At 37.9% G+C, this 60948-nt stretch overlaps 2 long non-coding RNA genes across 3 annotated transcripts; both read left to right on the plus strand.

Moving 5' to 3' along the window:
- The first annotated feature begins 36753 nt into the window (after positions 1-36753).
- LOC141385740 (uncharacterized) lies at positions 36754-41277 on the plus strand. The gene is made up of 3 exons (XR_012406658.1): positions 36754-39523; positions 39922-40055; positions 40466-41277. It is a non-coding gene; the product is annotated as an uncharacterized lncRNA (long non-coding RNA).
- An 8463-nt stretch (positions 41278-49740) lies between these two features.
- LOC141385739 (uncharacterized) lies at positions 49741-60463 on the plus strand. 2 transcript variants are annotated; one of them, XR_012406655.1, is made up of 7 exons: positions 49741-50269; positions 50534-50665; positions 50750-50844; positions 57403-57737; positions 57815-57998; positions 59212-59336; positions 59517-60463. It is a non-coding gene; the product is annotated as an uncharacterized lncRNA (long non-coding RNA). The 2 variants fall into 2 exon arrangements; XR_012406657.1 differs by lacking the exons at positions 49741-50269; positions 50534-50665; positions 50750-50844; positions 57403-57737; positions 57815-57998 and adding an exon at positions 58308-58744.
- Positions 60464-60948: the final 485 nt, after the last annotated feature.

Below are 60948 nucleotides of genomic sequence, written 5' to 3' on the forward strand. Positions count from 1 at the left end.
ATCTCTTCACCTTTTCCTCCATAGGGCAGCACAGTGGCCCAGTGATTAGCACTGTTGCCTCACAGCAAGTACGTCACCGGTTTTAGTCCTTTAACAGGCTGGTGGTTGTTTCTGTGTGTAGTTTGCATGTTCTTCCCGTGCTTGCGTGGGTTTTCCTCGGGTCCTCTGGTTTCCTCCCACATTCCAAAAACATGCACGACAAGTAAATTGATAAATCTAAATTTTGCAACTCGGCAATCAGTCAACAAAGATGATGATTTATGATTTCTATATAAAGCTTGATATGTGTAATTTTGTATTAACCAATTCAAGTCGAAAATAAATGATCTCTTTATATGTAATCCATATAAAAGTAAGGACTGGTATGGATTCTTCTATACCGCCTGTGAGTAAGCTGTACATATGTAAATTTCCAGATGTGAAAACAACAGAGGTAAAGGACCAGTGGCAAAGAGAGCTAAAGTAGATATGATGTTCTCTGACTTTGCTCAGAAATGCGAGTAATGTTGGTCTGTGTCATGCCAAAAAAACTATTAGATGAAGATGTAACCTTCATCTTCACAAAAATGTATAAAAACGCTACAAAAGTGGACCAAGATAAAAAAACATCCTGCGTCTGTCAGTCTCCACTGATGTCAAGAAGAAGGTCAGGGGTTACAGTGAAATACTGCCTTTTTCCTGCGCTCCCATCACCGGATACCTGTCTGCAAGGCTACATTTCTAAGTGTCCGTAATAAGTTTATTCTATAAATAATTCCTGTGAAAATCAAATTTTGAGGATGATAACTTGCGCCAAAATTTGATGCGCGCGACTATTTTAAAGATTTTATTATCGCACATGGTGTCTTTCACCTGCTTTCTTTTGCTCAGTTATTTCTGTTAATATTGATTAATTATCATTCTTTAAAATAACATTGCTCTAATATGAGATTTCCAAAACTAACTCAGAATCGTATTATAAATCAATCTTTGTATATACTATTCCATATCTATGTTTTTTTAATCAATTTAAGATGTTTGACAATGTTAAGATAATATGTTGCATTTTGGCATGTTTTTTTGACTTATTTATGAACTATTTATGAACCTAAAGTTAAATAAATATCCTGGATTTGAAGAATATTGTGTTCCTGGCCTTCAATGAGCCCAAGCAATAGTTAAATATATAAAAATTGTGAATGAAAGTGACTGTTGATGTCTTAAAAAATAATGTCAAATAACCAACATTTGTCAAAATGGATATATCTTGTTTTGCAATGAAACTCTTCATTTACAAATAACTATTTCAGTACATTTTCTATGTGTAAGTTTATAAAGTTTGCAGAGTTTTATAGTGTACTGACTTTCACAAGCCTCATTCCATGTCTGACACTGTCGTTTTAATTGCCATATGATCTGAGCGAACAGCCGAAGCGTTGCTTGCTATCTCGGATTTAACTGCTTGTAATTCAGCTTTGACCATTTCAAAATCTTATGACAGTGCACTTTTCAGTTGTTTGAAAGAGCAAGCTTATTTTCGTTTTCGTTTATGGGAAAACAGGCAATCGCTGTAAATTACGATTACATTTTTGGCTGTTCAACTGCATGGTAAGGAAACCTTATATATACCTGCTACACATGCGGATGATCCCATCCCATACAGCTGGCATTGCATGGCTCAAAGATACTTTGTACATTTACTCTGTCATGAGAAGCAGCTGACTGATGTTGAGACAGATAGTGATTCAAACAGATATGGTGAACATCTTCTTCCTAGAAAGCAAGGCTCAGTGATGCACAATTTTCAAATGTGCTTATTTCGCCCAGAGAGGGAAAGCAGTGTGGCTGAAGGTCAGTGTGTGCAGTCTGCAAATATCTCATGTTCAGCAAATAGTAAGAACTATTGTTACATCTGTGGCAAGCCTCAATCCAAGTTAGCACATCATTTAAAAACTCATAAGGGTGAACTTGAAGTTGTGCAGGCTTTTTCATTTCCAGTTCACTCGAAAGAAACAAAAAAAAAAAAAATGCTTTAGAGGCCCAAGAACTAGGGAAACTTTAAACAACACTGATGTTCTACAGTGTGGGGAGGGGGACCTCAAAATAAAGCAGGCACCTAAAAGAAAATGAGATGCAAGGAATTTTGTTCATTGCATGCACTGCAAAGCAATGATTGTACGAAGAGTTCTGAGGTGCTATTTGAAAACATGTCCTTTGAAATCAGCAGACCATAAAACTGAAGAGAGGAGACCGTTTTGGGCCTTGGACCTATAACAAAGACTTTATTCAATCAGCAAATTTCTCAAGCTGTCTGGAAATTATTGGGTGTGATTAAGCAGGATGACATTTCTGCTGTTGTCAAAAATTACCAGAGTACTCTTCAGCTTGTCTTGTTTTTAACAAACACCGGCATGACCCTAACAAATTTGAGTTTATTCGTCAAAAACTATTCAAGGTTGGATGATTGTTGTTGATTTTGCGTATATTTCTGTGTACAGTCCTAAAGAAGTCATTAAACCTGCCAATGTTCATAGACTCATTAGAGCAGTTCAGATGGAATCTGGCTATGCTAAGAAGAGTCACTGTTACCAAAGCTAAAGTCTTGCTTTAAAACTGGGGTGTTCATTGAATAAGATCTGCGAAATTATTAAATTCGGGCACTTATGTCTGAAGACAAGGAAATGATTACATCTACAGAGACCTTTAAAAAGATCTACTCAAAGTGGTCAGAGATGATCTTACACACTGCTTTGGTGACACGGAACGAAGCTAAATTTAACAAGCCCCCAACCTTTCCCTTCACTCAGGATGTCCAGTTCCTATATTGCCACCTTGAAAAAGAAAAGTACAAGAGACAGCATCTCCTCAAAGCTATTGTGGAAATATAAATTTATATAATCTAATTTCAAATGAACAATAATCTACATATAACTGAAAAGTTCTGTTCTTTGGTTTTTAATTATATCATTTCATCAACATCCCAGCAAGGAGGGATATTTACCCTTTTGTCTTTCTGATTTATTTATTTATTTATTTATTTTTTGGAGTTTTGGAGTCTTACCCTTCTGACTCCAAAACTGAATATGCATGTTTTGTTTAACCATCTCCCCTCCTCTTAAGAACACAATATAGACAGGACATCTTTGTCTCAAATCAGACTTGAGATAAACTAGCAGACTGCAGACCTCCAGTAGGCTCTGCAGACACACAGACTTCTTAAAAGATGCTGTATGACTGCAGATAAACCAACACGTCTCAGTAAAGGAATTTTGCTTGTTTCGAGTCTCCTGGACTGGGTTCTCTTCTTCAAACAACTTATCTTTTTTACAACATTATGCAGAATAAACCAAAGCAATACTCACCAGAATCATTGTTTTTAACCACAGATGTGCTGAGGAGGTCTCTAAAATGCTGCTAAAAGGTTTCAGAGAAAGGGACAGTACTGCTCTTTATAATGATGTGTCAATGGCCTGAGCCAGTTTGAGCATAGAATCTGCAGCCACTTTAGTCAAGTTGAGATCAGGGAAGAGGGGAAGAAAGGTAGAAACTTTATTGAGAGAGTAGCTGTTTTAAATACTTTAGGAAGGCTAAAAAGCTGTGTATATTTGTCTGGCGCTTTGAGTCAACTAGATCTTTTCAGAGGTACAATTAGCTCTGTGAGTTTATCAACTCCTCCATAAACTGTACCTGGATGGTGGAGGCTTTTTAATGGTGCTTCCGACTGAGTTGAGCCCAGTTTGATCAGCTGTTGTCCGACATCAGCAGGAGGCACATCCACGTCTGGTGTGAACGCAGCATAAGATGTAGGGTCATCTGGCATGTTACATAAATGCTGTGTTATTGCTATTTGACTTCCGAATCCAGATATATTTGAATAAAATTAAATTTAAAACGAAATGACAGATTGCGATGACAGTGATCATGAAGAAGGTGATGCTGAAGATGATGCTCTTGCTGGAGCTGCTGGAGACTTAAGTTGTTTTTACAATCAAAGTTAGAAATAATTCAGCATTTAAAATATAAAATATGAATTAAGTTTGGAGTAAAACTGACAAATGCTGCTTAAAGAAAATTAACAGGTCGTTAGAATTTTTTTTATAATGTTTCTTCTCTTTTAGTTAATTTTGGGTATCCTCATTATTATGTAACCCAGGTAAAATAAACATGTCTCTGACTAGGTGTGAAATACTGGATTGTCATTGTTTTATTTTAAGGATTTAAATATATATATATTTTTCCTTAAAATAAAGTTGTATGAATTTTGTAGTTTAAGGGGAAATGAACATTCCAAAAATGTGCTCCTTTTGTGTCTATCTAACTTGATGTTTTAAACTGTGACATACTCGAAATCTGATTGGCTGAGAGACATCCTTGAGTGACATGCCTGGGGAGAGAAAGGAGGGTTTGGGTAAAAGCGAAAGGAAGAGAGGAGAGCCGAAGAAAACACACAGTGTTACACTCTGTTCTCTAGATTTAAAAAAAAAATAATAATAATTTGTTTTAAAATGTAGCTTCTTTCACAAGGCTGTTGAGAACGTAACCATGTGTAACCCATCAGATAATGATGAGTGAATAATAGCCACAAAACTTAATCAGAACTCTATGACTCATTCAAACAGTTTTTATTATAAAGTACAAAACCAGTTACTCGTTAAAATATTGCATAAATGGGGCAATTTCAATTTAAAAAATAGAATGCTAAAGTAAGCAACACAAAATAACAAAACATTCAGGGCAAACCTCAGGCCTACAACGGGGCAGGACGAAGTGTGAGAAGATGCAACAGATGAAAAGCTCTTAACTCCCAGTAGCACAGCAATCACACTACAGCAACCACAGCACTCCAAAAATATACACAAATCACCACAAACCATTAAAGGGTCCCACCACCTCACCAGTGCCAGTCACACCCACGGAGGAGACGAGCGGCTGCCCTTTAACACACAAGAGTAACAAAACAAACCAAAGAAAAAGTTACAATAATATTTGTACACAGCACACAACTAACAGGGCCTATCACCTAAATCAACAAACAAAAATAGTAACAATAGTCGTGCTAGTCCTTACATAACTGGACCTAACCGAAAGGAATTAAAACCCAACCCAGAGTTTCTTCTTAGAGAACCTTTTGAATGTAATTCACACAAGTAGCATATCAGTTAAAATCTGCCGACTGTGTCACCAGGCCAATCACCATTAACACGGGTGGGATTCTGCTTGATACCCACTTGTTTGTAGCCTCAATAAATGACAACCAAAAACACGCTATGCTGTTGTGCGTCTATTTATAGCGCGTACTGACACCTATTACGCTACGTTACGCTCTGCTACGGACTTATGGGAAATGTAGTGCCAAGCCCATACGTCGCCCCATCACACATGTATCGGTTATTGAGTCACACTGATTTGTTTGGATGTAAAAAAAAAAAACAAGGAAGCTTGTTTGTGATGAAGAGAGTGCTGTTATATGTGAAGTTGATATTAAAAAAAACAATCATGCTGAAAGCCTGTGAGTGGTCAAGTTTTCAAACTTACATAACAGGGAGATTAACGAATGCTAAGACTTTTAGCGCTAGATCATCTAGAAAAACAATGCTTTCAAGACAGCCGTTGCTTCTGCTGTCTGCATTGGACAAGTTTGCATCTGTTGAGTAATCTGTTCGAGTCATTGGCGTCTTGCAGGTCATCTAGATCAAGCAGTAACATACTGAAGGATCGTTCTGAATTTTGAGTACTTTGTATTTATTCGTTAAAGTGAATGGGCATTTTATTTGAGCCACAACACTCCCAAGCATCGTCCAGGCCTGCAACGAGGGGGTATTCGTTTTGTTTATTTCCATTTTTTCATAGTTTACACACAAATTGAGTCTGGGCCCAGTGAACAGTTCTACTTTTGAACAAACACTGTGTAATATTAAAAAGAGGAAACAAATCATTTGTAACAATATAATTTTAAGGGAAGATTCCTTTGTCAATTGAAGAGAGTATTAAAATTATATTACTTATTTCCTGCAGGAGTTCAGGTGTCACTGAACACCATAGAATTCCTCAAAGGTACCAGACATTTAAATTACAATGCCTTCATCAAGAGTCAGAACTCACTGATGTGTTCTTCTGTACAGATAATGAAAACAAGGTGGAAACCCAAAACCCATGGAGAGGCCAGAAAGCATCTCGGACAAATGTAGATATCACCGCTTTGGTCATATAGCCAAAGGAACACTGGCAACCATGCATTAATGCCAGCAATGTAAATCTGCTGAGCACACTGTTTTGGCATAACGGAGTGCACAGAACATTTACGATTTTGTCAGAAATCGGGTTAGATAATTAGCTTAAAAAAGAAAACGCTACATAAGTGATGTTACATGGTCTGTCTCTTTTGATGCCATTCTATGACAATTAGCACTTTGTTTTCATAGTAATGACATAGTATGACAGGGTCATTCTATCAAACAGGTGCAAGTTCAAGTACAAACTTGAAATATATGTTAACCCTTCAAAAAGCTGTTTTCCCACCTCAGGCACAAAATCCTCAATTATGATATTGTTTTTATTTAGGAAAGATAGCCTTTCGTGTACCATCCCATCACAGACAATTTGTATGATATTACAGTTGTAAAAAAAGAAATAGATTTACTTTCCAAAAACTTTTAACAAAATGACAGTGTGACGGGGTAGTAACTGATGTGACATGTTTGTTCTCTGTGACAGGGTGGTATGGACAGTGGTTTTTTTTTATGAACTGCTGATTTTAAACTTTTAAAAGTGGGTCGTGTAAACATCAAAATTGGGGAAGAAATTTTGTTGAAAAGAACATTATGAAAGTGACTGGGAAAGTCGCTTCCACACATTCTTTTGGATTTCCATGTAGCGTGATGTCCCTAGCTGTGGTGGCTGAATGAGCTCAAGCACAAAAAGATACCAGAGAAAGTCATCTCTTGGAGGCGAGATTAACCTGTTGGCATCAACACGGTGCATACAATTTAAAAAGGGGATGAGCTTCATCTGTGTCCATGGTAATCCCAGGGTACAGGTCATTGTTATATTTAAGCACACAACACTTTCCAATGACATCAACACTTTAACAAGCAGTTCCTTCTGTTGGTACCTTTTGGGCAGTCATGTTAAAAGGAAAATGCTGTGTGTTGAAGCACTGACATCTTAAGCCTAGTTCACACTACAGGATTTTAAACATCTGCAGATCGCTGTGCCGTTCACACTACATGACTTGACTTTGTGTCTTTTAATCTCTGTGGTGTTCACACTACACAACACTCTGTGAATGATCCACAAGAGGGGGGTCACACACTACATGATCTGACAACAACTCATTCCCCAACAGCTCATTCAAGATACCAAACCACAGCCAATGAAAGTTTAAAAGAGGAGTCGTTGGAAAAAGCTGAACACTATTGGCTGCTTGTGTGCTGATTACATCACTGATAGCGTTTCAAGCTTTGGAGAAAGCATTTAAAAACATCGTCAAATCAGCTGATTTATCAGCGGATTAATCACTCATCTGCAAGGTTCGAGTGAATAGATACACAGAGAGTTTTTAATTTTTGTAATTGTATAACTCTTTGAAATAAAACTAACAAATAACACCCTGCCATTTTCTAACTATCAGTGTATTTCTTTCTGACATTGTTATTTTTTAAATAACAAAACAGTAAAGAACTGAACATTTCTGCCTTAAATTGCCATATTGGTCAAAAGACTGCATGCATGTCTGATACTTTTCGCTGTGACTTTAAATATGTGTGCATTTTTTCGCCAAGCAACTTCCTGCTGACATAAACAAAACTTTCTGTTGGCAAAAACATCAGTTTACTTCAGATATCTTTCAAAACAGCATATTCTGTGCCGCGAAAGAGCTCCTGTTTAAAAGTGAAAATGAAAGCCAAGACTTTTGCATGTTCTAGTATCTTAACTACATATTTATAGGCTGTATTACCAAAGAAAAATTATATTTTTAAGGTAATGGTGTCATTAAATATGATGCCAGACATTCAAAGCTTAATTTTAATATCTCAATAATAGCTTTGAATGTAAATATGATGTGACAATATGGCGTTTTATATGAGAACGGTCAGAATGAGCAGTATGGTAATTCTAATAGTTACAGAATTGTAGTTCCACTGTTAATATAGCCTACTCTCTTGTCTGTGGGTAACACAGAATGAAGCGAGTGCGTTGATGCCCATTCTGACCAATCACAGATGTTTCTGCTGAGCTCCTGAACACACAGGCATTCAGCTCATGCTGATATGCTCTCTCATTGGCTGCAGCTTGTCACTACATCGGACCACACGTGGGGTTGAGTCGGCCGACTGCTCTGGAATATTTAGCATGCTAAATGTTGGATTTCCGTCTGCGAGGTGTCGGCGACGCGTCAGCGAGCCTCGTTGATGCGTTGTTCAGTAGTTCACATATAAAGAGCGGCGAGCGCTGTGCACCTGCAGATTTCTTCCCGATCACAGCCTGATCTGTCGGCGAGCTCGTTAACATCCAAATCGGGCTCAAATAAGGCTTAAAATCCTCTAGTGTGAACTAGGCTTTAGCTGCCTTTGGGTGGAGCACATGCAACTAACTTCCCAGTAAAGGATTTCTCCTTGAATAAATGTGACCACTTGGTGGATTTTCATTGAGGATGGCACTGGTGGAATCTGGCCTGGCATCATTTTGATTGTCTGCTCCACTGCTTAAGATGCTAAACAAAATAGCTGACTACTTGTAAACAGCTCTTGGGCATCTGGTATGTCACAGCCGTCGGACACAAGCTTGTCTGCTGTTCTTTTTAAGGTTCCCCTAACACCGTCAGGGGCCCCCTTGCCATGGCTTGTCACAAAAAAGTTCAACGTTCCACTTTTCAGACCTCATCTTGCAAGCTCTGTGCTGAAAAGAAAGAAATTGCCTTTTTGTTTATATTGCATACATGTTCCATCACTCAAGAAGTGCAGGAGAGATTTGTGTGGGTCTCTGGCTTGTAGATTCAGAATTGGATTCATGTGTTTCCATATAGCTGGGAGGCTTTTGTGTTTGGAGGGTGACACTGTGCTGAAATAGATGGCCTTTTTTTACCACCTATGTACAGAACACCACTGTGCAAAGTAGCATGTTGGTGCGAAGAACCAAAGTGGACAGCCTGAATCTCTGAGCTGTACTTGCATGTGTAGTGTTCAGAGAAATCAATGTGAATTACTGCCTCCTCTTTTGATAAGTTCCTTTTCAGCTCTCTGCAGAAGGACTACATTTGATTAATGTTGTATGTGAGTCTTTTGAATTTATGTAAAAGAGTGGAATAACTCCACAAGATTGTCTTGTGTATCTTCCACTTTTTTTTCACTGTGATCTTTACATCGTATTGATCCTCCTTTACATCTTGACTTGTTTTCTCTGATGTGACCCATTGATTGAATGCAACTTTTGCTGAGCCATCAAATCTGGGGAGCTGAACAGTCATATCTTTGCATTTCTCACATTCATCATACATGCATACCTTCCTAGAGGTGTCACAGGTGATTATTTTAGATAAACTCTCAAGATCTGAAGAAAATATGAGCCTCAAATTATTTAACTTCTCAACAACATATTGAAGATTTTCATGGATTTTGCACAGGCATGCGTTTTGTTTAGAGAAAGTGGGATGACCACCCTAAAATGGGCGAAGCTTGCAGAAAAGGGGGTATGGTATATTGTGTTTTCAGTGAGAATTTTTTTTGTGAAGATTTTCATTGTATCAAATAAAAAACCTCTTCTGTTTCTTCACCTGGTTCCTTGTAATTGTTTGCTTTCTTCCAGTTGTAATTCTACTGTTGTCATCTCGGACAAAGAAGCTTTTGACTTTGGACTTGAAAGCAACAGTGAATCTGTTTTTGGGATTTCGGTTGGTGGAAAGGAGGTCTTCATCATAAACATTGTGACGTTTCTTTGAAAACCCAAGGGCATTATCTGCAAATCCTTTGCAGAAAATCGTCTTGCAAATCTGTCCTACTGTTACTTTTGCTATCAGTTGTTTTACTTTCTCTTTTCTTGCTTTAAGAAACTTATTTATGTCCTCAATCAATACTTCATGAAATATTTTTTTTGTAGCTTACTCAAACCTGTCTTCGTTAATTCTCTTATTTTAGAACGAGGAAAGTCAATTATCTTTAACCGCTTGTATCTTTTTTTGTATTTGTCAGCACATTTTCTTTCCTTCTCTAGTGATTTTTTAAATCTATTTGTTTACATTATTCATGTTCCTCCTGGAAATTAGTTTTCCTTCTTTTTGCTGAATGAAATAATGCTTCTAACTTACGGGTTTATGTTCTGTTCACCATGTGTAAAACTTATATATCACTTTATTATACAGTCCTGGGGCCTCATGTACTAAGACTTGCGTGGAAATCATACTAAAACATTGAAGAAGAAGAAAAAAATTAAGAAAAAAAAAAACGACGAATCTCACGCATATTCTTTTGTACATCTGAATGAACGTGAAACTGAGCGCAACATGCACGAGCACAAAACCCCTCCCTGCCTCCTCCCCCGTATGAATATGCAAATGACTCTACTTTGGCAAAACCAAACGAAAAAGCAATGGCAAAAGCAAGCAAAAAGAGAAACTTTGAACAGAATGTGAATTGGAGGCGCTGCTTTCGGAGGTAGACCGGAGAAAATCGGGGTTGTTTGAAAGTTTGTCCTCTGGAATTAACAACAAAAGAAAAATATTAGAGTGGTAGAGTTTAGCTCATGCGGTTGGGTCTGAACATCGCACTGAGTGAATTACAGAAGAAATAATGTGATTTATAGGTGTAAAATGTTGCAGTACCCTCAACAGTCTCAGTGGCGCAGCTCGTAACACGCATGTCAATATGTTTTGACACGTTCGAGCATGAACTCGGTTCGAATCCAGCGTCTGTTTAAGTCATTCTTCTTTTTTCCCCCCGCTACATATCAGATTTTGCCTACTATTTATCACGAGAAAGACAAGTAGGAATCATTAATAAGTTTGTGCATCATATTTTATTTGCACATTTTTTAATAGAAATGTTTCTGATTTCCGCATGCAAATTCATCTTCAGATAGTGTCTTTATAGCAATGTGCGTGCAGTAGATATCTCAGATTACATTGGGAAAACAGGCGACCGCTGCAAATTGCGCTTTAATGTTTGGCTGGTCAACTGTATGGTATGGAAACCTTATATACCTGCTAGATGAACCTGTCTCAGACACTTTGTAGAGTACAATTTAACACAACTGCCTCTAGGAGTCGCCAATGGAAATAAAACAGACACGCACAAAAAATGTGCGTACACCAGCCATAAAGCTGGCGTGGAGCTGCGCACATTCCCACGTTCAGTTCATCGTTAGTAAATCTAAACGTGAGTGATTCTGAGCGTGAAACCTGGCGTACGCAAAGTTTTTGTGCGTACGCAGCGTGGATACATGAGGCCCCTGTTCCTCATGTTTATATTATGTATTTATTATAGGTATTAACAAAGTAGTAACCTGAATTCTATCCCTAAACTTAACTACACTCAAAAAATGTTTTTGTTTGTTTAAACTACTTATTTAAAATGAGCTGAAACAACAATGTGGCGACGTAGTGGCGCAGTAGGTAGTGCTGTCACCTCACAGCAAGAAGGTCGCTGAGTTGAGCCTCAGATCAGTTGGTGTTTCTGTGTGGAGTTTGCATGTTCTCCCTGTGTTTGAGTGGGTTTCCTCCGCATGCTTAGGTTTTCCCCACAGTCTAAAGACATGCGTTACAGGTGAATTGAGTAGGCTGAATTGTCCGTAGTGTATGAGTGTGTGTATGCATGACTGTGTGGATGTATCCCAGAGATAGGAAGGGCTGGAAGGGCATCCGTTGAGTACAAATGTACTGGATAAAATTGGCGGTCATTCCGCTGTGACGACCCCGGATTAATAAAGGAACTAAGCCGACAAGAAAATGAATGAATGAAACAACAATTCTTAAGAATTGTTTTCTGTTCAATCCACATTAATTTGTAAAAAAAAAAAAGTTAACTTAATTCCTTTATGCTCTCCCAACAAAAATTTATTGTTTGGAACCCAGCATTTCTTAGTGTAAACTTAACCCATATAATTATCTTATGTTACTCAATACCTTAGTAATAATTCAGTGCACGAAAAGTGCACATGCCATAAAATAATGTGCAACCAATCTATTACTAAGTGATAGATTTGCTTCCAACATACTGTAAGTACAATCATATATAATCTGAACTGTTCACTACTCTGACCTTGAAGGCAACTGCTGCTGGACAGGATCAGAATTTGGTGTAATGATGTCCAGCTTCCTAGCCTCTGCTTACTCTTTTCTTTCCTTGTTCTGTTTCCTCCACTTTTTTTACGCAGCAGACGCTTCTCTTGCTCACCTAGGGTAGAATAGGTCCCTAGCACCCCCTTGCTCATCATTAGAGGCGACAAATAGGGCAACTTCTTTGCCGTAAGTTGCAACCCATGTCTGGGGAGGACAAGAACATGGTAATTGAGGAATGTGCACACTGTAAGAAAAAAAATCGTTAAAAAAAGGTCAAATGACTGGCACCTACGAAAACCATAAAATTACGGTAAAATGTCTTTGTTGAAATGAAGTGCAAAAAATAATAAATCTACAGATATTTTCATTAAAATGATTACAGAAAAACACAGTTATTTTACAGACTTTTCCTAGATTATTACGATCAAATCCATTCAATAAAGGTATACACTAAGAGTTTTACAAAGAAACACTGTTATTATACAGACTTCTCCTAGATTATTATGATCAAACATCATCAATAAAGTGACTACACTAAAAGTTCAAGAGAAAACAATGTTATTTAAAAGAATTTTCCCTAAATCATTACGGTTAAACACCTTTAATAACATGCCAAGACATGCTCATGATCGTAATTTAACAGTTTTATTTTGGATCAAAAAATTTTGATAAAAACAACAAACGAGATACAACTGATTAAAATTCTCACAACTTTAATATTACAGTTGTTACATTTTATTGAATAGTGTTTATGTAAATCATGTAGACGTTTAAGTTATATGGAATGATTCAGTTACAGATATTAAATGAAATTGAACTGTAACATGAAGGGGACGCTGACAAATGAGTGCAGATCCAAAGGCAAACAGCAACAGTCAACACAGGGGCAAACAAATGTAACATTTTGCAGGGAATCCAGAGTCATGGTCAAATAACAGGCAAATGGTCAGTCCCGGCAGCAAACAACGTAAACAATTAACAAACAAAGCAAGGCAAAAGAAGAGAACCGCATCATAATGTTCACAGTAGCATCATAACAAGACTAAGCAACTGGGGCCTCATGTATCAACGCTGCGTACGCACAAAAACTTTGCGTACGCCAGGTTTCACGCTCAGAATCGCTCACGTTTGGATTTACTAACAATGAACTGAACGTGGGAATTTACGCAGGTTCACGGCAGCTTTCTGGCAGGCGTACGCACATTTTTTGTGCGTGTCTGTTTTATTTCCATTGGCGACTCCTAGAGGCAGTTGTGTTAAATTCTTCTCTACAAAGTGTCTGAGCCTTGCAATGGCGTCTGTATGAGACGGGTTCATATAGTAGGTATGTAAGATTTCCATACCATACAGTTGACCAGCTAAACATTAAAGCACAATTTGCAGCGGTCGCCTGTTTTCCCAATGTAATCTGAGCTATCTACTGCACGCACATTGCTATAAAGACACTATGTGAAGATAAATTTGCATGCGTGAATCAGAAACATTTCCATTCAATAAATGTGCAAATAAAATATGATGCACAAACTTATTGATGATTCCTACTTGTCTTTCTCGTGATAAATAGTGGGCAAAATCTGATATGTAGCGGGGAAAAAAAAGAAGAATGAATTCATCAGACGCTGGATTCGAGCCGAGTTTATGCTCGAACGTGTCAGTACATGATCATATGCTTCTTATGAGGTGCGCCACTGAGACTGCGAAGGGTACTGCAACATTTTACAGATATAAACCACACTATTTCTTTTTTAAATGCACTCAGTGCGATGTTCAGACCCAACTGTGTTAACCGTATCAGCTAAACTCTCCCACTCTATTTTTTTTCTTTTGTTGTTAATTCCGCCGAACAAACTTGCAAATAACACCGCTTTTCTCCGGTCTACCTCCGAAAGCAGCACCTCCATTTCACATTCTGTTCAAAGTTTCTCTTTTTGCTTGCTTTTGCCATTGCTTTTTCGTTGGGTTTTGACATTAGCATAGTCATTAGCATATTCATACGGGGGAGGAGGCAGGGAGGGGTTTCGTGCTCGTGCATGTTGCGCTCAGTTTCACGTTCATTCAGATGTACAAAAGAATATGCGTGAGATTCGGCGTACGCAGTGTTTCATACATCTGAATTTGCGGCGTACGCAATGTTTTAGTAAGATTTCCACGCAAGTCTTCGTACATGAGGCCCCTGGTGCGTGCGTCTGTGCTGCTTTTAAAGTGCATGTAATCAGTTCATAACGATCCTCCGACTGTGTGTGTGCAATCAGCGGAATCTGAAACAGGTGTATGTGAGCACTCTTAGTGTGTAACTTTATTAAATGGATTTGATAGTAATAATCTAGGAAAAGTCTGTAAAATAACAGTGTTCTCTGTAAACATTAATGGAAATATCTGTAGATTTATTATTTTTTGCACTTTTTTTCAACAAAGAAAGTTTACTATAACTTTATGGTTTTTATTTGGCAGCCATAGCTGCCAGTCATTTGACCTTTTTTTTACGTTTTTTTTTTTTTTTTTTACAGAACAAGTAATTACAATTTATTACTTTAATTTTACGTAATTTTAAATGTACTTAAAAAACAGGAAAAAACACTGTAAAAAATATGTCAATTTATTTGTAAAAAACAGACAAATTGCTGTAATTTGTCATTACTTATATAGTACATAAAATAACAGTCAAGCCGTTAATTTACTGATAATGTTTGTAATTTTTACGAACTTTTGAATATAATATAAAATAACAGAAAAAATACTGTATAAATAATACTGTAATTTCCCTGTATAAAAAACACAAATGTCAGTAATTTGTCTTTAATAATAAAGTACCTAAAATGAAAGTCAAATGGTTAATTTAGAGAGATTGGTTATCATTTTACTAAGTTTTGAATATAATGTGAAATGACAAAAAATTACTGTAAAAAATTTAAGGATATTTTCTGTAAAATTAAGTTTTTTTTTTACAGTGTATGCTGCGGCTTCTTCAAATCCAACACAATACTTTGGCTTTGAATTCACATAGACGGGAGGTTGGAAAGACCCGGTCCAACCAATCGGCTAGTCGAGGAGTACAGAATAGGTCTTTGGCTTAGGGTCAGTTGAGTAAAATATTTTTTTTGCTATTTTTGCTCAAGTATATCACTACTGTATCCTTGGTGCATATCTAAAGGATTACTGTGCCTCTGTGCACCCCCTTGTTGGACTCCAAGGTGGGTAAGGAGCAGATGTGATGAATAAAAGAATTCTGACTTTTAATAAACCACAACCTCCAGAGAGGATTCAGATTGGATATGTGAGTGTAAAGGTCAGTATCTTCATTCCAAACCTTCTGAGATGCTACAACTGCCAGAAGTTTGGTCATGGATCTACTGTCTGTAAAAGAAAAAGAACTTACTGAAATTGCGGAGAAGAAAAACATGAATCAGGATGTTCAAGACCTTCTAAATGTATTAACTGTTTAAGGAATCATCCAGCTTCAACAAAGGGATGTCATGTTTAGTTAAAGGAAAAAGAAATACAAAGACTGAAGTGTGTTTAAAGGATCAGCTATATGAAAGCACGCAAAAGGGTTAATCAATATCCCTTTTTTAGTTTGAAGAAAACATATGCTTCAGTTGTAAAACCAACTGTGAGCAACATTGACTGTCAGACTGATTTGACCTGGGTGAACTGTGAAAAACCACAACAGGTCAGTTAAAGAAGTTCCATCATGGTCAAAAAGAAGAACCAAGAAATGCGGAGTCAAACAATACCCAATAAAAATTAAGTTTAAGGGGATGAAAGATATTCGAGTGAGATCAACCATTCATCAAGAGGAAGTGTCACGTTATGCGTGATCAAAACAGGAAAACAAAAAGGTGCGAATCCAAGTGCCGATTTATTTACAGTGCATCAAACATAAAACAAGGTGTCCAGAGTGCAAGGTACAAAGTAGCAAATAAATAACAAAACATGAAACTAAATCAGAGACAAGGCTCAGAAAAACAACTCGAAAAACTAGACTTACTGGAAAACAGACGAGAAATACAAATAAAACACAAACTAGACTATGGCAAAATACAAGAACAAGATCAGAATAACAAACTCGGAATACTCGACTTACTGGGATTACAGGAACAAGAAAGACAACAATGCGATGACAAACAGTGGTGGCATGATAGAATATATAGTCCAGATTATCAACAGAAAACGGAGACAGCTGTGAAAACAATAAGTGTATGTGTTACGGTGTGTAACATGAAATTAGCTCATTTTATGAATATTAATAATCAACAATAACGGTTTATTAATTATTAATATTCCGGCTTAAGCTTCAGTCAATTTGGTCAAACAAACACATGATTGTATATGATCATGCTCGCGCGACCAAGCGGATTCCCAGATTATGAATATTAATTATCAACAATAACGAATTATTATTAATCATTAATATTCCGGATCAATTTATTATTCTTCCGAGCGGACACTGTAATCTATTCATTTAGAAAAAGGGAATTTAAAATCTACTTCTTGTGAAGTAGATTAATCATTCGAAAGTTTTAAACAACTTATAATAGCTAGGCAGGGGAATCTGTATTTCAGTGACATTTTCTAGTGAAGCAAGCAATACAATTAATTTGATTATAATGGAATTTATTGGCTAGTCAGATGTACGAACAAACGCACAAACAAACGCACAAACTTACATTAAACACAAAACAAAAAGGTAAACCACGTGGAGATATCGGGTCTATAGAACGTGTAACAACAAAGAGAAATAGTAAAGCTAGGAAATAGAGGCTTCAGATAAAAGAGTGACAAAACTTTCAGTTCCACATGCATCATTAAGGACCACCAAGATTATCCAAACAAAAACACCTTTTTTGATAAAAGGGGCACAGCTTAATCGCATAACTAAAATCACCTGGATTTTCATGTTTGGAGGTCCCTCTTATGCGAGTCTCCCTTCCGTCGTGATGAAAACTCCTTTGATGTCCTTCTTGATGCGTTGAGTTTGTAATGCAGTTCGGACGAACACGATCGCAAACTTTAAACTGAGTTTACTTTGCCGGAAAAATAAAGAAAGCAATACGGGAAAAAGTCCGTGCGGCTTAGAAAGCCACGTGACCCTTAAAGGGACCATGTTTGATGGGTTCTTTGTTAGGACCTTCTCTTTCTGCCCAGATGTTTGGGCAGACTTCTGGTTATACCTGCGGGTCACGTGACAACCCGTACAGCATTCTGACCAATGATTTCAGGGGAAAGTTTGCGCGCGAACCTTCCTTTGTCTCGAGGCTGCTCGTATGCAAATTTGAGTGTCCGCCTAAAGCATGCGGACAGGCATTTAATACAGGGCTTTAAAGAATAAAGCAATGCGAGTTATGGTCTTGCTCTATGCATCATGTGTTGTAAAATGTCAGCAGAAACCCATCGGTACCAAACATGGGGGGGGGGGTTAAAAGTACATCAACATAATTTTTCATATCCTTACAATATTTATGCTTTACAAAGGCCTAAAGGGAACATGCATACAGGTTATAAGAGAGGTTACACAGGTAAGAAAAGTCAGAAATGAGATACAAAGTTTAAAAAAAAAACACTTTAGTTTTGTGCTGTTTCAGGATCTCTGAGTGCATTTTCTTTCTGTCAGAACAGCCTCGTAGGTGTGTGTGTGTGTGTGTGGGCAGGAATGCCTTTGAAGTTTCCTGCTTATCTCTCCAGTCCCCCTGAACAACTTAAGCTGTCACGAAAATCCAGACTTCTTGGAGCCAGGAGTTGTAAAACCCATGCGAAATACTCAAATCAAATAGTAAATATCAAATACTAAAATCAATAAGTAATTTTATCTTCGGACTGTACGCTACACGGTGTATGCGCGTGGTATGTATGGATTTGTAGTCTTTTTAGGCGCTGTAGTTTCAACTAAGTGTCCGATGAACTACAGCGCCCTCAGGTGGTCACTGACCCAGTCATGACAGGAAGAGTCAATCGAATGTAAAAACTCAACCAGCAGAGAAAAAAAAACCAAAAGACTGAATATTCAGAGTAATGACGTTGAAATGAAAGAGTGTAAATTTAGAAGAGAAAGTCTGTCCGCAAAATGCAAAAGTAAAGGCCAGGGGCCTAATGTACTAAGACTTGCGTGGAAATCATAATAAAACATTGCGTACACACAAAGCTGTAAATGTGCGAAAAAAATTTAGATGTATGAAACACTGTTTACGCCGAATCTCATGCATATTCTTTTGTACACACGAATGAATGTGAAACTAAGCGCAACATGCACAAGCACAAAACCCCTCCCTGCCTCCTCCCCCGTATGAATATGCAAATGACTGTACTTTGGCAAAACCCAACGAAAAAGCAATGGCAAAAGCAAGCAAAAAGAGAAACTTTGAACAGAATGTAAATTGAAGGTGCTGCTTTCGGAGGTAGACCGGAGGAAAACGGTGTTATTTGCAAGTTTGTCCTCCGGAATTAACAATAAAAGAAAAAAATAGAGTGGGGAGAGTTTAGCTGATACGGTTAACACAGTTGGTTCTGAACATCGCACGGAGTAAACTAATAAAGAAATAGTGTGATTTATAGGTGTAAAATGTCGCAGTACCCTTCAGTGGCGCAGCTTGTAAAACGCATGTCAACATGTTTTGACACGTTTGAGCATGAACTCGGTTCGAATCCAGCGTCTGATGAACTCATTCTTCTTTTTTTCCCCGCTACATATCAGACTTTGCCTACTATTTATCACGAGAAAGACAAGTAGGAATCATTAATAAGTCTGTGTATCATATTTTGTTTGCACATTTATTGAATGGAAATGTTTCTGATTCATGCATGCAAATTCATCTTCAGGTAGTGCCTTTATAGGTTGGATTGGCGACAGGGGAATGACTTTAGAATAGGCAGAATCGCCGACGGTAGATCGCTTGTGCGTGCAGTAGATCGCTTCCATTACAATGTGAAATAGGGAACCGCTGCAAATTGCACTTTAATGTTTGGCTGGTCAACTATATGGTATGGAAACCTTATATGCCTGCTAGATGAACCCGTCTCATACAGCTGCCATTGCAAGGCTCAAAGACACTTTGTTGAGTGCAATTTAACACAACTGCCTCTAGGAGTCGCCAATGGAAATATAACAGCCATGCACAAAAAATGTGAAATCACAGGCAAACCGTTCACGTGAGAAACAATCACATAATATGAACTATCAAAGACGCAATCTGAGAGATATTTGGCATGCTAAATAATCTAGAGTTGTCGGCGATTCAAATCGAGCTGTGTGAAATGAGTTTTGACTGAAAATAACACCATTGAATGAGAGAGCAGCATCCACTGGTATGGGTACCTGCAGGCCAGTGGGAGGTTGGTGGAGAAGTTAAAGCGCTGCTTCTCAGTCTATTTGGACTCAAGAAATGGAGGAAAAACTCATGTAAATTTGGCAGGAGCACCAGTGTCTGTTTGGCGTGTAATCTGAGCAATACTACAGTCGAAAAAGAAAAAGGTTGAGGAGAAAGTGCTAATTCTCTTTAAAAGCCAGGTGAGCAAAATAAGTACATTTTCTACCCCACTAAAGGCTTCTTTCTCATTATGTAGTTAATAACAAAAGATATACTACGTGACCATGGGTTGTTTCCATTTCAAACATAAACGGACAGAGACAAAGGTGTCGGCGATTCTGCCTATTCTAAAGTCATTCCCCTGTCGCCGATCCAACCTACAGTGTAAAAAAGCAGTGAAAAAGTGCAACCTCAGATAGTCATGCAGTGTGAAAACATCTGTGACACGACTACTTTGAAAATTATGTGGTCTGAACGAGTAAAAGCAGCCCTGAATTAGTAAATCAGGGGAAAAATGTGTAATATTTATTTTTGTCTCAGAAAAACTAAATTGCAATGAATTTGAACACAAAACCTTTTTTAAGTTAAAAGCATTTTATACTTGCCTCTGTTTTCTCAGACCTCTGCTTGATTAATTTCTGCATCAATTGTTGCCCAGGTTTTGGTTCAGTTCTTTTTACTTTTGCTGGCTGAAGGAAAAAAAACTAGGTAACACTTTATAATAACTACACACTATGAATCATTTATTAAGCATTAGAAAATAGTTAAATTATTATCTGTTAAGCATTAACTCTACATTAACATTTGTTAGTAATCAGTTTATAACTGCATATACAAATGCAGATACAATTGATTAAGGAGCACACATGACATGAGCTTAATCATTGTATTTTCAACCTTTTTCAATTATTATTTTTTTCATTACTAAATTAAGTATTACATTGTTTACAAACTAGTTATTTGAAAGAAGTTGCTGGTGTTTATAAATTATTCAGAATGCATAAGTAAATGATTAATAAACTATTCAAATTAACATTTATATAACTTATTATTCCGGCATATAGTAATGGTTAATTTGATTGTAATAAATTCTTTACTAAGTTGACATCATGCAGTTTTGTGACCTAATCTTAAGTAAGGGCTACTTAAAATTTAATGAATACAACAGGTGCTTTGATGCACCGCCTGTCACACTCTATTTATTTATTTTTAAAATAGGATTTTGTTAACACTGGAACCAGAATTCTAATGGCCAGTCATTCTGTTCTCAAAAAAGACATCATATTATCGCATCATATTTATATTTAAAGCTTTTTCTGAGACATTAGAATAAAGCATTGAATGTCTGTCATCATATTTATGAAGTCATTTATTACCCTAAAAGTGTGATCTCTTTGGTAATGTAGCCTATATATGAGTTACAAGACTGCCGGCGCACCACGTTTCCTCGTGAGATCAGGAAGGCGCACCTCACTTTCACTTCACAATCGGGAGTTTTTAAAGACATATCTGAAATAAAGTTATGCATTTTTCCTATCATAAAGTTATATTTATGTAAGAAGTTGTTGGGCAACAGAGGCACGCATATTCAAATACACGGGGAAGGTTAAGTACGACACAAGTTGAAAATGCATGCGGTAATTCTGAACGCGGTAGTTAGAGGTAGAAATAATCAGAACTCTTTTGTGTTTTTTTATTTTAATAAAATAACAATGTTAGAAAGACATATGTGTACATTTAGGAAAAATCAGGGTATTGATGTGTGGGTTTTATATTAACAGTTATTAAATTACAGAACAAAACAAACAGTCTAAATGGTTATGCCAACAACAGATTCAAACAGTGCTAGTCTCTATAAAAATATGTACTTAATAAATGACTTTAAGCAAATTTTTATGTTGTTGTTACATATTTATGTGTCTGTTTTTTTAAATTACAGCTGCAGCAATGAAATGGAGCAAGGATGCTACAGAAGAAAACATAAAAAATTATGCATCCGAGCATCTGAAGCATGCACCAGCAAGAAAGGGAGGAGCCGGATACAGAATTTTTATTTTTTTTATGCTAGCAATACTTCCAAAATTCATCTGACAGTTTCTATAATTTGTAATTTACAGACTTCTTCAATTGTATTTGACATAATTGCATTATTATTCATATTAAATATTAATTAATTATAAATATAATTAATAAAATAAAATAATATATTATTATTAATAATAGTAATTATTATTATTATAATACTTGTTTTTATATAATATAACTAATAATTATAGAATAAAAGAATATTATATAAATTAAATCATTATTACTCATAATTCATTATTACTGGTCTTATTGTGAATTGGATTGTTTGTTTGTTCGTTAAATAAATATGTTTCAACTTAATGTGCACTGTCTGTTTATTTGTCCTATGGGCGTTTAAGTCATTCAAAAGAATCACAAAAATACATAATACAAATAAATATAAGTAAACAAAAAAGACGTCATAAATACTGTAAAAGGACGTCAAAAAGAAGCCGAAAAGACGTCGAAAAAAGACGTTGAAAAGACGTCAATAAAAGACGTCATAAAAACTTTCTTTCGTCTTTTGGACGTAACTTTGCTTGGTGGGAAGTAACAATGCCAGATGAAAAAAAAATTTTTCACATTGTCTCAATAAAACTACAAGACTATTTTGAGTCTGATAGTGTTACACCTTTCAAATCAACAAGCAGTTAGTTAACATCTAAAAACTTAACTTTACTTTAGCCATCGTGAAACAAAACTTCTCTCATACATCAGCATTAAAAGTAGAAGTATCATTATTAAATAATGAAAAGTCTTTCTAAGTCTACCAATGAAATATAGACAGATACTGTTGCCCCTTTTAAACAAGCTGTGAGAGTGCATCTAAACCATAGACTTGGGAGGAGTCCAAGATGGCGTCCTGCTAACTTGACTTTTGCTGAGCTCTGCTGACAAACTTTTATAACGGCATTTATAATATTCTTGTAAGTTGTATTTGCATAAAATTATCTACGTCTACCTCTTTACCTACCCTGAGATTCTGAATATAAAACCGACCACTGAGAAAAGGAAAGACTCGTCGCGTACCTCGAAGATGAACTTTCATAACTATGCATCAACGGAGGAAACTCTAACCGGGGCTATAACGCCGCTTCCAGATAGTCCAGCTAAACCCCCATCTAAAAAGGGCAAAGCAGATGATGACACTTCTTCCATGATCACAACACTTTCTTAACTAATCAACACCCGCTCAGACAACATAGAGAAAATGGTGAGTGAAAACGCCCTCAAAATTGAAGGCTTGAAAAAAAACAGTGGACTTTGTATGTTCCGAAATAAATGACGTCAAAGGCAAAATAAGTCATTTTGAGACGAGAATGAATGCTGATGAGAAGCAGATAACATTTATTAAACAGCGTCTTACTGAAATGGAATGGTATTCTCGTCGTTGGAATCTGCGTTTGCAAGGTGTACCTGAAAAGGAGCGAGAGGATGTGAGAGCGGAGTCCATCCGCATCTGCGAAGCTTCGTTCCCGGAGGGAGGCCACAACCTAGCAGACAAAATTGATACGGTTCACCGAATTGGAAAGAGGCTTCAAAATAGTTCTCGACCTCGACCCATCATTATTCAGTTCTCTTCTCGAGTGGCGAGGGACGGAGTATGGAAAGCAGCAAGAACGTCGGAGTTTCTTCGTACCAGTCAACTTTGCTTCACAGAGGACTTAATCGCCCCTGATCGAGAAAGAAGACGGCTGCTGTGGCCGGAGGTTGAAAGGGGTCGTAAGGATGGGAAGAGGGCTCACTTCGTTGGAGCTCGTGCCTTCATTGATGGATCTGAAATATTTCCCCCATAGCTTGGTAGAATTATTCGATTTAAGTAGATATAACTGCTCATTCTATACAAGAAAAAAAACATGTGTGACTGACTGCATTTATGCCGAAAACTGGCTTTAGTTGATTTCATTAGTCAGCTGCTATGCACCTTAATCCTTACAAGTTTTTTTTTTCTCTTTTGTCTGTTTAATTGTCTATTTCAATTGTTTCTCTCAATGCCAGGGGGCTACGTAATAATGTTAAACGCAAAGCACTGTTTCTATATGCTAAATCTTTTAAAAAATTATTTTTGTTTCTTTCAGGAGTCTCATTCTGTTCTTAATGATACTACTTTTTGGAAAAATCAATGGGGAAATGAGGTTTGGATGGCTCATGGTTCTGAGCATTCTGCTGGTGTAATGATAATGAAAAACCATTTCTTTGGCTCAGTCCTACAAAAATATCTTGATCCTAAGGGGCATTTTTTAGTGTTGTTAATTTGTGTTAATTATGTTTTTATATTACTGGTTAACATTTATGGATATAATACCTCCCGAGAAAACTATTTATTATTTGAAGAGATAGGTGAAAGAATTTTGGTATGGTCTAATACACTTCCAGATGCCCTGATCTGTATTGGTGGAGATTTTAATATTGCTCCTGACAACTATCTAGATAGATTTCCTCCCAGACAGGCTGCTTCTCCTAATTTAAAATTAAGAATGTTTATGGATAAGTTTGATTTAATTGATATCTGGTGGGAGAAGTATCCTAATGTTAAATCTTACACATGGCGTAATAAGAACCAATCAAGACTTTCCCGTATAGATTATTGGCTTGTTCCTCATGCTTTTAAAAATTTGAATGTTTCAGTTAGTATCCTTCCCTCACCGTTAACAGATCACCACTCTATTCTTCTTTCTATTCCCCTATCCACAGGACACTCAAACATTAATTTTAGAGCCTCTTATTGGAAAATGAACTCTTCTCTGCTTAATCATGATGAGTTGAAAAAAAGAATTTCTTATTTGATTCAATTCTACTGGACCAAAGCTTCATCTGACAAAAAATTTAGATCTAATTGGGAGTTACTAAAATACGAGAGAGGATTATGTGTCAGGCACTTTAGCGCCAATCTGGCAAAACAGAGGAGGTACGAAGAGAAAAAGATCATTTCTAATATTATATCACTTCAAACGAAAAATCAATAAGACATGACAGAAGCTGATTTAACAGAGCTTGCTGAACTTCAATGTAAATTAGATAAAATTTATAAGTATAAAGCCGAAGGCTCCTATATCCGCTCTAGGAGGAAATGGCTAGAACAAGGTGAACAAAGCTCTGCTTATTTTTTTAGAATGGAAAAACATAATTCTAAAATTCTCACTATTGACTCTTTACAAATTAATGGCATTTTAACAAATAATCCTAAAGAAATTGCCTCTTTCTGCCTGTGATAAAAATATAAATATTACTGATATAATTGACAGCATTGGAGGTCTCAAAAATAACAAATCTCCTGGCACAGATGGCCTAACGGCTGAATTTTACAAATGTTTTGCAAAAGAATTAGCACCATTCCTGCTAGAGATGTTTACAGAGAGTGTTCTGTCAGAAAGTTTGCCTCCAAGTTTAACACAAGGTTTACTAACTCTAATACCTAAACCCAAAAAAGACATTTCTCTAATAGATAATTGGCGACCTATCTGTCTGCTCAATAATGATTATAAAATATTAGCCTGTATCTTAGCTAAAAGACTTAAAAAAGTTATAAACTCTGTTATTGATGAGACTCAATCAGGATTTATGCCAAAAAGACATATTGTTAATAATATCTGTCTTGTTTAAGATTTATTAGATTATCCTGAATTAATTAATGATGACAGCTTTATTCTTTTCTTAGATTTCTATAAAGCATTTGACTCTCTCAACCACAAATTTATTTTTTTTATCTCTCTAAAAGCTTGGATTTGGTGAATCATTTTGTAAATTTATAAGAACTATTTACAATAATGTCAATTGCTCTATTAATCTTAAATGGGGCACCTCTCCAAGATTTCAGCTGTCAAGAGGAGTTTGTAAGGGTTGCCCTGTTTCACCTTATTTATTTCTTATAGCTGCACAATTTCTTTCCTCCTCCCTTTTGAGTAGTGATTTACAGGGTATTACTGTTGTTAATAAACACATACTTATCAGTCAACTAGCCGATGACACGACTTTATTTCTTAAAGATAAATCACAAATTCCTGTCGCCAGGCCCGTGCAGAGACCGTCCAAAGGGCATGTGCAGGATAAAATTTTTGAAGAGGGTGGGGCGTACTGCGCGCGTACTGAAGAGTGGTGTTCTGATCAGCTGTGTTGTCGCGAGCGTACTCAAGAGCGGTGTTGTCGCGCGCCTACTGAAGAGCGGGACCGAGGGTGTGCCGCGTCACGGGGGCACTTTTGATCATTTTGGAAGGGCACTTTCTATCCAAGACTAAAAAGGGCATGTGCACTCCACAGGTTGAGCCCTATGTGTGCACGTGCCTGCCTGTCGCTATCAAACTTATAGACGCTTTCTCAAATGCTTCTGGTTTAAAGCTAAATCTTAATAAATGTGAACTATTAGCAATCAGAGTTTGTCACTCTACCTCCCTTTATAACTTTCCTGTTAAATCACAAGTAACGTATCTTGGTGTGTCGATATGCAAGGATGAAAAAAACAGATGCAGATCAAACTTTGGCCCAGTTATTGAGAAAGCTAAAAAAAATTTAATTCATGGTTACAGAGAGATTTATCTCTAAGAGGCCGGACCCTCATTGCTAAAGCCGAAGGTATTTCCAGAATGACTTACCCCGCACTTTCTCTATATGTAGATAAACATGTATGTGCAGACATTGATAGAATGTTATTTGACTTTCTATGGAAGCATAGGAGACATTATGTCAAGAAATCTGTTGTTATAAATCGATACGAATGTGGTGGTTTAAATTTTTTTGATTTTGGCTCTCTAAATAACACTTTTAAGGTAAATTGGTTAAAGCAGTATCTATCCAATCCGGATTCATTTTGGAACACTCTTCCTAATATTGTTTTCTCTAAGGTTGGAGGTCTCCCTTTTCTATTAATGTGTAATTATAATATCGATAAATTGCCCCTCAAATTATCCAACTTTCATAAACAAGTACTTCTGGCATGGCATCTGATTTACAAGCATAATTTTAGTCCTCACAGTTATTTTATTTGGAATAATTGTAATATTTTATACAAAAACAAATCCTTATTCTTCCCTAATTGGATCCAAAACAATATTATCTTAGTTTCTCAGTTATTAAATTCTGATGGTTACTTGTATTCTTATTCAGAATTTCTAAATAAATACAATATCCCTGTCACTCCTCGTGAGTTCTCCATAATAATGGATGCTATTCCCCGTGGAGCCATATCTCTTCTCAAGAACTCTGCCAGATCCCAGAGTTCTTTGTCAATAGTTCATCCTTTTGATACAATGATTGGGAAAATTTGTTTTATATCTTCTCCTTCTGGTCGGAACAAAAGAATTTGACAGTTGTTTCAGGCGGAGCTTACTTCTCTTCCATATATAGTGTCCCACTGGAATGGCTTATATGAGAATATCCCATGGAAAAAAGTGTGGACATTATCATGCAAATACTTAATAACCAATAAAGTAAGAGATGTCTCTTACAAATTGCTACACTTATTTTACCCTGTTAAACTTTATATTAAAAAGATGTATCCAAATATTGATACTTCATGTTCCTTTTGTGGCACTGAAGATGAATCTGTGTCCCATATGTTTTGGGAGTGTACTTATGCAAATTTATTTTGGAAGGATTTCTGTTTTTTTGTACACACCTTTTCATCTCAAAGTTTATCTTTGTTGTATAAGCATATTTTATTTGGATGTCATAACTTACCTAAAGAAGACAAAGACAAATATTATTTGATTAATTTATTTATTTTGCTTGCTAAATTCTACTTACATAAGTGTAAGTTTCAAGATGTCAAGCCGTACTTCCCTGTTTTCTGCAAGGACCTTAAATCTTACTTGGACACTCTTATTATTTCACACAATCCCAAAGCTCATAAAACTATTTCATTGTGTAAAGTTCACAAGATATTTGTTACTCTGTAACTATTATTTGCACACCTGACTGTACTACCCCCTGGCATTTATTTATTTTTCTGTACGTTCTTTACAGCAAAAATAGAAAAATAAAAAAATCTTTACATTTAAAAAAAAAAAAAAAAAACATAGACTGTAAAATATATAGACGTAGTATCCGTGACGTCACTAATAGGTTTCTAAAGAGTGCAAAAGAAGCCACAAGTAGGCGCGGCCAACCGTCGCCATTTTGTTCGCGCGTCATCACACCCACGGCGGGATACCAAACAAGGGCAAAGAGGCTGAGAGTGAGCGGAGCTACAGACACCTGCTGACAGTTTGCTTGGACCTGGTTCAGACACACTTTACTTTGGGAAAACGCTTAATACTTTATCACCTCTGTCTCATTTGTAATCTGACCACTTGTGCTTGGTTGTATACTATATCAATAAAGTGTTTAGTCTTTTAAAAACACTGCTGTGATACATTGAGCCACTAAACATTGTTATGACGTTCTTCATCTTATGACGTTTTTCAACAGGAGGAAAACGCGAATTACTTCCAAACACGTCAGATATAGTCTGTGTTAGTTAATGTAAGACTATTGATGAATCCAGCATAACACTGTATGACAACACTTCAGATGACTGTTCTAGAGCCTACAGCTAATCAATCCGTCAGATTCTGGAGTGCATTACAGCTCTAAATATAAATAAAAACGATAAACAATCTTAAATAAAACAAATACATGTATAGAGATGGTATATAAGTATATAACTTTACTCACATGGGAAACGGAGGCAGCGTGAATGGTTTGTGAGCACAATAAAGTGCACTCAGCATGACATTCCATCAAATAAGTGTAGAAAACAAGTCCAAAAGGCAGTTGACAGTGTAAAGCCACATAAAACAACACAGAAATACGATAAATATGCCGAGTTCAGTGGCTAATCTGCAGCATTCAGCTGAGGTGACGTGACGACGACCAACGAGACCTAGCTGTCACTCAAGTGGCCACTCCCTTAATTATGCAAACTTAATATAACTTAATATAAAGGAAACGGATGAGTTATAAAAAAATTCACCCCCCTCACAGTTGTCATGAAGGGTAATATTAGCTCTATTTACCAAAATCTTTTTTGTACCAGGCTGTAAACACCTTTTTTTCTGCTGTAAAGTTGGCCATTCTAACAGTGGGCTCAATTAAAATTTGCTCTGTTTTGGAGCCAGGAGCGGCCAGGACTAGCGGAATTTCGGATGAATTGCAGTTTTAGTTACTTCCGTATTGGCTGCCTGAGAGAGAGCGGGAGGTTGCCGCTTGATCTAAACATGAACTGTTATGTACCACACAACAGCTCAATGTCCATTGCTCCTAAATAAAGAAACCAACATCATCCCTTCGCCTCTCATTAACAGAAATAAACTGCAGGCATATTTGTTTGAAATCAATACTGTCCAAACTGTTCTGATGAACATGACAAACAGCAGCATTGTTCAGTCTCACTTGTGTCATTGTTGATCTGAGTCAGGTTTTTAGTGATGAAACGCCTTTCAGCTTCAGCTGAAGACACCGGGATGACTAAAAGCAGTCTAACAATGGTTTCAATTTGATCAAATAGACCCCTCACATCCACTGGCATTCCTCTCATCATAGTAGCCACTTCTGTGCTAGATTTGAAACTGTATTTGGACTTAAACATGGCTAGCTGAACTTTTAGAGTCTCCCTGTTAAGTTTTGGATACTGATCAACAATATCACACACCGGCATGCACTAAATTCCAGGGGTTTCATTACCACGACGTAAAATGGGCGTGGCTCGGTCGGTGTTTGGGAAACGCCCCCTTAAAAAAAAAAACAATACTGAGAGGTCACCAATCATGCGCAGTACAGGTTTTTTTTTAGCGCGGTCATTTCAAATAGGATGATTATGGATAAAGAACCTACCGCGGTGGATAACGAAGGAAAAAAAACAATCATACAGGTTATTTTTTTGTTGTTATGATGTTATATTTTAAAGATTTCATTAGCAAAAACAGCTGACCTCGTTTTAATCCGTATTACTCCGTTTTACTGTCTCTGGGCTTTTGTACTTCCATTTTAAACCAAATAATAATGGTTGTGGTAAGATTAACCATGTTTTTGTAGTTTAAAATATGGTATTCAGTCATGTTTAAACAAATAAATACCACATTTTCTGTAATAAATTGTGGTTAATTTTTCTTTCTCGATCTTAGTTAACTAACATAACTTAAATTTATTTTCTATTTTTATTTAAAGTCATCATACACAAAACACCTGGGATCAGGACAGGTCTCTGATGTTAACTAATATAAAAGTGATCATACATGAAACACCTGGGATCAGGACAGGTATCTGATGTTACTGTATATAATATAAAAGTGATCATACATGAAACCCCTGAGATCAGGACAGGTATTTGATGTTAATATATATATAAAAGTGATCATACATGAAACCCCTGAGATCAGGACAGGTATCTGATGTTAAATAATATAAAAGTGATCATACATGAAACCCCTGAGATCAGGACAGGTATCTGATGTTACTGTATATAAAAGTGATCATACATTAAACATCTGAGATCAGGACAGGTATCTGGTGTTAACTAATATAAAAGTGGTCATACATGAAACCCCTGGGATCAGGACAGGTATCTGATGTTAACTAATATAAAAGTGATCATACACGAAACACCTGGGATCAGGACAGGTATGTGATGTTAATGTATATAATATAAAAGTGATCATACATGAAACACCTGGGATCAGGACAGGTATCTGATGTTAACTAATATAAAAGTGATCATACACGAAACACCTGAGATCAGGACAGGTATCTGATGTTACTGTATATAATATAAAAGTGATCATACATGAAACACCTGGGATCAGGACAGGTATTTGATGTTACTGTATATAAAAGTGATCATACATGAAACCCCTGAGATCAGGACAGGTATCTGATGTTAACTAATATAAAAGTGATCATACATGAAACCCCTGAGATCAGGACAGGTATTTGATGTTAATATTTATAAAAGTGATCATACATGAAACCCCTGGGATCAGGACAGGTATCTGATGTTACTGTATATAATATAAAAGTGATCATACATGAAACACCTGGGATCAGGACAGGTATCTAATGTTACTGTATATAAAAGTGATCATACATGAAACCCCTGAGATCAGGACAGGTATCTGATGTTAACTAATATAAAAGTGATCATACATGAAACCCCTGAGATCAGGACAGGTATCTGATGTTACTGTATATAATATAAAAGTGATCATACATGAAACCCCTGGGATCAGGACAGGTATCTGATGTTACTGTATATAATATAAAAGTGATCATACATGAAACCCCTGGGATCAGGACAGGTATCTGATGTTACTGTAAATAATATAAAAGTGATCATACATGAAACACCTGGGATCAGGACAGGTATCTAATGTTACTGTATATAATATAAAAGTGATCATACATGAAACACCTGGGATCAGGACAGGTATCTAATGTTACTGTATATAAAAGTGATCATACATGAAACCCCTGAGATCAGGACAGGTATTTGATGTTAATACATATAAAAGTGATCATACATGAAACCCCTGAAATCAGGACATGTATTTGATGTTAACTAATATAAAAGTGATCATACATGAAACCCCTGAGATCAGGACAGGTATCTGATGTTACTGTATATAATATAAAAGTGATCATACATGAAACCCCTGAGATCAGGACAGGTATCTGATGTTACTGTATATAATATAAAAGTGGTCATACATGAAACACCTGGGATCAGGACACGTATCTGATGTTAACTAATATAAAAGTAATTATATATGAAACTCCTGGCATCAGGACAGGTATGTGATGTTACTGTATATAATATATAAAGTATTTGACACAAAAGCCCTGGGATACCTGAGGACAGGTATCTTAAGTTATAACAGTATTAATGTAATCTGAGAGGTATCTTAAGTTAATTTGTTTAATATAACATACACTGACTTCACATGAAACACCTGCGATCAGGAGCTATTTTGTACTGCATATAAAAGGTATTGGACACGAAACCCCTGCGAATACGTACAGGTATCTGAATCAAACGGCTGTTTTCACAATCTGCGCATGATCCGTGACCTATGCAAATTCACAGATAGGCCACGCCCACCCGATGACGTAGTAGCGGTTGCGCTGTACTGAAATCCCTGGAAAAAAGTGCCTGCCATCACACACCTCTCCTGTGAGAAGAATGTCTTCCAGCCTGTGCAAGACACCTAGATCTGGTTGGTTAAACCTCTCCTGAAACTGGACTACAACACAATCCAACAACTTGTAAAACATCTGCCCTGTAAATCTCTTCAGGTGACTTGTGAGTGTGCTGGCTAGCTCCACCAGTATATCTCCTTGGTGTCTGCCTTTGGTGAGGCATCTGAATGGGTTCAATGCCAAGAGAGTCCACCATTTTCACTGCTTTTTAAAAAAAATCTGCAGAAATCTTTTTTCATTACTTTTGAACTGGAGAGTTGATTTTTTATTGATTGTTGCATTTCTGCAATGGTTGCAATGCGTTTCTGCAGAGACTTGTTCAGACTTTCTAGTTCCTTAATGACTTCTATTGCCAAAAGAAGCCCCAGCACAGTTTTACCTTTTTCAAACCTCTCACGCAGTCCATTCGCCCTAGCGCCTGCGCTTGATGCAGTTGCTGCCATCTCCTATAAGCTTGTCAAGATACTTTCATACTGAGACAACACTGCTTTTATAGCAGTTCCCCTTACTGTCCACCTGGTTGGACAGAGAGGTCTGAGTGATGATGATGGTACATCTGAATCTGCTGCCTCAGCTGCAAACATGGCTTTGAATTTTCCAGACTGTGTGCTTAACGACCCTAGATCATGTACCCACTCTAAAGCATCTCGAATTAAAGGACTAGATTGGCATGCAGCCTGTGTGATTAGGTTAAGGCAGTGACTTCCACAGTGTACATATAAAGCCAATGGCTGATATTTCTTTACTACTGCCTGAGCACCTGAATAAGCTCCAGACATGTTGGCAGCACCATCATATCGTCACCTTAGAATTATAAGGTTCTATCTGACATTTTTTATCAAAATTGTCAAATAGTTATTAACATATTCTTATTAAATGACAACTTATTTACATTATGGGGCGCTTTTTTATAAGTTGTTTACATTTTAATACTTTAAAAAAAAAAAAAGTTACACACTTTGGCTGCGTCCGAAACCGCCTACTACTCAGTAGGTACTGCATTTGAATTTAAACATACTACTCGGCCGTTAGAAAAGTATGCTCTATACAGTATCAACGTGAAAAGTATGAATAGAATTTGGACGTACTACATCCGCCATTCTGTCATGGTCACGTGACCTGCCTGCGTCAATTGCGTCGCTTTACTCCCATTCATGAATTCGCTCGCAGGGCATCACGAGATAGCGCAGCATGCATGGGATGTTCACTCTAGAATCTCGCCAGAAGTAGTAATCCGGGTACTTCTCGCATACTGTTTTTCGAATTCCATGAATTCGGACATACTACTCGGCTCGCATACTGATTTTAGCATACTATATAGTATAGAAGTATGCGGTTTCGGACGCAGCCATGCTCTTTGCAATGGAATGCAAAAACTTTGAAGCTCAATATCTCAAATCATTCAGAACGCAGATAGAACCTTATAATTCTTAGGTAACCATATGTCTGACCTCTTAAACATGTCATCTGAATATTAAACTTCAAAAGCACATCCATAGCCATTTTGGCAATCTCCAGTCCTGTAGTTCCTGAAACCTCATATAAGCCAATAAAAACCTCTTGTGGAACCAGGTCCTCATCCTCATATCTTAAACATATAAACTCTTGCTCTGCACCTGAGATATATTGAGTGCCATCTTTAATGATTGAGTACTGCAGGACAGATAGAGACTGGATAGTCTGCAATATTTCTGACAATGCAGTTTCCTAATGTAGTGGCAATTTTCTTTAAAGAGGCACTCTCTGTGGTCAAGAAACAAAGTCTTACCCGGGATGTCTTTTCAAAGTTTTATTCTTTGCAATGAAGGTTACAATCATACAGCAACAACAGTTTCAGCAGAGTGAGACTCTGAAGTCAAGTGTGTTCACCCTTTTATCTGGTTTTTACTGCTTGCAAGGTCAAATCCTAATAAGGCCCATTCTGTACGTGCGTCAGGTGCTCTGCTGTTTCCGCTACACATGTTTATCTAAAAATTAATTTCCATTACAATTCCTCTCTTTTTATCATTCATTGATAACTCATTTTTAAATTCATTTTTCAATTGATTTCTAAAATCACACTGGTTAAAGAAATCACATTGGTTAATCATTTAACACTGGTTAATCTTTTAACAGGTTTCTGCACACATCAAATACACTAGAGATGTTTTAACACTCTTCTTAATATAGTTTCCCCATTAAGAGTTACCTTTCAAACCATCCCTCTTCCCTGGGAGCCAGGCTAAACGAATAATCACTGTTATTGCACTCCTGACCGAAATCAGACCCCCAGTCACCCCTCAGAGGTTCAAATCACAGAAATTGCCTGTTTTTTCACATTATTGATTTGTTCACACAACAAAATTCTGAAAACATTTCTTCAATCAGTTAAAAAATGACTAACACTCTACATCATCAATTCATCAATAACACTCACAAACATAGGAACACGTTGTTGTTTCTGTACTCTTAAACATACATCACATTTACACTTTTCTCTCGATTTTCATGCAAATTATCACTCTTTTAAGACTTGTTACAGAACATATTAACTCATTGCTGTTTTTGTTTGGATGGACCCAAAATACATATAAGCAAGCAGATAGTTATCTCAAATTTTAAAAAGTCAGGTCCGTTAATATTTTCCCAATTAAGTAACAGCCTTCACATAAATTTTGTTCTCAATATGTTTACAGTTTTTCTTTATCCATATCCATGTAGCTACTGCTATTGTCAAAGTCATAATCAAAATCACCCATATCAATGTTCATAACCTCTTCATTCACGGCCACACTTATCATCTGATGGGATGTTGTAGATGTAATCAGTCTGCCCACTGACCATGACACAAATCTGAATATACATGGCAGACAACATAATAGACAACATAATACCCACCCCCAACACAGGTAACACCACAGTAAAGGTCGAGTAGATCCAGTTTCCCCACTTAAATGACAGCCAATCTAGCCATGAGTTGTTAGCGTTCTTAGGCTCTTTTACGGCCATTCTCATGTGGGCTACAGTGTCAGAAATGGTTTGCTGGAATCAGGTTAATGAAAACAGCAGAACACTCAGTGATAATAATAGCAGCGTCAGTGTGGTTTGTCTCAATCCACACACTCCACGCCCTTCGAAATCGATGCCAAGTAATCTTCTCATCCATCTTCAGCTTTGATGATGTTCAAGCACAGCTTATTCACCTCTCTTTTGGTCACTTTCTCCTCCATCTGTTTGCTGCTTGGTGTCATATTAAGAAGTTACTGTCTCACACACACCTCTTGACCTTGTTGTTTCTCCCCAGCTGTGACCTTGCTTCACTTAGAAAGCAGCCTGCTGTTTTCTTCAGACAGCTTCATGGCCCCTCTTTCTCTCCTACTCCCTCGTGGAATCCTTCTCAGGTGATGGAACTTTCCTGCAGTGCTCAGCGTGCACCCACGTCGCCCGCTCTGCAACCTTCAGTGGTCAGTAGCACTTGAAATGGACCCAACCAGCGCTTTGCTCTCCAGCTTTTTCTCCTCAGGTCCCTGATCACCATGAAATCGCCAGGCCTCAGGCTGTGCAGTGGTCTCTCAGCAGCCTTCCCCTGTGCGGCCTTTACCTGCACACAAACATCGGACAACACATGAGACAATTCTTTACAGTAATTCAACATGTCATTCTCACACACATCTGTTAAGGGCAGCTGCTGTTTTCCCCCATTCACACCTACACGCGGTGGTTTACCAAAGAGAATTTCAAACGGGCTCAAATTAATTTTTGATCTTTTTCTAATTCTCATGTACATCAGGACAATGGGTAAAGCTTGAACCCATGTAAGCCCTGTGTTTTCACAACATTTTGCCAATTTGTTTTTCAGGATGCCATTTTCTCTTTCAACAGCTCCACCTGAAGCTGGATGGTAACTGTGTTCTCAAATCAATTTCCAAATATTGGCCGACTTGTTTGATTGCTTCATTAACAAAATGAGTACCATTATCTGAACTTATTTTTCGTGGTATTCCCCATCTCGGCACAATTTCAGTCATTAACGCTTTTGCTACCGCAGCCGAATCTTGTTTTGAGGTTGAAAAACTTCAACCCATTTTGACCACATGTCAACCATCACCAAACAGTACCTTTTCCCATTGCATGGAGACAATTCAATGTAATCCATCATCAAATATTCAAATGGCCCTGTTGGAGGTGGATGAGATGATTGTGGAACTTTTATCGCTCTGGCCACTGTGGGGAGTCAACGGATCGTTCCAGAACCGAGCAAGTCACAGACCATGTTATCCTTAAAAGATTGGTTGGTGCCTAAATGTCTGAGCTTTGATTTCATTTTCAAAGCAATCCACAGGCACCCAGCAAAAGGCAATCCACAGGACGACTATCCAGTCAACATCACAGTTGCGTGTTAATTAACTTTGCACCTTAAAACAGTGAGAGGCTCTACAATCAAAAACCCACCAAACCGGTTTTTGAGAAGTACCTTTTGGTTTGTGTGCCCTTTGGCGTCTGCAAGGAATACACATTCTCAGGCAGACACAGAAGTGATCAGATACGCTTCCAAAGTTTAATGGACATTTAAGTAAAACAGTTTATTTGAGTAATGTACGTTTGCTTTATGTTTCTGTAGGTTTTTGTGTGTACATGTTCCATGTGTTTAACAAAACTGTTATGGATAGTTATTGAGTAATAGCCCTCAGTGACAAATGAAATCTACAGAATGTTTGTGAAATACTTCATGTTTGGTATTGATTGAAAGCTAGGAACATTTCAAATGCATTGGTTTATATGAAGAAACCATACTATGAAAAGTGTCGATGTTATAAGACTTTATTTTAACCACTATGCTATCAAAGCAGCACCCACACCAGGTGTCAACCCGGCCTCCTAGAGGGCAGAATTGGGGTGTGACTCCACCCCGCACCTTATCTGATTGGACAAGTATTGTGTAGACCCAGCCTCTACCAAAGCCTATAAAACTTTGAACAAAGAAATTTCATCGTCGTCTTTTGCCGGTCATCTTTGCCAGTCGTCACCGCCGTCGCTGCCCGGACGTCGCTCTTCTCGTGCTGTGGCCGTTACATCGCCTCGCCGGAAGCCTCGTTACATCACGGAGCAGACCGTGACCTTCACTTGCTGCCGGCTCGACCCCCGATCTGCTTGTGCAACCGCTTCAACAACAAGCCATCGGGTCAACACATCCAAACTCTGAAACTCATCCTAACTACAGGAACCCAGGAAGGACTTCGAACGCCGCCTTGTCCAACATCCGTATCCCTAGCAACCGACTAAGGAAACCCCTCTTCACCGACAAGGGAATTCCATCACGTCACTGAAGTTGCTACGCTGACCAATCAGCTTCGCCGGGATTTCCCTTTGGACCAGTCAAGGAAACCAAAATTACATCAGAACACAAGTAGCACAAACGAGGTTTCTATCCATTGCTGACACTGGTGTGAATTATGTTTAAGTAGTAAAGAATAGCAAGATTCTCTGCTTTTATGGTTTCTCTCAGGTTGCAATGCTAAGAACGTAGCAAATGCTAGAAGTTGAATCCACTCAGTCATAACTCTCCTCAAACTGCTTGTGAGTGTGTGTATGTATGTGCGTTTGTTTGTTTTACGTAGCGTTAGATTAGTACTTTGTGTTGTAGAGTAGCAATAAACTTTTGTTTCGTTTTAAGATCCGTGTTGGTGTGTTGTGTGCTTTATAAGTTAATGCCTCAGCTTCAGATACTGCTACCTTGCTTAATAAATAATTAGATACTGTTTTTATATTGTTATTGTTGGCCACGTAATAATATAATACAGAATTGCTTTACACTAAACGTTCTATTTGCTGGACAAATACTTAAGTTAAGTGTAAGCTTTAAATAATTCTATGTGAATCATGTTCGAATCTTTGATTCGAATCCCCAAAGTTTAAACATGATTTAAACCAAAGAGCTGATTCTTACACCACATTATGTGTGTTGCAAATTACACATCGTCTACAGAAATTGTCCGCAAATGCAGTGAACCCCTTTGTGAACCACAGTTCCCTCATTTGCGCAACCATTGCTGTTTTTGACACACGATCTTTACCATGAAATAATTTTGCGTAATGTTGGAAATAATATTTTGGTAAACACGCCTTGCCCTCAGCACACTTCCACACATTATCTTTCATCACACAGCCAGACTGTCTCCACTTGTTTTTCTCCAGCCCTGTCGCGAAGGTCTGCATGTCCTGCTAAGAAAAACACACGTAATTGTGATCACCAACAGATAGCAAAGAACATTCAGAGTTGTCTTTGTCTTGGGACGCCGCGACTTTTGCTGCTCCATTTGCCCTGGAGTTACCTACAGAAACAGAATCTATATTATTAGTATGTGCTGCGCATTTACAAATGGCCAGTTTGTCAGGTAGTAAAATCGCATCCAGCAGCGCTGCCACTAAAGGAGCATGGAGTATTGGTCGACCATCAGACTTTAGAAATTTTCTGTGTTTCCACAGAGCCCCAAAATCATGAGCTACTCCAAATGCATATTTTGAGTCAGTGTAAATTGTAGCCTCTATTTCTGCCATCAATTTACATGCTTCTGTCAACGCCATGAGCTCTGCGGCCTGTGCAGAATAGTGCCCTGGTAATTTCCCAGAGGCCACCACATCAAATTCAGTCGTTACCCCAGCCGGCAGACGACCGACCTTCAACGTTGAAATATGGTTGAAATAAGGTCAGATGTGTTTTGAACATTGAAATAATGTTGATAGAACGTTTAATGTTGAACGGTTGAAAAACAGCCTGCATATGACAAGGCTTCAACGTTGAAATGTGGTTGAAAATACGTCAGTTGTTGCTTTAATGTTGAAACAATGTTGAATGATAAATGGTTGAAAAAAGTTACAGAAATCCTTGTACAAATCAACGTTGACATTTTTTTATCATGATCTGTATGTTAAATTAACGTCATGGCTTCACCCAATATTCAACATGTTTGGTTACCATAGTATCGGAGGACTCGGCGCACGCGGCCACGCGCAGCACTTCACTTAATTAATTACGAACAACTGACCTGCAGTGCAGCAGAATTCAGAGGTAAGCGTGTTTTTAGATGCTTTAATGTTTTATATACCCCCCGATTTTGTTTTACACACAGTGTATCTTAAATGTGACTTGGTGTAGTGTTTCGAATTTTGAAGCATTTAAAACTTTCCAGTTTGGTTTTTAGTCTTGTTTGCGCTCCGGTGATGCAGCTAATGCCTAGTTCAGACTGCGTGATTTTAGCCCTGATTTTGGCTCGCCATCAGGTTTTGAGAAATCGCCGACAAATGCCTGAAATCACAGGCAAATCGCTGCTCGTGCACGCGAGTGACAATCACACAGTATGAACTACCAAAGACGCGATCTGAGAGAATCGCCGATGAGTAGCCGATGCCCGTGAGATATTTGGCGTGCTAAATATGTGGAGCTGTCGGCGATTCAAATCATGCTGTGTGAAATGAGCTTTGACTGAAAATAACATCAGTGATCGCCTACAGCCAATCAGAGAGCAGCATCCAGGCCAACGGGAAGTTGCGGGAGGAGAAGTTACCATAATATAAACAAGCATGTCTTCGCTTGAGAAAAGAGCTTCTTTTCTGAGCATTTGGGATCAAGAAACGGAGGAAAAATTGGTGGAAATTTGGCAGGAGCACCCCTGTCTGTATGATGTTTCATCCGAGATTTATCACAACCGGATCGAGAAAGAAAAAAGTTGGAGAGAAATCGCAAATTCTCTTCAAAAGCCAGGTGGGCAAATTAAGTATATTTTCTACCCCACTTAAAGGCTTCTTTCTCAATATGTAATTTATAACAAATGATATACTACGTGATGAAAAAAATGCTATACTATATGTTTTTGAACCATATGATATACTAGTTAATTGTAGTGTACCTCATTTACTAATTTAACAATTGAGTAGTTTTTAATATTACAGTATGCTGTAATGCACATTAACAAATTGTAGTACATACTTTAATTTACTTCAATTTACCATAATACATTTACTATAGTACGGTTTAAAAACAGTATAGTTATATACTAGAGTAACTGTACTATAATACACTATATTATTTTTTTCCTGCTTTTACAAATATGTTACTCATCATATTCCTGAATGTTTAACTAAACATTTTTTTTCTTTCAGTCGAAGAAGTTAAGACCAGGGCTTTATAACCCAGTGGGAGTGGCAACAAACCCCTGACACCTAGGCAGAGTTGGCTTCTCAGGGTCATGGATTTTATTAAAAAACATATTGTTCATCGTCCATGCGAGACCACTGTGAGTTTACAAACAAGTTTCCCTGTAGACAATGTACAGATTGGAAACATTCCAATTTTAGTAAAAAATCAGTTTTGATTTGCATCTTTCTGTACTTTTAATACATTCAAATTCCACCAATTTTATTGTGAGCAAAAGCCTACATTTATAAATTGTGATGTCCATACAATTATATCTAAAAATGCAATGTTCAGTACTGTACAATGCATACTCTACATGCATTATAATATTATTAAAAAAGTGCACAAGCTATAAAATTGAGAGTATTAAATTATCAAAAATATTGCATTCATGATTAAATACAAATGTACGTTGTGATGAGCACTGGATGTGAAAATGGGGAATTGTCATTTTAGCCATTTTCAACTGTTATTTTTACTGACTCCACTGTTGTTTTACCTTTCTTCTAGCTTGATTTGCCACCCACTGACCAGGAGAACACAGAAGAACCAGAAGACTTTCTTGATGATAGTACAGAATCCCTAAATGAGTTGCAGACATCACGTACCTCCTCCCCTGTAGAATATTTAGATTCCCCATCAACAGTGAGCACAAATGCAGGGGTAGAGTCAAGCACAAAGGGAATAAAACGCAAAGCCAGAGTAGCTGACATAGAGCTGCAAAAGCTAGCTGTTTTGAAACAAATGGCAGCAAACGTTGAGGTTGACCCAACGCCTGATGCATTCACTAGCTTTGGAAACCAGGTAGCAGCTGAATTAAGGCTGTTTCAAGATACAGCTGTTGTAACCAGATTAAAAAGGAACATTATGAACATGATCTATGGTGCTCAAGACAATGAAAGAAACAGATCCACTTCCTCACATTCACCATCTGCACCATACACTTTCCACCCCACTGTTACACCTTTGCCACTGGTACATACTTACACACAACACATGCCACTACAGAGTGCTCGACCTCAAAGTTTTTTGCAAACATTGCCACCATATGATGGCACAGACAGCCTGTAAAAAGCTGTTCTTTTGATTTACTTTTTTGATGGTTGATTTAGATTGTTGTACTTTTACTTATCAGTAAATTGGACACTCTGCTGCTACTTTGTTTTAACACAAATTTATTTTACTGTTATAAAAGCAATGTTAAATTTGCAGTGTTAAAAAATACGTCTTTGTAAATTTGTGTAGTTCAGCACTTTATTGAAAGGAATACCACTTATATGGTTTGTACTTTTATTAATAAATGTTTACAGAAATTAAAACAAGTCTTGAGTTTGTACATGCTATTTCTAACTATGTTAAACTATACACAGGTTTTATGGTCTGTAGATATAATATTGTTACCACGACTGGGGTGGAGGGACAGGAGACCACAGGAGGTAAGATCCAATATGCAGTTTATTCAAATGTCAGGCAAGCAATGGTCATCAGGTGCAAACAGGTATATAAAGGCAGTCCAGAATCGTAAACGTTTAAACAGGCAAATGGTCAAAAGGCAGGCGGCTAAACAGGATAACTGGGATACGAGGCTAGGGTCTAAACACAGAGAAACAAGACAGGGAAACGTGTTGTAATGTACACAGGGAAACAAGACTCGGCCAACTGGTGGCGTGAGAGAGTGGCTCATGAATGAATGAAATCAGTCTGTGAACAAGGCTCAGCTGGTGCTTGCAATCAGGATACATGAGTGAGCAGGCGTGCGTGTTTGGGAGCAGTGCATGTATGAATGTGTAGTCCTGAGGAATGCGGAAATGAAGTCCTGAGTTCGTGTGAGAACCAGCGATCCTCTGGGAAGCGATCGCTGGTTGTGACATAGCCCCCCCTCTAGGAGTGGATTCCAGACACTCCACTACTGTTCAGGTGGGAGGCGGAGCAGAGGCGGAACAGGGGGAGGGATGGAGGGCCAGGACCATGCAGCTGGGGCGTACCTGGGGCGTGGAGCTGCGAAGGGCCTGGAGACTGGAGCTGCGGAAGACCCGGAGAGTGGAGCTGCAGTGGTCCTGGATCGTGTGGCAGCGAAAGACCTGGAGTACTGCGAGGAGCCGGCAGGGTTGGAGGCTTCAAGGGAGCCGGCAGGGCGAGGAGTCTGGATGACGCCGGCTGGGTGAGCTGTCTGGATGGCGCCAGCTGGGCGAGGAGTCGTGACCGTTCGGGTAGCTCAATCAGTGGCGGACACTTGGGAAGCTCAGGCGGCGGCGGCGACGACTCGGGAATCTCAGACGGCGGCGGCGACCACTCGGGAAGCTCAGGCGGCGGCGGCGACCAATCGGGAAGCTCAGGCGGCGGTGGCCAGAAGCACCTTTTTTATGAAAGGCACTTTTCTTAAAAATAAATCGGACAGAAGAATCAATATTAAATGTGTTTCTCCTGCCAAGGAACACAACCTGCCGGTGAGACGAAGTAGTCACATAGAAGGTTTCGTTGCATTTTTGCCACAACAGATGCATTGCGTTGCCCTCTATGATCCACTGATTGGAATGACCCTGTTCCTTGAATCCTCCAGTTTCCTTCAACTATGCTGTGGTCATTGTTCTCCCAGTCTGCAAAGGCTGGAGGTGTGTAGGCCTCAGATCTCCGCTCACAGAAGAAGTTATGGATGCATAGGGAGGCCATAGTTATTTTAACTACCTTGTCTGGCTCCAAGCATATGGTGCTCCTAAAAACTCGTAGCCTGTTGGCAAGAATGCCGAATGCATTTTCTACCACTCGTCGTGCTCTTGACAGGCGGTAGTTCAGGATTTGTTGACTGTGGTCCATTTGTCTGTAAGGATACGGCTTCATAAGATCAGGCCTTAAAGGATATGCCTCATCACCCACAAACATGTATGGCATTATTATGTCACTGCTGGGCAATGGTTCGGGTGGAGGAAAGTTCAGCTGGCCCTGATCCATTGCTTGGCGCAAGTCTGACTGAGCGAATAGTCCAGCATCAGAAACTCTACCTTGGGTACCCACACTGGCATATATGAACTTGTAATTGGCATCCACAACAGCCATCATTATCACAGAGAAGCTGGATTTGTAATTATGGTAGAGGCTGCCACTTTTTGCAGGAGGCTGTATACGGATGTGTTTTCCATCAAGTGCACCTAGGCAATGTGGGAATTGCCATTTAGATTGAAACTCATGGGCTATTTCCCTCCATTCTGCTTCTGTTGATGGTGTTTAGCAAAAGAACAGTTAGAACAGAACAATTTTATTTTACACGCAGGGTAAAAATAAAACACTCTAAATATGAACTCTTTATTTAAGGCTTAACTGACTACAGAAATTAATACATTTAAATACAAAAAACAGTGAGCTTTCAAAAGACAAATAATGTGAGAGGATCTAGCTATATTGCTTATTTTTATAGCATGCTCTTGTTTTGTATACTAGACGCATTAAGATCCTTTACAAAGTAAAATAACTGTAGTTATGAGTAATAGGCCAGACAGAATCAGCTGACATTTTTTGTTATTCCTGTGGAGAATTGTGTAAAAAATAAAAAAATAAAAATAAACTGCGGATACATGCGGAATGATTATAGGAGTGTAATAACTATAATCTTAATAAATGAAATTAAAAAAAATATTTTTTTATCTTTTATTTAATGTTTACAATGCAAATCCAATTAGATCCACTTATTTGTTAAACAAAGTAAGTCTCTCATATAATATACCTACTGAAAGGCAGAAAACATTACTTTAAAAACTATTGTAAATAAATAATATGGAAATTTTAATCTTACAATTATTATATCACAATAATATTAGTGAAAAAAATTAAATTAAACTAATTATCACATAAAACACATTAAAACTAAATAAATATTTATTTACAACCATTTACACAAGTAAATACATAGACTGAATTATGGGCTAAAAATATGCAGACTTTAGCGCGTGCAGATTCCGTGTGGCCCTATATGTAAACCTGCCTGTGAAAACCTGGGAAACATATCATTTTTATTGCAGATTTACTGTTTTCTATGTAAAATAATATTACACAGAAGAACTTTCTGTGAATTTATTGTTTTACTGATTCAAAGATTAAAATCAAAGAGACATTTAATGATTGAAAAGCTTTACATTATAAGAGATTGTGGTCAGGATTTCATGGACAGGGTCATGTATAATTCATTTATTTGTGTTGCATTTAAATTTAATAGAGGTATAGTTTTTAGCTAATTGTATTATTGTTTTGATAATTGTATGAAGTTAATTACTAATGTACAAAATGTGTCCTTTTAGTACAGTATTTCATTAAATCAGAGAGTACCTTGAGGAAGTCTTTTTTCATGACCTTGTAGAGAGCAGCCCATGTTTCCATAACGATCCCAGAAATAGTGCTGACCCCAACCCTATACTGGAAACTGAGGGAAGTGAACGTTTCACCTGCACAAGTACTTTACAGAATATAAAGCAATTTATACAAAAACAAATACAACTTCTGAATTAATTATTGCTCTGGCAAACCCACCTGTCGGCAAAAACCGCATGGTCACAGCTAGGCGCTCTCTTGGAGAGATTGATCGTCTCATTTGCGTGTGCTGCTTGGTTATGAGAGGTCCGACCATCCCAAGTAGGATTTCGAACTCCTCTGCTGTCATCCGCAGCAGCTTCCTGAACCCAGTTTGATCATCCATCTATTTGTATGGCAAGCACAATTTTAATCAGGAAAAAATAAAAAACAAACTTCCCAATTATATAAAACAGGAACGAAGTACAAACATTTGAATGACCAGTCGCATCAGCAGAACATTGCAAAATGATTTACCTCCAACTCTCTTTGCAGAACACATAATCCTTACTCCTCGCGTCTGCCTTATCTTGCTTCTTCTTTTCGCTGCAAATGAGTGCAACTGCAATTTGCATGGCAAGTTTCTTGCGGGCTACCATTTTTTTTAAACAACTAATCCACTCTCACGTGACAACTCCAGTGTTGCACGCGTGACCTTGCGTTGTTTACGTGTCACTTCTCGCGTGTGTTTGGTTGTATTTCCGCACCGAGACAAAGTTGTCGGCGATGCTCCTTTTAAAGTCATGCAGTGTGAAATCCTCTGTCACCGATCCATCTTGCAGTGTAAACACAGCACCGACGGAACGCTAGCCCAGATAGTCATGCAGTGTAAAAACATCTGTGACACGACTACTTTGAAAATCATGCAGTCTGAACTCGGCATAACCTCGAGGTAATGTCACATGTTTAACGTTAGTCTAAATGAGCATTTTTATGGCAAATTCAAAGCGATAAACTTCAAACGCAGTTTAAAGTTACTGAGCAACGTTATCAAACAATATCCTTTTTATACGCTGTATCATTAGTGTTATTATTAGGCTGGCTTGAGAAACAAGCCAGACTACTGAAATCCTATTTAAACTTATTATTTTTTTTTTTACTTAATTATGCCTCGCTTCCTAACACCCTGAATGAGTTTTTTGCACGCTTTGACAATGACTCCAACAGAATGGAAATCCAGACAGCACCATCACCCACAGAAGAGACGATACCCGTCTTCGAGTGTCACCAGGTGAGATCCACTCTAAGGAGGATCAATGTCAACAAAGCAGCTGGACCAGACAAGGTTTCAGGTCGCGCACTTAAGTCTTGTGCTGACCAATTGGCGGGGGTGTTCACCAACATCTTCAATCTGTCTTTAAAGCAGGCCGTAGTCCCTATGTGCCTCAAATCAACAACCATTGTTCCAGTGCCCAAAAAGCAATCAATGAAATGTCTGAACGACTATCGCCCAGTTGCTCTGACACCCATTATAATGAAGTGTTTTGAGAGACTTATTCTTTCACACATCAAAACAAACATCCCTACTGACCTGGACAGCCTACAGTTTGCTTACTGCAGGAACAGATCAACAGAGGATGCAATCTCAATTACACTTCACACCAGCCTTTCTCATCTGGAGCATCACAATACATATGTTAGGATGTTATTCGTAGATTTCAGCTCTGCATTTAATACCATTGTACCATAAAAAGTTTTCTTAAGAAAACTCAAGAAAACAAAAGTACCGACCCAGCTCTTACTAAATTTCTACAGGAGCACGATAGAGAGCATCCTCTGTCACTGCATCACAGTGTGGTACACAAGCTGCACTGCGGAAAACCGGAGAGCTCTATCCCGGACTGTTAAGACTGCACAGAGGATCATAGGAACTAAACTCCCAAATCTCAATACAGTCTACGCTAGCCGCCTACAGAGGAGAGCTAGCAACATCATTAAGGACCCTACTCATCCAGGAAACAAACTTTTTGCACTACTCCTATCAGGGAAAAGATATAAGGCAATTAAGACTCGCACAAACAGGCTAAAGAGCAGCTTCTTCCTCAGAGCTGTAGCCTGTGCCACCCCTCCTCTTTGTACACATTAACAATCACCCCCCTCCCTTACTCCCTACCTTTCTGATGTTCTGCTGCTAATGCACAAAGACACTTTATGGATATTCATGTTTGCACTCATTTGCCATAATGTAAATACTGTGACTATTACATTTAATATATTTTATCTTACATCTTATATATTTTAGTATTATGTATATTGTTGGTTTTTATGTGACTTATTACATTTAGTATACTTTATCTTGCCTCTTATATTTTAGTTTTATGTCTATTGTTTGTTTTCTCTCTTTTTATGTTGCTGCTGGTCTCTGTGAGTTACCAAACAAATTTCTTTGTACAACTACAATGACAATAAAAGTTCTTTACTTTACATATACAAGTAATACAACACTATTTAGTGTTCCTTTAAGAGGCAGAGAGATCCGTGATCAAAATCGAGGTAAGATTGAACGTAATTCTGGTCATCAGTCATTCATATTATGCTCGCGGTGAATTCCATAAAGCGTAATAAAACTGATCTGGATGCAGAATCATCCGCGTCGGAATCGACCCGCATGCATTTCTGTCTGCTACCCTGTGAGTTTTAAAATGCATGCCTCTGATGTTGGCAGAAACATAACTTTACTTCAGATATTTCTTTCAAAACAGAATATTCTGTGCCGTGAAAAAGCCTTCTCCTCTACTTGTGATAATGAAAATGAAAGCCATGCGAACATTCACGCATATTATACAATAAACATATTTAATATAAAATCCTTCTAACTTTATTTTTAACCTGTATTTTAACCCTCTAAAAACAGCTATGTCCTTGCCACAAAACTAATAATCCATCTTCAAAACCTACAATTTCTTTCCATTCGGTCCGGTCGGACCTGAACGTCTTTATACCGTTGTAATCACGTGTAAATTCTAACAGAGACAATGTTTGCACTTTTTAAATCACATTTTATATATTGTGCAAAAATAAAACATCCAAACAGCATCATAACCAATAAAAACACACAGCAAAAAATATTTTAAAATAGTGAATATATATATATATATATATATATATTATTAGCCCCCCTGAATTATTAGCTCCCCTGTTTATTTTTTCCCCAATTTCTGTTTAATGGAGGGAAGATTGTTTCAGCACATTTCTAAGCATAATAGTTTTAAAAACCTATATCTAATTACTGATTTATTTTATCTTTGCAATGATGACATTAAATAATGTTTGACTTGATATTTTTCAAGACACTTCTATACAGCTTAAAGTGACATTTAAAGGCTTAACTAGGTAAATAAGGTGAACTAGGCAGGTTAGGGTAATTAGGCAAGTTATTGTATAACGATGGTTTGTTCTGTAGATTATCAAAAAAAAAAAAAATTGCTTAAAGGGGCAAATAATTGTGTCCCAAAAATGGTTTTTAAATAATTAATAACTGCTTTTATTCTAGCCGAAATAAAACAAATAAGACTTTCTCAAGAAGAAAAAATATTATCAGACATACAGTAAAATTTCCTTGCTCTGTTAAACATAATTTGGGAAATAATTAAAAAAGGAAAAAAAAAATCAAATGGGGGTTAATAATTCTGACTTCAACTGTATGTATATATATATATATATATATATATATATATATATATATATATATATATATATATATATATATATATATATATATATATACATACACATACACACACACACACACATTTATGGTTAGGGTTATAAGGATTATTTTTTATCCCCCTTTTATGTTGGCAAAAACATAAGTTTTCTTCAGATATTTCTTTCAAAACAGAATATTCTGTACCGCAAAAAAGCCTTCTCCTCACTTGTGATAATGACAATGAAAGCCAAGCTTTTGGCCTATGCTGTACCAAAAAAAAAAAAAAATCACCCAGGTGATGACAATTAAATATTACGATTATAACATTGTGTTAGTGGCCAGTGGGGTGGAACAACGTCATTGGTCAGAATTAACCAAGTGATGAAGACGGCCTAATATTGTATTGAATACGATTTTCTTCCTGTAAACTGTATATATAACTATATAACTATAACTATATATATATATATATATATATATATATATATATATATATATATATATATATATATATATATATATATAATGCTGCAAATTACTGTAAATTGACTGTACTCTATATTAACTGCAAAACTGATAAGACTGATTAAATAATAGACAAATTAACTAAATGTATGTGCTATTGTTTCATTAGTATTTTAATTTAATATTTTTCTTCATATGATATTTATTATAATGTAATTTTGTTCAGATTATAATATATACTATAAATACTAACTACACTATAGTGATCTTTATCAAGCCAACATCAAAGTTCATCAACGAACTTTAGGTTCTAGTTAGGCTGGCTTGTCAAAGCCAACCTACTGTTATGCTATTTAAACTTATTATTAGGCTGGCTTGAGAAACAAGCCAGACTACTGAAATCCTATTTAAACTTATTATTTTTTTTATTAGGCTGGCTTGAGAAACAAGCCAGACTACTGAAATCCTATTTAAACTTATTATTTTTTTTATTATTCTTCTTCTTCTGAGACTAAAATTCAAAATCTATCTCCTCCTAGAGCTTTCGAGCTATGACCACCAAACTCACACCAGACCTCCAAACTATTCAGACTCGGTATGCCATATCTTTTCCGACTGATCCGACTTTCGATTTTCCGAAAAACTTCCCGGGACTGTCGGAAAAATCCCATAGACTTAACATTGGACCAAACTTTGTGACCTCATAACTCTGCATCAGACTGTCGCACAGACTTCTAACTGGGATCATTTAACTCATACTACCAAACTGCCAATAACTGAGGAGCTTTTAACTTTCTGGCCACACCCTAGCAATCACTTTTGGACCCTAGAAACTGTCCCATAGACTTCCATTCAAAAGACTCTCATTGACTTAACATGGGATCAAACTTTGTTAGCTCATAACTCTGCATCAGACTGTTATACAGACTAATGGCTGAGCTCATTTAACTTAAACTACCAAACTGCCAATAACTGATGAGCTTTTAACTTTCTAGCCACACCCTAGCTACCAGATACTGCACCCTAGCAACAACTGTCCCATAGACTTTTATTGCAAAAGACTATCATTGACTTAACAATAGATCTTAACTTAAACAATTATAAATATTTGATAGTGTTTCTGACCTGTCTAGCTAACTTTGTTAATGCTAAATATAAACAGTTTCTTTTTTTTTTTAGAAAAAACGTCCAGTGTTTTTCATTTACATCGAGTCAAACGCCTTTTGCATGTTAAGATGCTGGTCCAGGTTAAGCACGGCAAACAACAGAAGTACGTGAAGCTGGATTGTGTTGATAGGCAGGTTGATTTCATGGAATTTTATCTAAAAGGTTTGCTTTATTTCACAATATTAAAATAATTTTAAGTATTATGATCGGAATATTAATAAAAATGTTCTAGTTTATCTTTCTGACTTCTTTAAATTTTTGTCTGTTGTGTATGGGATAAATTGAAATACATTAACCTAAAATAAGTCTGCTTGAATAAAAATGTTAAATTAAAAAGAATATAAATCTTTACATCCTTTACAGTCATTGAGAGATTTTGCTTGCCATCCGATGCAAAATGTATATACAAGGATGCAACAGGGACTGAAGTTGATGAAGAAATATTTAGTGACCTCATTGGTCAAAGCAATGTAATACTGACAGTTTCTGCAAATGATGGTGAGTTTTGTTAATTTTTGTAGTTTATAAAATATTTGTAAGTGTTAACATTTACTGTTTCTTTAGAATTTTCAGATTCCTTTTCCTATGAGATTTCTGACTCAAGCAATGGCTCAAGTGCATCAACTGTAATTTTAGATGAGGTCCCTATCAAGAGACAAAGAACTGAAGAGACAGCTGCACTATCTGCGAAATAGGTTAGAACAAAGCAAAGAATTATGTGACAACTCAACCTGGTGTTATTTCAAATTCAGAAGACTTTAATACAACTTATTTAAATGTAGATTTTTGTAATAAAATCTGACAACTTTTTAGATTTCACCATTAAACTTTTTTTTTAATTTTTAGATTTAATAAAAAAAGTACAGTTTCTTTCTCAATAATGAAAGTGAAGAATGACAATTTTATTTGTTTAAGTTGTTGTTTATTTGTTAAATTAGTTTCTTTCATTTTTTAATTAGTTGATTGAAGATGTGCTGAAGATCTGGTGGTGATGCAGTACTACAGGAGTATCAAGAAACAGAAACCCTGACCGATGCCACACAAAGACAAATGATTAACATACTGGTGGCTCATATGATCAAAAAACATGGGTAATTTTAGAAAATTCATTTTCTTTTTCTTAACTGAATGGCCATTGCATTAAGTTTGATTACTAATTCAAAATCTTCTCTTAGGCAACTTCCTAGAAAAAGCGATTAGAGAACAGTATGCTCTTGGCATAGTGAAGCAGTTTCCAGCCCTCCGAGATCCATATTCCAAGAAGGGCTATGTATGTTTTTTAATTTATCTTTTGCTAGTCACTTTAATGTCCAATGTTCAAGAGTTCACACTTAGCTGATGATTGATTATAAGCAAGTTTGGCATGCTGTCCCGGGAGAGAGCCCTGAGCTCGAAGGTTCTTGAGCCCTGGGCTCCCTCCCGTTTGGAGGAAGAGAGGGGAGCCTCGAGCTCAGGTAGATCTCGACAACTCCCCTTTTTATAATAGCTAAAGAGTAAGATTGAAGGCTATTAAAAGATATGCTGCATTATTAAATTACCTGTATTTAAATTTAGATTTAACGATTAACTTGTTGTACATGTTTTTGGAATGTGGGAGGAAACCGGAGAACCCGGGGAAAACCCACGCAAGCACGGGAAGAACATGCAAACTACACACAGAAACGACCCCCGGCCTGTTAAGGAACTAGAACCGGTGACGTTCTTGCTGTGAGGCGACAGTGCTAGTCACTGAGCCACCGTGCTGCCCTATCGAGGGAAGGTGAAAAGGTAGGGGTGGAAGGGGGGATTCTTCAAATCGAAGATGACTGTAGTGAGAAAACCCTGGCTCTTTATAGTGGTTAGGAATGGCCTGATTGGTGGATCAAGCATGCTAATGCAGAACCAGCTGTGTTCAATCATAATCACGTGCTCCTCTCGAAATTAGTTTATGAATAAACTTCACTTCAAGAGTTCACACTTAGCTGATGATTGATTATAAGCAAGTTTGGCATGCTGTCCCGGGAGAGAGCCCTGAGCTCGAAGGTTCTTGAGCCCTGGGCTCCCTCCCGTTTGGAGGAAGAGAGGGGAGCCTCGAGCTCAGGTAGATCTCGACAACTCCCCAAAATGCTCCACTCGGGACAGCAGCCGCATATTTGAAGAACCCCCCAAAAAGCACAGGAGACTAATGCCATATCCGGCTGCTGAAAAGTGATACAGAAATAGCTTGGAGGAGCAACAGAGACTGGTGTGGGTGTAAAAATTAACTGAAAGTGCTTATGTATGACTATGTGTGCTCCCGGGTCCTGTTAATTGTAAGGACCAGCGGGAGAGTGAGTGGGGTAAGTGAAGTGTAAAGGTTTAAAACATATGTGGTGAGTTTCGTAAAGGTTTAGTATAGTAGTGATGGAAAATGAAGCTGTAAGGTTCTGCGGAGCTGTAGCTGCAGATGAGAAGCGGTTAACTGATTAACCGCTTTGGCAGTCCAATGGGGGGGGGTGTCAGTAGTGGTATGGATAAATGGTAGTGTGCGTGAGCTCCGGTGGAGCGACACTGCTGCAGCAGTGGTGCAGGGGGGGATGAAGCTCGGCTGAGCGTCTCTGCGACTGCAGAGGTGCGGTGGTAGTCAGTACTAAGGGGAAGAATACGCTTCTGCAGCAGCGTTTTAACTGCTTTAGCAGTGCTGGGACTGACAGAAGTGGTATAAGTGTAATGGAAGTGTGCATGAGCTCCAGCAGAGCGTCACTGCTGCAGCAGTGGTGCAGGGGATGTAAATGAAGCTCGGCTGAGCGTCTCTGCTGCTGCGGAGGTGCAATGGAAGTCAGTATTTGCAAGGGAAATACGCCTCCGCAGGGACGTTTAACTGCTTTAGCAGTGCTGGAGAGTGTATCAGTATTGGGTTGCTAAATGAAAGTGTATATGCGCTCGCTGAGCGTCACTGCTGCGGCAGTGATGTGGAGGGGAGTGATGCTCGGCTGAGCGTCTCTGCGACTGCAGAGGTGCGGTGGTAGTCAGTACTAAGGGGAAGAATACGCTTCTGCAGCAGCGTTTTAACTGCTTTAGCAGTGCTGGGACTGACAGAAGTGGTATAAGTGTAATGGAAGTGTGCATGAGCTCCAGCAGAGCGTCACTGCTGCAGCAGTGGTGCAGGGGATGTAAATGATGCTCGGCTGAGCGTCTCTGCTGCTGCAGAGGTGCAATGGAAGTCAGTATCTGGAAGGTAAATACGCCTCCGCAGAGACGTTTAACTGCTTTAGCAGTGCTGGAGAGTGTATCAATAGTGGATTGCTAAGTGGAAGTGTATATGCGCTTGCTAAGCGTCACTGCTGCGGCAGTGATGTAGAGGGGAGTGATGCTCGGCTGAGCGTCTCTGCGGCTGCAGAGGTGCGGTGGAAGTCGGTATCTAAAGGGAAGTGCACTTTGGAGAGCTGATTAACAGCTGTGTAGCAGATAGGAATCAGGCACAGTAGAGCGACTCTGTGGCTGCAGGGGTGCATAGGTATTCAGAGTCTGGTGCATTATATGTGTGAAAGCAATACATGTTCCCGCTAAGCCTTTACAGCTGTATTATAGCGGGGAGTGTGGTGATGGAAAATAAATTGATACTACAATGCAATGTAATTAAGTGGAGCTGCTGTAAAGGTGTGATGGTGGTCAGTATGTAAGCAATACGAGTTTCCGCTAAGCCTTTATGGCTGTATTGTTGCGGGGGAGTGTGATAATGGTTAAATTTTTTGAAAAGTGTACATGTGAGCTCTTAAAGAGCTTCACTGCTGTGGCAGTGGGAGCTTGGGGCTACCCCTGTGGGAGTCCGAGCTGCGGAGAATGAGTGCAAGTGAAATTGAAAAATTATGAAGAGGAAGAGAAGGGAAGTTTAATAAAATAAAAAGGAAAGTTTAGTAAAAATGAGTCCTATGCAACTAAGACAGAAAGTAGGAAGAACAGACAGAGTCGTGCTGCTTGGAAACTAGGTTGAAGTCTGCAACAGAGAATCAGCTGGGCTTCTCTGAGGAAATATTGGCTGAGGCAAATTGAGGATTTAAAGGTGTTAGAGGACCAATGACAGAGTTTATATCTGTTGTTGGAAGACTGTTCAGGCAGGGCGTCACTGCTGCAGCATTGGTGCAGGGGAAAAATAATCTCAGCAGAGCTTCTCTGCAGTTACAGAAGTGCAATAAAATCAGTGGTGCATAGAATTAAGGCTAAACAGCCGTCTCTGCAGTTGCAGCTCAGGCAAAGCTTAACTGTTGCAGCAGTGGTGCAGAGGGAGAATAAGGCTCGGCAAAGCGTCTCTGCAGTAGCAGAGGTGCAGTGGTACTCAGTATTAGAGCCTCACACGGAAATACTAAGTACTATTAGCAGTGATATTTAGAGATGAAAGTGAAAAAGGGGCTCAGCTAGAGCGTCACTGCAGTTGCAGTGATGTTAATGGGGTGTATAGTTAAGTGGAGCACCTAAACAGTCGATATTAGTAAGTTTTGAGTGCTCCCGCAAGGACGTTAAATACTGCCTTTAGTGACATGTAAAGATGAAAGTGAATAAGACATATGCTAGAGGGTCACTGCGGTAGCAGTGGTGCTTTGGGTGTGCAGCTCTGCGGAGCATTTCTGCGGCTGCAGTGGTGTAGTGGGCCAGTATGGAGGCAACTTGTGCTCCAGCAGAAGCATTTACTGCTGTATTAGTGCGGGGAGTGCAACGATAGTGCTATTTAGAAAATTCGTAAGTGTCTGCAAGCTCATTTAGAACGTTCCTGTTGCAGCAACTGAAACTCAAGAAAACCCCTGAATTGGTCGAAGCTGTGGTGAATGAAAGTGAATAGAAGTATAGGATAGTTTAAATTTGGAGAGAAAAAAAGTTAAAGCTAGAAAAACGGGGAAGGGTAGTGAAGGAGCTCCTATGTAAAATAGGAAGGGAAATAGGAAGGAAATGACAGAGTCATACTTCATACCCAATAATGCATGATGGTGGAAGTTGGTTGGAGAGGATCGTCTGGGCTTCTCCGAGGTGGTATTGCTTTTCTCTGGTGTAAAAATGCTAAGAGGTTTAGAACCAGGGCCGGAGTGGGACACCTTTTCAGCTCTGGAGTTTCAAGCCTCAGACCAGCCCACCTCAGTTCACGACTGACTATATTAAAATAAGTAAATAAATATTTCCAAATCAGTTTCTAATGGCACTATCAGAAAACAGCTGCTTTAGAACCTCAAATGTTCTACAACCCTAACAGTATTATATATCTTATCAATAAAAATGAAAACACTAAATTACTCTAGCAAGGATCGAACCTGGGTCCGCAGCATCTTAACCTAACGTGCTAACCACTCGACCACAACAACAACAAAAGAGAAAAGTTGCGGTAAAATAATGAATAAAAAGGCTGTGGTCAAGTAAATAAAAAAAAAAAAAAAAAAAAAAAAAAAAAAAAAAAAAAAAAAAAAAAAAAGTGTCACTGCTGAGAGCAACAGATTCTGGAGCTAGGGACACTGGCCCTCGCGGCCAAAAAAAATGGACCGGCCCACCGGGAATTCTCCCGGTCCTCCCGATTAGCCAATCCGGGCCTGTTTAGAACGGGTGTGTGGGGGAACGGATATCATCCTGCATCCCTTCATCCTGCGAAGATAGATCAGATATGGTTAGGTGTATTGTTGGATTGAAATGTCATACTTAGTTCAGAAGACTTAAATTAAAAAGGCTAGTGTGAATATGGCATCGAGGGTGTGGGCTAGGTGAGTGGAAAAGTGTCATTTGCAAAGAGTGTAAATGTATTTAGAAATGGATGTGGAGTGTAATAGGTTGGATGAGGGTCAGATTCTGCAACCAGCTGACATGATCTCTGAAATGAGAAAAACAAGAGAGAATCAGAAATGACATTACAACATGATACATGTATGGCAAACACAATAAATTATTTTAGCTGATAACCATGCGGGGCGTCTTAATAAGAGCATGGGCAACTAAGTGTGGAAGTGCCTTTGTTAATGCATGGTACGAAGCCTTATTGTCGCAACGAGCAAGATAGTAGAGGTAGGCATTTGTCCCTCCTAAGGATGGCATATTAAATGGGAAATCTGCTCGTCTAGTAGTCCTGATGTACCTCTTGAAGACAGGGTAGGTGGAATTATAGTGGAGTTTAAACCCCTTGGTTTGTATCTAACGCAGAGTCAATTGATGAAACATCAGACATGTCAGAAATGTCCTCCTCTCATTCGTGGAAGTCAAAGCGGGAAGTTTGTTTCTTTGCTGTTTTCACATCTAACCAACTTGCCATTATAAGCTTCTGGCTTATAAGTGTATGGACATGAGTCACTGGGGCATATTACGATTGGACTTCTATGCCTAATGCGTTGAATGTTTTTCAGTAGCAGAGTAAACTTTTTAGAAGTTAAACTGCTATCAGATGTGGCAGTTTTTTTTTTTTTTTTTTTTTTTTTTTCCCTTGATTTATACATTTAATTATTTATTTTCTTTATTATTTATTTATTAATTTATGTATTTATTTATTTATCATCTGCCAACATCAAACCCTGAACTTAAAATTAATGTCACCATTTAGTAGTAATTGTGTAAATGTAATGATAATCATTCATGAGCTTGTCATGAGAGAGGGTGGGACCATCTCAAATTTTTGAGAGTTCATTGGAAGGTGACGCTTCTCCTTTCAGCTATTGGCTTGAAGGAGTGTCAATCAAAGTTGCAGAAAAAGGCTGGCGGTCATTTTGTTTGCCAGAGAACTAGTGTTATGATTGGAGACGCTACTCTATTGAATGCACCACAGCGACTAGTTTGGAGGATTAACATGGATGTTTATCAATGTATGCATAAGTTGTGGACTGATGTTTTAAGGATTGGATTGTCTAGAACCTTGATTGAGAGGTGAGTCATTCTATTCACGCTAGAATCATCATTTAAAGATGGATGTTTAATCTTAGTTGTAGTTTGTGAGGCTTCCCCTTAAAAAGTGTCATGTATGTTACCGCTGGTGCACCCCTAGAAGAGAGTTCAGCTTGGATCGCAAGCATCAAGAGTTTAGGCAAAGTTCATGGATGGTGATCGAGTTTTTACTGTGATCTTGTTGGAGAATTGGGTTGAAGACACAGAGATTGCATTGTGTGAGGCAATTTGAAGTAGAAGGTTGAGAAGTTGTAGTTGGATAAGTTGATGTAGCTGGAGAAGTTGTTGTTGTTGGAGAAGTTGTTGATGTAGCTGGAGAAGTTGATGTTGTTGTTGGAGAAGTTGATGTAGCTGGAGAAGTTGTTGTTGTTGGAGAAGTTGATGTAGCTGGAGAAGTTGTTGTTGTTGGAGAAGTTGATGTAGCTGGAGAAGTTGAAGTAGATGTAGCTGGAGAAGTTGAAGTAGATGTAGCTGGAGAAGTTGATGTAGCTGGAGAAGTTGTTGTTGTTGTTGGAGAAGTTGATGTAGCTGGAGAAGTTGATGTAGCTGGAGAAGTTGTTGTTGGAGAAGTTGTTGTTGTTGTTGGAGAAGTTGATGTAGCTGTAGAAGTTGAAGTAGCAGTAGCAGTAGCAGTAGCAGTAGCAGTAGCAGTAGCAGTAGCAGTAGCAGTAGCAGTAGCAGTAGCAGTAGCAGTAGCAGCTGATGCAGAGCAGTGTATTCTTCAAATCGAAGATGACTGTAGTGAGAAAACCCTGGCTCTTTATAGTGGTTAGGAATGGCCTGATTGGTGGATCAAGCATGCTAATGCAGAACCAGCTGTGTTCAATCATAATCACGTGCTCCTCTCGAAATTAGTTTATGAATAAACTTCACTTATGACACATGCTATTTCTGTGACATTTAAATGAGACTTTTTTAATTTTGCCTTGAACATGGCAAATAACTAAAGAATGTTTTATTTCAGGAGCACTTCTATGATGCTGCAAGCAACACTGGATACATCGCCTGGCGTTTGAAAACATTTCACTGGAAGATTCGTCCAGGATCTGTGCCATCAGATGACCCTCCTGTGGTTTCACAAGGAGGCCCAAAATGCCAAAGGGCTACTAATATTGAAGGGCAGCTTGATGGAGATGCTTGCAAAGAGGCCATGTTTTGCCTAACCATACAACAGATAGGTCCCTAATTTTCGAGAAGATGAGAGAGACATTTCAACATCGTCAGAATTTTGTTAAAGATCCAAGCTCTAGTGTTCATTTCCTCTCCACCTTTCCAAGATTTCTAGATACAAAAGGACTGGTAAGTTTGAAATATTACATTTTCAATGACCTTCAACTTAGAATTGTTGTTCATAGATTAATATCTTCTTTATTTAGGTGGATCAGGATTTTACTTTCCTTTTTAAAGAAGATACATCTTCCAGGCTGCTTCAAAAGTGGGACATATTATTCAGGCCAAATGTCATAAAAGAGGCCAAGCAATCTACTTCAGCAGCAGAGTTGAGCCAGTTGTTTCTCTCAGCAACAAGTCCACAAGGAAACGATTTTGATGAGCCATGAAGTAAGTTGTTTGATATACTTAGAGCATTTGCTAGATTTGCAGTTACAGTTCCTCTATATATTGTTTTGATGACTAAACTATTACAAAATGGTAAAACATTATGTAACCCTAATGTAAAAATCCCTATATGAATGAATGATGTTCTGACATGTGTATACATATTTATATCTGAACATAGTTATCTTTAATTGTGCCTTTAGGTCATTTTGTCAGTTAAAACCCAATATCAGAGAATCTGCCTGGAAACTAGAGTGTATTGGCAAATGAAAATCTCCTATTGGTTGAGACGTGAAACTGCATTTTTTTTTTCCTTCTCTCGAGTGATTATAATCTGCTATTGGTTGAGACGTGAAGCTGCGTTTTTTTTCCAAATCTCAAGTGATTAGAATCCGCTATTGGCTGAGATGTGAAGCTGCCTTTTTTTTTTCCTTCTCTCGAGTGATTAGATTAGAAAAAAACTTTTGTTTAGTGCCAATGCAGGGAAACTGAATTGGTTGCTCGTAAACTGCATTGTATTTACGTATACTGCAAATTGATATAAACTGAGAGAAAATATCACGATATTCACGAGCACTTGAGCCACTGGACTGAAGCTGTATTTCTTCACTTTTGAATTTGAATCTCAGCCAGGTTTTTAGATGCAATTGAATTCTTCTAGATGGAACATGGCAAGCCAGGTACCCTTGATCATTGGATCCATGAAGTCATTGATTGCTGCTTGATGTCTCACCAGACATCGCGGTGTGGTAGGATAATTCTTGTGAGCCCTTGAACGTATATTTTTCCTTAAATTCCAGATTTGGATTGGAACTAACTATTTTATTATTTTTTCCTTCTGATCCACTTGATTCTCTTTTTTTTTATTTTATTTTTTTTATTTAAAAGACTGGACTGATTTCCACGGAAGGAAATATTTTTTAAACAGGAAAGATTGAACTTAGAAAAAAAAAGAGACAAACACGTTAACTGATTTCGCACCACACTTTAATACTGTTTTGGGATATAAAATTGTTCGTTATTGTTACAAAAATATATTTCATGTGAAAAGGTAATTTGTGTGAATTTCATGATTTTTCATCATACTATAATTAATTTACCTTAAGCTGAGTATCTGAACCTAGTGTGTACTTACTTTTTCAGAGGAGGGTTACAATTACCTAAATGTTTTCTGGATGTTTTAAGTTAAATAACCCATGTGAATCTTTGCCTTCAGTCTATGATCTGGTAATGTCATCCCTTCTGTTGCTGATACATCTCCTTCCACCACCACTTGGGGGACTGAAGTCTCCAAAAATTGGTGCAAGTGATGCTGTTGAAAGACTTGTAATCTTTCATAAGGTAGCGCCATTATAATAAAGTGTTGTGGTTTTCTCAAACATGAATGAAATAAAGTCTTTATAGGCATGTTATTTTTCACAACCCAATGAGCCCTTGTATGACCAATCACTTATTATGTTGTTTACTCTGGCTACACATCATGTTTCTTTGTCTAATGTTAATTGTTCTTCTCTTCCTTAGTCATGCTGCAGTTTGGGTGAGCATCTGAGCAACAACCAGTGTCAGCATCCATACCTCCTTGCGGTTGGAAGTCAGAAAAGCAAGACTGACAACTTCTACATCGTCCTGGATAAACATCTCATCCCATGTCAGGCAAACCACTCCCTTGGACCATTTGATGAACTTTTCAAAGCACATTTTGTGTTTAATTTGTCTTATGATAGTGCACTTGTGAATTTTTACACATTCCTGCAGACAACTCTGTACAACGTTGATGTAGGGAAAACAAAGGAATCACCCAGAGTCAGAGACTTGAGAGCCAGATTAATTAATCAGACAGTGACCTTATCTTAATTGCAGAGCTTTAAGCTGTTGAGTAAATGCTGACCTGTTTTATTTGTCAGAAGCCACATCCCGGCAGTCAAAAGTTGATTTCACATTTAGGAGGTGAACATAACTGCTTTCCAGGATCTAAGTTCAAACTGATTTGTTCTCAGCAAGGTTGTAGGCATCAGTTTCAAACATATGCTGGTTTTCATAAGCACCTTAATAATGTTCATAGCAGTGATCAGCAGACTGATCAAATTGTTGCGCATTCTCCAAGTGACACGGTTGCAAGTTCATCTAAAGTAGATTCTATAAATGTTGAAACAAATTCCCAGCATCAGTCTCCTTGTTCTAGTGTTTCCCCTGAGAACAACGATTTAGATGTTGCTAAAAATTTTACTTAAGGATTGTGTGAGTCCATTGTAGCAAAATTGCAGTCAAGTGGGATTCCAAACAGTTTAGTGTCCTCAATTGTAGGAGATTTAGAAGAACTAACAGATGAGCTTCACTCACAAGCCAAAAATAACATCCTTTCAGCTTTACCTATTAATGACCCTTACAAATCTGTGATAAACGACTCTTTTAAAAAATTGGAAAATCCTTTTACAAATCTGAATACAGAATGGAAACAAAATAAATACTTTAAAGAAAATGTGGCGTTGTTGAACCTGTTGAAATAACACTTGGAATTAGATACGATAACAGATTGAATAAAAAAACTGGTACTTATGACCAAGTGCCAGTGAAGGATACTTTTTAGACACACTGAAATTCATGTGTAGAAATTGTGAAATTTGTGATCTCCTAACGAAAGAGTATAGATCAGAGTCTGACAGAGTCTTTACAGATTTTAGAGATGGAAGTTATTTTAAAACCTACCCTTTGTTTGCATCAAAAAACATCTATAAGATGTAAAAACGTTTTTAATTGGAGAGTGATCTGACAGAACAGCATTCTCATATGTACAGCCGTCTATATCAGAAATTAAAGAAGCTGAAATTACGAAATAGTCAATTCATGATGAAGTTTCAGAAAGTGATGAAAAACATGAAAATTCTTTTTTTGATGGATTCAGTGTTCTCCATGGGTCACATAAATTTAAATCTTTCATAAATTGCTTTTTTTC

This window comes from Danio rerio, chromosome 1 (assembly GCF_049306965.1).
Source record: "Danio rerio strain Tuebingen ecotype United States chromosome 1, GRCz12tu, whole genome shotgun sequence".
Taxonomy (NCBI): domain Eukaryota; kingdom Metazoa; phylum Chordata; class Actinopteri; order Cypriniformes; family Danionidae; genus Danio; species Danio rerio.